The sequence below is a fragment of the Taurulus bubalis genome (genome assembly GCF_910589615.1).
Source record: "Taurulus bubalis genome assembly, chromosome: 3".
In the NCBI taxonomy this organism is placed as follows: domain Eukaryota; kingdom Metazoa; phylum Chordata; class Actinopteri; order Perciformes; family Cottidae; genus Taurulus; species Taurulus bubalis.
In genome coordinates, this window is record NC_136591.1 from 6,249,925 (window position 1) to 6,322,013 (window position 72,089).

A 72,089-nucleotide genomic window follows, 5' to 3' on the forward strand; every position below is an offset into this window, starting at 1 on the left:
TGTGCACACGGCTCTGCTGCAGAAGAACACACACACGAAAAGCCTAAAAGAGCGCTGTGCAATAAAAAAGCATGAGGAAACATCAACACTGGTCTGTTGTGGTCATCGTGCTTTGGGAAAATCAAGTCGGGAACAGAGAGGCGTTACAGCAGTTTGTGCGCGCCGTGCGGACCGCTGCCTGCCGTGTTCTGCTGAACTAGAGCGACACACAACACTTGCTGTGCTGCGCTGGTCAATTCCACCCTCCCCCCCACTGATCCCACAGACAAGGGCGACACTTTTTTACTTTTTTTATTACCGTAATTACGGAAGCGCATTGCGTTCACTGGATAAAAAACAAATAGACCCCCTTTCTCGTAATTACGAGATCTTTACTCGTAATTACGAGATCTTTACTCGTAATTACGACATCCTGACCCGATTACGAAAGGTGCCATACTGGCCACTGTATTGCATGTATGTGTGCAGGCGTCTTCTTAGACGGTTCTGTTGCCTTAGGGGGGATCTAGGATTTTTATTTGAGTCACTGTAGCATCCCCGGCAGAATTATAGTCTGGAGTCTTTAAGTGATGGTTCGTAAAGGTTTATTGAAGTCACCGTAAGAACTATGAAGAAAAACGGAAATAGCAGTTGGTTAGCTTAAGCTCTGACAGACAAAAAACGTAACAATCTAAAACAATATTTTCTCAAAAAATGAACTTGAACAGGTGCAAACCTTGTGCCCATATCAGCCAGGTGCTAAACTAATACATCCGTAACCTTTTTATCACTGTTTTCCGTTGTTATGGCAACTTTTCCTTTCTGCCCGTTTCTTACTAACAACTTCCGTTTTTTGTATCTTCAAAATAAGAGCGCAACCGGAAATGCACCGACTGCAGTAACAAAACGGACTAAAATAAAGGACAAAAAAAAAGGACCAAACTATTACAATACTTTAAACTCTCAGAGGTCCGTTACAGTCACTACCAAACCAAATTGGATGCATTTCAAATGCATGAATTTGTATCCATGAAGCATCCCGTGTTGGTTCAACTGCTCCTGCAGAAACAGAGCGACATCCAGCACGTCAGACTGGGCTTTACGCCCGAACAATCCTAACGCCTTGAGATGCCTGCACAGTGTTGACATACTCAATTTAATACCATCCTCATTTTTTAGAAACATCAGTATTTCCCAGTGTCTCAAACCGAGAAGGTAACAATAGCAGATTAACTGCGATAGCGCCATCATTGCCACTGAGAGAGAATTTACAGACGTTTCCTTTTTCTTTTTCTTTTCTCGTAATTACGAGAAAAGATCTTGTAATTTTGAGAAAAGATCTCGTAATTACGAGAAAAGATCTCGTAATTACGAGATCAGGATGTCGTAATTACGAGAAAAGGGCGTGACGTTCAACGACAGAACGGGCGGCTACTGCTAAGAGGTTGGCAGCCAATTTAAAGAGTCAGCAAAATATTTTTCTCCGCCAAACTGCGATACAAGAATCAAGCACCAAGGCAATTTTTTTGCTAGCATTCAAATTAGCAAAAGTCAGCAAGCCTTTCTCTGAAGGAGAGTTTTTGAAAGAATGTATGGTAGAAACAGCAAGTCTCTTATGTCCAGAGAGCAAAAACAAATTTGATAAATTGAGTTTATCACGCACAACAGTGACTCGGCGTGTAGAACAAATTGATGAAGATTTAACCAGCGAGTTGAACAAAAAAGCTGAGTCATTTACGTTATATTCTCACACCGCCCCCTGCCGGCCTCGCCGTCCTCCAGTGTAGAGCCACGGGTCTCCCACCACCCAGCACCCCTTGTGGCGGACCACAGGCTCCCCACCTTCCCTTTGGCTCCAGTAATCAGTTTTACCAGATACTCATACTCTCATGTGGTCTGCATTTGGGTCCGCAACATTGTCCTCTCGTGACAGGTTCACACAAACACTCTCCATCCATCTGATACTGGCCCGGCCCGTCTGTCAATTTTTTTTATTCAATGTGGCCCCTGAGCCAAAAAGTTTGCCCACCCCTGGTCTAGACAGAAGATAAAATGCACTCTCTTTGAATTATAGAACTCCTCGCCCGAGGAGCTAAAACTAGCAATTGAATAAGATTTTTTGAAATTGCCTCGTAATGCAAGCGCTCTGATTAGTGTCTTCATTGTGGTGTTTTTATGTCTTCATTGTGTTTGAGCTTTCTATTGAATGTTTTACAGGTTTTATTGCTGGTATCTTTTTTACTCTGGTAGAATTGATGTCTTTTAGGCACTCTCCAAGCTCTGCTTGGAAACAGATGTGATGTAAATAGTCTTCATTAATATCGGGATTGGTGGAATTGTAGCAGGTAATTAAACTTTTTTTAGGAACCGCAGTACACTTGGCAAAAAAAGAACACATCCTTTCTCCTGTCCACTTAAACACAAGCAGAGCGTGTGGACTTTACAGATTCTGAACACTACACAACTTTGCGTCTGACCCCAAATGACGTGAGTGACGGCAGCACAGCACAGATATGACATTCTGTATCGACTAATGAAAAAGCCATTGTATGCATACGTGTCGGCCCCTCGACTCCAGCAGTGCTGTTTATTATTCATCGTGGGGCTGAAGACATAAACGCAAATTAATATTAAGTATGCATACATCTCTGAAGGAATATAAGAAAATAAATACAGCAAGATGAGTTTTCCATGTCGAAGCTTGAGGTTAGCACTGATTAAAATGTGTGCAATTCCCAGTGGGTTATATTGCAATTATTTGTTTGTAAGGATAAGTCATAAACTTCAAAAATGAAATCCGCCCTAATGAAGAAAAATTGCTGCCGCGAAGGAGAGGCAAGATTAGAGCAGATTTTTCTGCCTTAATTGCGCAATTCATAAGAAATAGTTAACACACATTGAGGGTTTTCTCTGAGGAAATCAGCCTTAAAAAAAAATAAGAAAAATCTACGATTGTGCCTATTCTTCACTTATTAGTTCAAAAGTGATGCTCAGAACAAAGCGCACGCTTTTGACTGGATTTTAAAAACATGTCTATCTCATTCATACCTTAATAAGTCAATAAGTGTTCTTCGGCTCCAAGACTCTGCAATCCCCTCTAAATTACACTCGCCGGTGCCAAGAAACATCTACCTATGGCAACAGCGTGTGCACAGGAATGAATATCCTCTCTTCCCCCTCCATGTCTTTTTTTTTGTGTTGGTGTTGTTTTTTTCCTGGAGCACAGATGTGCTGTTTTGGCAGCGTCTGCATCTGCCTGTACCTCAGTGCATCTGCCTGTACCTCAGTGCGCAAGGATTAACTGGGACAACTGAGAATAATTAACCATGCAAAAACCCACCCCGAGTCCTCATCCACCTGCCTAACAGGATAGATAAATGAATTGATGACCCTGTCGCACATTAATATTCAAGCCTTTCCACGAGGCATCTGTAAACACTTTCTCCTCGATTTTCAAAGGCTCACCGCTCATCTACTTTCACCGTCTGAATGTGTAGGTGGAAAACTTCAATGGGGGACCTGTCTGCCTGGAAATGGTATGCGTTACCAACTCCCCTGTATTTTTTTTCTTGCCTCCTCCAAACATAAGCTCGGAGATGAAACGGGAGAAGTTGCTGACGGAGGGTCTAATTTGCAGAGTGACAAGAAATCCTGGCTCACTCGCACTCTTACCGTTTCTATCGATCAGTGTCGGATGAAGCCCAGCATACAAATGATTGGATACAGCCTGTTGAGATGGAAAGATCTACTTGAGCTGGGAGCGGGAAAGGAACCACAAAGGAATCTGCCAGCCCACTGAAGTTTTGCTTTGAACTTTATCTTGTATGTGTAGTCAATGGGAAGTTTCATCCACTCAAAGCTATGCTCTTATTTTGTAGGGATGGGCGGGGATACAAGCATCGATTGGCTGAAAGTGAGAGATCAGGCCGTGTGTTTCTGCCACATGAAGAGGATGTAGTTAAGAGGATTACGCGTAAAGATTTCACCATATTCTTGCTGCAAATGGGATCACTGAAACTAAAGTTCGCACACATTTGTGGAAGCCGCCGTTATATGGCGGAGTAATAGGATCATGTTAGAAGTATTAGATGTCATTGAAGTTCACATCCTCAGCCGTTTATGGATGTGTGAGGCGGAAAAAAAAGGCAATTGTTGGGTGGCAGGTGCCGCGAGAGCTTTTTCCCTAAAGCAAAAGGTCACACGATCGATCGGCACCTAGTGAGTGTCCATCTGTGGCAAAGTGTCCTTGAGTAAAACACCTAGCTGCTGCAGGAAAGCGCATACAATGGCTCACAGGTAGGCATCATAGTAAAAAATCATCCATTTATTGCAAAACATTTTAACAGATTCTCATTATTTTGCTGCACTTTGCTTTGAAAGAATTACTAAAAGGCACGCATTAATAGATTTTGTTGTTCGACTCTAATGAATTATTGGAGAACACAGCAAATGTCACCTCAGGGCCGCAGGGGGAAGGCAGAGCTTTAGGCGCTGGTGAGGCGACTCGCATTATAACGCTCTTTTCAAATGACAGAATAATATGTTATGGATCATTTGACTCCGCTCTCATCTTCACTCCCTCCGAGACGAGGGCGTGTGTTGCTAGCAGGCCGAACAACAGTGCCTCTTCTAATGTGGCGTCTGGCAATGGTGAAATATCAGAGCGGAGGCCGGGAGGGGGGGATGGGAGAGGGGGGGGATGTCTGGGGAACAGGCAGATGGGAACCTACAGCCAATGAAAGTGGCTGTCCATGGGGTATATGCCATTCAGACCTTCCTCTCCCTGGAGCTGGAGGGTCTATAAAGAGCCATCTCCCCTTTCAGTGGCTGCGAGCTAAAGCAGTGGTATTACAGAAGCTCAAGAGGCTTCGTCACATGATGCAGTGGGCCATTGTAGCGAAAGGTGCTCAGGGAGTGGAACACACCATCACATGAGAAAATTGCAGCGGGGATGGAGTGTGTGTTCGAGATGTGTGTATCGTATATGTGAACGGAGGAGTGGGCGGCGGGTCATTTATGAGAGTGGGAACAGGTTAGCAGGCAAAAATCATTGTATGAGTGTGTGCTGTGAGTAAGCAATGGGAATGAAAAGAGAGCCTGCAAGACTGTAGTTTGCTGCTGCTTAGCCTGACATTTGCCTGAAGTAATGCCACCATGACCTTTCAATTTCCTTTTTTTAATTAGTGTTTCTGCCAAGATGAAAATAGCGTCAGATTTACAGTTGAATAAAATAGGAAAATACAAAAATAAAAGGGGTCGTGTGATGTTCTTTCGCTTCATTCATCCTCTTTCTGTTGAAACATTTGGTTTTGACAGGCTCGTGACTGTCTTGTCTACACATATGAGGAGACAGAGGAAGGAAGCGAAGCATACACAATCTAGACAGACTGGGAGAAGAAAGGAGGGAAAAAGTGAGAGGCAGAACTGATAGTGGTGGTATGGGGGGGGAGGGGGTCTGCATTAGTAATGCAAGCAATGATTAATATCAAAAGAGAGAAGACAATTTACTGTGGCATGAATGGCAGCCTGGCACATCTGAGATCTACTGTACTGTAGATGCTCAGGGCCATGATTACTCATCTCCTCGCCGCATTAGAACTAAGTCTGTTAGCTTCGATAAATAATATACAAGCTTAGCGTCTTTTGCCCACGATACCATGCTGGCACATAATTGACACATGCACACGCCGTTTTCCCCTTCCCTCCCTCCCATTTATCCCTACTTATTTGCTCGCTGGCATTTCATCAAAATCACAGTAAATACATAAAACACTCAAACTAATTAATGATTAAGGAAGACTGTGAGCTAATGAAAAGTATATAGATGGTGTAGGAGTGCTAAAACCCATTTAATTTCATTTAGAGATGGGAATTATTTAGGCGATGGAAACCCAGCCAAAAAGGAGCAGATTTATCAAAAGCAGGAGTTCAGCCAGTCATCTTTCACTCAATAGGACGTGACAGTTGCCAGCGTGTACAGGAAGTCCTCCAAAGGCGGGGCGACACATGCATTTTTCAGGTGGGTTGTTTTCAAGTGACCTATGTGACCTCTGTGACACACACATCATTCTTATCCCCACATGAGCACCGTCTGATACAACACATTGGAAGTAAACTGTACAACCTAAGATGCTTTATTTAGGTTTTATTCGAAAGTCGCACGTCAAATACAATGTCTGCATCACACCGGCTGAGGGCTATTGTTGTAGTCAGAGTCGTGATTTAAGAGCTCCCTTTATTAAGCTTCTCCATATGTTACTTTAGAAATGTTACTACGTATGTTACTTGGTGCTAAAAGGGGAGATACAGTGCTGTTGCATGCTTTGCCACCTAACCCTGTTACCCGTTATGTGCAAGCATGAGACGTTAATCGTGGATTCGTTTTAAATGTTGTCGAAAAAGGAATGTTTTCCAGAAGTGCTGAGCCGTCAGGACCGACAGGATACATGAGACTTGGATTATACGGCACATGTACTGTGAGAGTTTGTAAACCTGTGTTTTAGCAGTTGTTGAAGGAATGGTTGTTTTAGGGGTGAAGGATTCCTTTAACTGTGTTTGGAGTAGCTACCCTTTGTACCCAACCTAAGTATTCTTAAAAAAAAAGCTTCAATCTAGTGGATTGCAAAAAAAAAAGAAAGTGTGCTTGTTGAAAAAATAAAAAGTTTCATCCACTTTTGGGAAAAAAAAAATATATATAAATATGGATAATATATTCTCTTTCCTATTGCAAAAAAAGTGAGGAAAATATTAAATCCAGTTTGCGTTTCAGAAAATGCGTCTCATACATCTGCATTAGGCTACTAGTTATTGAAGACATACAGATTTGCAGAATTGCAAAAACGAGTCTGTAAAACTTGATTTAAAATGAAATGTTCTTTCCTTTTGCACCTATAAAGTTGCACTGAATCTCATTTTGCAGTTTTGAGTTTTTGGACATCGGACACTGCAAAATCTGCAGAAGCCCCATTAGTGGTAGTTTTTAGACTCTCTGAGGCTGCTGTGTACCGGATATGTACCACTTAGAGTTGACAAGTGTAGGGTTACTTCGAGAGACTTTCTGAAATTTCTCAGCACTTTGAGACAAGCGCTGACAGCACTTTTCCATGAGAGTAGTGAAAGTGACACCGTTCTTGAGATGGGAGGGCGGCAAGAGAGGGGAGAAAATAGCAAAGAAGAAGGAAGGGGAGAACAGATTTGGGGTCTGGAGGGGTAACTTTGCTTTTGCATTTCATCTCTGGAGAGTGCTGACTTCAGCATGGATTAGGCAATGTGTTTGTTCCCACCGCTCTGCTCTCCCGTTCGGAGGAGGAGACGAGCGGAGCTGTACTCCATGTGCCGTCAAGGTCAGGTATTGCCTTCAGATAATGATATTCCCCTGTAATTTTACCTGTGAGTTGGAGCCAGCCGCCAGCTTTAATAGACGAGGACCCAAAGTACGCTGCGGATGCTTGGAACAAACTATCTGGGTGTGTTCTGGAGTGTAAGTGTCTGTAATTATGCGTGCAAATACCCACCTCTGTTTCTGTGTGGTTATTTGCCTACAAACACATTTTGCTTGAGGGTGCATGCACATTTCCAATGGTACCTTCCACTTTAAGATAATGAAGTGTCTTGAGAATCTCCACCGCCATTTGTTAAATGAGCCTCAGGAAGGCAAGCCAAGGCAATCCCTTTTGAGTGAAAGATACAGGCAGATGAATGAATCATTGCCGTGATAACTTTCCTCTGGTTCACAGTGTGCCTGCTGCCAGAGCTCGAGTCTCCGTAATGAACCTCATGGGCTTTGCAGAAGACACTCTGTGAGCTACCTGAGCCGTGTACGGTAGCCCGTTCCCATAGCCCCTGGCTACCTAGCACGCTAATGATGCTGCACTGGTTTAAAGTGATCCAATGAGCACTCTTCTGCGTGAGCAGTGTACTAAGTCTGAGTGACTATGCATGTATCGGCACAATTGTGTGTATGCGTGTGTGATTGCATGGAAAGTATTAGACGTGTTTTTTTTTTTAAAAAGGCACACTGTGGATTAGCTTCTAATTAATAAAAAAATGCTTTTAAGGCTACGGAAATAGCTGACCGGCATTCTGACCGAGGTACAAATAAAGGAAATCCAGATGCTGTACTGTCCCTAGGCGCTGAGTTAGAAACGCAACTGTTGCCGGAGTCATTACTGCCCGGAAAATAATTACATAATTCACCTCACCAAGAGGGAGCGTTATGCTGCGTTTCAGAACAATAACATATGGTAGCAACCTGTTTGATCACATGTTTTGTTTGCATTTCTTCAGTTCCATATCTGTGAAAAAAAAATTGCCTCGCTAGCTCATTGTGGCTGAAACCTTTTTTTATTTTTATTTGTGAGCGTTTATTTCGCACACATAAATCAGCCGCTGCCGTTGCGACACTTGAGACCTCCCTAAGTGAGTGAATGGAAAGGGCAAAATGATCCAGTGGGTTGAAGAGAAGGACGAGGATCCTCATGCAAAAGCTTGAAAAGTAAAAGCACTCGTGAAACCTCTTTTCAGGATGTTCTACTGTACGGTAGTTAAAAAAAAAAAAAAAACACTAACTTCTGCTAGGTGTGCAATTAAATGTAACCTTTGCAGGTGGTAGTTACCCAGCAATATAATATATATATTTTTATTTATTTTTATTTTTACATTTATATGCTAAACTAAGAGAAACAAAATCGTCTATCAAAAGAAAATAAATTATTTATCAGGACATTTTGACAAGTCCTTTAGAGAAAAATACAAAAAGGGAAGCGTTCTGTGGGTTCATTTTCAGGACAGCATATGCTGTAATAATAACAAAACTGCCAGGGAAATGTCGGGTTTCTTCTATTTCATTAAGTGTAACATCTTTTCAATATATTAAAATCAACTAAAATGCAAGCCGTGGCAGCTTCAGATGATGGGTGACTCTGTATTGATTCAGTGTCCATTTAAGAAAGAAATTCTGACATTTATTCAGACAACATTAACCATGGCAAGTGATTTCCATTCGGTTTCATTGTCAGGCATCATTGTAGATTCAAGTTAATGGAGTGTGGGTTTTGTCTTTTGAAAATAATGGATCTCTGACAATGACAGTCAACTGAAAATTGTGCAGTGGGGAATTAAAGAGCAATACAAGGATTCTTCTTTCTTAGAGAATATATCAATATTTGAATGATCTGTTCTCGCAGGTCATTGGACTAACTAATCTTTGTAAATAGCATAACATGTGTCATCACCACATGCAAATGTCAGGAAACTCAAATTTTTTATTAAAACCTAAAGTAGAAGGAAGGTTACAGCACTCAGCATAAATGAGCACTCCCCCTCTGAACATAAAGATAATTTATTCTAAATGATCACCATTACGTTTCATAGGAGGATGAGGAAATTGAAATGCATTAACATAAACTTAATAAAAACCTTGACATATATGTCATCAACATCTGTAAGTAGGCGACTTTGCTTGAATCTAGGTTTGCAAAGATAAGTACACCCTTGATTCAATCCAACAAGTACATAATAACCTATAATGCTTAGTATGTCCTCCTTTACTTTCAAGTACTGCACTATCCCTTCTTGCCATCGAGCGTACAGGTTTGCGACATACTGTCCCATCTATCCTGCTCCACTCCAGGAAGATGAGCCCTCTGAGTGCGATGACGTTGGACAGGAAGTGCCGCTCATCTTGTATCTTCCCGCCTCCAGCGCAGGTGCTCAATAGGGTTGAGGTCGGATACTTGGCCACTGCAGCACTGATTGTCTGTTCTGAATAAATAACAATGATTTGCTAATCCTCATGTCCCCTTGCCTTTTTCTGCGCAATGAAATAATTGTCTTTTATAAAGTCTCCAGACAATTCTCTCCCATGTTGTCAGCTTTGAGTCGGCGAGTGATTCAAGGGGTTAAGTACCACGGTAATCGTCAACCAATTACACCTGCTTAAGTGGGATGGGTCTACAGACTCGTCTGGTGATCAATTCCTCATAACGAAAGGATATTTTGTTAAATGTTATTTTATTTAATGAGGGTGTACTCATTTTGGAACTTGGCCTTTTACTTTTTTGACAAGAAAATCCTATTTTTCCTGTTTAATATTGACATGTATCCTTGGTAACTGGCAGCATTTCGAATTTAGGGCAATATAATAATAATTAATGTGTTTTTCTTTAGTGTCTAATCACCTGAAAATAAGCATTGCCATGTTATTGTTAGATTAGAATGAGCCGTTTTAAATCGACATAAAAAGCTTCAGCCGCAATGTTTCTACAGTAGCCCAGAACGGACAAACCAAACACACATTGTGTTTCTTCACATTGGTCATACTTGATTGGTAAAGTAGAGTTTTTTTTTTTTTGCAATCTTAGTGCCCGATGATGCCAAATCTTGCACACTGCACCTTCAAGGAAGCGTGTTGGCCTTTTCATCTGTGCTGTATGATTATCATAGTCCTTGAGGGAGTTCAAGAGGGTCCCCAGAAAAATTGGTAATAGTTTATTGCCAATATTTAATTCACTAGAAAAGTGAACCCAAAAGGAGTAAGAGTTATACAAGTGAGTATTCTGATCATTAGTGTGACTTTTTCCTCGGTTATCTCCTCAGATGTAGTTGACAAAAGGCAGGTCTTAATATCAATATTTTTTGATGAAAGTCCTTGAAGCCAAATCTTATCAAATGTGGGTCAGCTACCTAATGTGTATCACTTTGGGGGTCCTTGAACCACAGCTGTATGTAAACTTTTAGACAGATACAAAAATACATTTAAAAAAAAAAAAAGGTATTTTCTTTCAAAGTCTATGTTCTCATAATAGTGTGATATTGGTAGTGTATTGATAGTGCCAGCCCATTTGACTCTAGCAGAGTAGCTTTTTTCAAATGAAATTATCAGCCTGATTACAAAGTCATCGCATTTTGGCTAAAAATAAAAATCCTACAAAGAAGAAATCAGTACAAATCAGTTAAATTGTAATCATTAGAGGGTAAATTATTTTATGACTGACAAAGCAGAAGTTTGGGCTATTCATTTTAAGTAATCTCCATTGAGAGTAAGAACAGCAGCTTCTCCTTGAAATTGAACAACCTGCTGTGCATCATTTTAAGACAAACTCAGCAAATGTGACCATGGCTGAGTAAGTGGTTCAAATATTTTACGATGACTTGCTCAAAACAGATTTCCCGACATGAGATTTTTCCTCCAAGATGTCTGGAAGTGATCTCTCCATCACAACTTAATTCAATGTTATTTCCCGTATGTTTTATTTGACAAACAGCCACATATAGAGCCTAGCAAGCTATGCGTTGGTATCATCCACCTGCACCCTCACAGTTGGTATCTAACCTTTTCATCTGGTGTGAAAAAGACAGTGTTGGAGCACTGGAATTATCCCAACCTCGAAGGTCTGGGCTATACGCTACAGAACTCATGCTGACACACTCCTCGGCGAAAGGTCTTCATCCCACGTCACCCTGCCCCCTCCGATGCCAGCAGTTTCAGTTCCCTTAATGTCAAGCCACTTTTGTGCATTCAGCAGCAGCCTGTTCCACAGAGGAAAAAGGTTAAGATGCTGTGTTTGAGGGTTTGGGGCAGTGTGCCTCCCATGCTTCCACCACAATAAAGTCCCATGGGGGAGGACACAGCTGAAACTAGCTGACAAGGCCACTTTTGCCAGTAGGTCACTGTGTAAACGTGAACCAATTAATTTAAGATGTAAGCAAACAACTCTACTGATCTTGATTGTAGACAGCAGTGGCTCACACAAAGTACAATTTTGTGTGTGTGTGTCAGGGCAAAAATGTGCTGTGCCAAATGTTGCTGAGCGTCTCGCCCTCAGGGCTGAGGATTCCCAAAGGCAGATCCCCGGGGTGACAGTTTGTAACTAACAAGCAGATCTGCTGCCTTTGTGCCGTTTGATCAATGTGAAGTCTATGGACCATTAACCAATGATTGTGCCCGATAATTATGTGGCTTTGTCTCGTACAACCAGCTACAGCAGAGTCAATTTTTTTTTAAATAAAAGCCGGACTGTTGTGACATTTTCCTGCGATTACTACAAAGGTTTATTTCCAAAGAGTGGTGTGGAATTTCCCGCCCGGGCCACTTGGCTTCATTCAAAGGCTTTTTTTCTGATATTTCAGCAAAAAAAAAAAAAGGACCAAAATATAAATAATTAAAATACATTCTCCTCATATTTCTATATGATTTACAGGAACTGATTTACAGGAACAAAGTAACAAAAGCTCTGAGTAGCAAAACAAACAAAACCAGAAACAGTACATTTGTTTCAATTTACCAAAGGAAAAGAAGCATGAATAATTTATGTTTTCTCTAGTTAGATTAACTTTTAACAGTAGATGATGAGAGAGTTATGGCTCAACACAGAAAACTATCTCCTGCCCAAATCAACACTCCTTTTATCCTTGCATTTGTTTGTTGCCTCACAGTCCTGGAAACAACAGATGCAGTGCCCAGTGTTGGGTTTCATGACTTTGCTTCTGTGAAATCCCCAAAATGTAATATAATATAATAAAACATCTAAGAGCAGGGCTGCCTGAAGATCAGTGGAAATACAGAAAGTGTGAGGTTAGAGTTTGTGAAAGTAGTATGGTGTCTTAACACTTCCTGTACAGCCTTGATATTCACAGTAACTATAAACAGGTATGCTGCTTAGTTTAAAATCTTCAGAACAATATAAAAAATAAATCTGCGGGGTCTCTACACCTCAATTATGATATAGTGTTATTTAGTAGACTTTCCATTTGGGACCAATGGAGCTCCATCAGGCCCTCCCTTGAGCGAGGTGATCCACTGGAAAAAAAAGAATCTCTGCATATGTCTCTTTTATCTCTTTGCCCCGGAGAGCAATTTACAGGTTTGTACAAGCTGAAGCTTTAAGTTGGGAGACCGAGATCAGAACACCCCCGTTACCCGAAGGAAGAGGCCGCTGGCTGTCTCTAGACCAGAGATGCTTGCAGCAGGCCCTTGGCACCCATTTCCCCCATCCCTGATGCTTGCTGAGGTAAAATCCCCTATAGACTCCTACTGGGAAGCAGTACGGTACATTCTGACCTGAAACTATCCGTTTCCAAACTAATTAAAACTGCTTTTCTGCTTAATCTCCCAGTACAGTCCCTTTTAGGTTTTTCTTGCTGTACTTTATCATGACAATGACAGCAGGGATCTACTTCCTCAAATTCAGCGAGCGCGGGCACACAGCAGGGAGGAATATTCAAGAAATATATATATAGGACTTAAAATGCAAAAAAGCAACATGTGCCACCGCAGATTAAACAACCGATTGGTATGCATGGTCTATGTGGTCAAGGATCGGCCACTATTAAAGGCCCAGCAGGGAGTGCGATGACACACTGAGAAGATAAAGACAGAAAATCAGTGGCGCTGATGTGATGCCAAGGCGGGTTTACATCACTGTTTATGTGAAAAGACAAGTAGGCAGTTAATGCCATGAATAAAAACACTTTTTTCCCTTCTAATAACCATTTAATTGGGGCCTTCTATTACTCTAATTATTATTATTATGCTATCGTATGCATTGAAATGTGCCTGAGATGCATTGTTTTGTCTCCACTTAATGACTTTGTCGTCATTGTTGCACTTGGACAGCGTTGAATCCCGAAGAGGCAAATGATACTCATTTAAACCATCCTCACAATGGCAGCCAGTTGTGTGGCCATCAGCAGAGAGTGTAATTCTTACTATATGGCTTCAGCAAAGATCTAATTGCCCTCTTCTCTTTTGTTTGATGAGACAGCAACTGCAAAATGAAGAGTCAGGTCACAACCTCGGTTTCAAATTGAAATGGAGAAATTGTTGGCTTTTGCCAGACGTGAGAAGGAGATTTAGTCCCAGACGTCCACTCCAAGTATTTGTAGTTGTCATTTCATGTGTTTACTTGATATACAGGGTGCTTGTTTTTGACGGATCACAAAAGCGTTTGTAATCATAGTCTGCACGAGCACAGAGAAAGTAGGGATGGATGGCTGGGTCAAACAAACGGGAGGCCGGTGTTCTAATCCCATGTGGAAACCAAAGGTCAACGTTCACTTATTTTCATCTACTCTAGTAACTGAAATAACAGATCAAACATACAAAATTACATGTATGTATGTAAGTAAATACGTTTGTCTCAAGGAGTTAACTTCAGGCTGTTTTTATAAAGTATAAGATGACTGAATAGACTTTAAGCATGCTGGTTTCTAAATCAGTTACACACACTCGTAGCACATATTGAAGTTGATGTAACATAAATATGCAGTATGTTTTTAATGCATAGTATAGGGTGTAAAGGAAGAGAGCTTTCAAATATCTACCGAGCAGTTTTTGTGAACCTCTGTAATTCATCCTTCAATGCTCCAAGCAATCTTATGTGCAGCGTGAGAAGCAGAATATTAGTTTGGGATTTGCTGAGAGGTGTTGAGGCAGAGAGACGGAACAGAGCCAGAGGGCGCATATGATCGGTGTAGCCCGTCTTCCTTGTGGCCTTACTTTATGTCTTTATTCGCAAACTAGCATTGACCTCAACCCTTATGAAGTCAGAAAACCTTACATCAAAGCTACAAAAAAAACAGCAAAAACATACAAATACCGACTTCTAATATAAAGTGCTAGCATTATGTAAAGTATTTTTTCAAATCGAACAGAACAACAGGAACTCTGGATGTCAGATTAAAGAACACTAAACATCCCTCAGGTGGTAACTACTTTGTTTCTCTCAGAACCTTTGAGAGGAAACATTACAGCAGAGTTAAGTGATTTGACATTGTACTATTAACCACACTTTGTAAATCTTCAATTAGTTCTAGCTAAGAGGCAGTTATTAACAAATAAAGCCTTGTCACAATTTTAAAATAAGAAATGTGATGTCAATGCCACAAAGATTACTTTTATTTATTTTTAGGAAGGGCTGGCTTACTAGGTACTGTTGCTGTCCATGGTGCTGAATATCTGGCAGTGGTTCTGGATGTATATTCAGAGAATATGGGGCTTTTCTAAGTTATATATGTCACTGAAAGCCTTTTTTTATCTCAGTCTGCAGATTATTATAGCCTTTGTGAACCTTACTTAAAGCTGTGTAATCCTTAAAAACCTTCAGTGTAAAAAGATATATTCTTTGGTTATATAGCAATTCATACATTTTATGAGAATTCAACTTCTATCCATATTTAAGCCATACTTGGATTGCAGAAAGTTTTAACACTGCCACCAATTACCTGCACTGGGAAATTCACAGCATGACCACAATGTGTTTGTGCAAAGTTATTAGAGAGAAACGCCATTTTGTTTTTCAAAATTGTGACAGGATCAACTTTTATGACGGGAATGTAGGTTGGCTAGGTGGGAGGTCCATCTGGCACTATGGGATGCCCTTGTCATTGAGGGGGGACACAGCATGGACATGTACAGAGAGCAGGGCGACAGATGCCAAAAAATAAAAACAAAACAAATACAAAAAAAAAAGACACGTATTGACAGGAGCTGCAGCTGGCACCTGGGGGTGGCATATCCTTGACATGCAGACGCCTTTCCTTGATAACGAAGTGAAAGACAACAGCGTGGAAGCCAAAGAGAGTATGTGTGTTTTAGTGTTGGTGTGTGGTAGACTTTACCGCTGCCTCAGCTCCTTGGTGGTGTCTGTCTGTCGCCGAGGGGCCCCGGCCCTGGCCCCGAATCAGCCGCCTAGCTGTGTCCACTCAGCACTTCCCCTAGCCACTGGTAAATTAGTCCCAGCAATATGCCACACTGCTCCACACACCCCTCTCTCCTGTGTGCTATTGTTCATGCCCTTGAGGAAAGTGTGTGTGTGTGTGTGCGCACACTTGTGCTGATGCAGATGTGTCTGTGTTCAATGTTGTCGAAGTGTTAAAGGAAACTTGGCTTAGGTCCACAATCAAAATTAGTAGAAATGAATGCCCTATTACTAAACAACAGTATGATTATGCCTTTTGTAATTTATAGATCCCATCTGGGATTTCAGTCATTACAGCAGTTATATCCAGCTCTATAAAGCAAACAGAGGCTACGTTCACATTACAGGGCTTAGCGCTCAATTCCTATTTTCTTTCTCCAGATTCGATCTTTCCGACAAGATCGTTCAGTCACGTCTGAAGTAACAAATAAATAGCATCATTGAAAAGTGAAAAATCTTTGCCCTGACACACCCTACATAACCAATAATAATGTCACACACAGGGAACGGCCCATTGGTCCAACAATACACAATGGACACCCATTACAGGTTCTGTGAACCAAGTTAAATAAACTTAAGATATAATACACAACTGTTTTACATCCTGAAACAAAGCCAGTCAGCGTGCCCACACAATTTCTTTACCATGAAATTTCATTGAGTTAGAGTTCTGCTTTGTGAAACATGATAAATTGAGAATAATAACTGAGTGAAAAGACAAATACAGTTAATAGACTGTTTATACTGTCTATGTGCTCAATGTAAAGTGAATAAACATGTTTCCCAGATAATGCTTGTCTGCCTAATGACAGTTTTACAACTGCTCATTTATTAAATCTGTGTTTCATTGAGTGAAACATGACACTCATTATGTCTAACATTAATACACTGCAGGTAGTTCTGTGGAGTGACCGCTCCGACTGTATGGGGAGTGATCGCTACCTGCGCAGTCAAGTATGACGTGTATACCGATATGATAGGATTTATATCATATTTAGGGACATCCACATGTCCACGTGATCTGAAAGAATCAGATCTGTGTCACATGAGCAAAACAAAAAATCTGATTTGTGCCACATTTGCTTGCAATGTGAACCTTCACTGGTGAACATCATTAGAATCAATGAATGGATACCACATGTGCCCCTTCAATTGATTTGGCCTTTGGAAACCAATTCAATTACAACATACATTATCTGATAAGCGGCTCTTAGTAATGCTTTTTCTAAATGAGTTCTACTGTTTAAAGTAGTTTGTTTTTTTACGCTCAATGAGTTAGTTCGTCAGTGTGACTTCGAGTCAAATTATTTTAGATGGAAATGGCAAGCATCAGGCAGTATGTGTTTGGGCATGGAATTGTGGACTATCAGTGAGTTTCTAAATCATTGTTACATAACTATGGTTACCAAACAGATAAGACAGGATGTCAGGGTTTGGAACTTTTTGTAATGCAGCATCAGTTAATTTCCTTAGCCAACGGATTAAATGAACTGCAAAAATTCAAATCAACGGATATTCACCACTTCAATCAGTCTACAAATGTATCAATTGGCACACACACACAAACACACACACACTTTAAAATGCTACAGCTCAGAAATATGAATGTTCACTTTTAACGCCCCACAGCAATGTATTCACGTATTAACACAAGATAAGCTGTTCAGCTCTGTGACGGGTGGATTGTAAGTCAGAATGTATAAATATAGACATGAGATTGCATAGGACCCACAGCCCTGGCTATAGTGGTGCAGATTCACCCAGTGGGTGGTGGAATTAATGAGGCCATTGGCACCCAAGGCAGCCCCTCATGCCTGCAATGCCACTGCCAGAGATGGACAGGCCATACTATCTTAACCACCAGCAGGCTGGAAAGAAAACATGGATTCTGTGATCCGAGACCCCCAATGGTGAATCAGATCACTGAAGTTGGCCCCTGGCCTGAGGCTTTGGGAAGGTATACAGATGATTGTTTTTACCCCTGATCAAAGAAAGATCACCTGGGGTTTCCTCTCCACAGCTGGAGCCCCTCAGCTTTATAATGTTCATGGATAACTACACTGTATTAACTTTACAGATACAGGTGTGCAGCAGAGGATACTTAGCACCACGTGGAAAACCAGCAAAAGGTATTAGAACGTTTCTTTTTCACTATTTCATACATGCAACACTTCACATTCTTCGAAAAAATCAGTTCAAACAAGTAGCTGGCGCCCGTGGGGCAACTGCTTTCCCAGTGTTCTATGGACATTTACATGTGGACGACTTCACGTAGAGTATAATGCTTCTTCAAAAGAAAGCATGCCCAAAGAACCCTGTGATTTCATCCTGTAATCTTAACCCCTATCGTAATGAAACCTTGGAAATAATTAAATTCAAGAACAGATTGAACAAATTCCCACCTAAAGATATTTAGGCCTTTGTGGTCGCTTGTTTACCTTGCAGTGCACACATAGATTAAATCTATAGCAAAGTAAAACAATGCATTTTCTTCTGTAGGAGACCGAGGTGATTTAAAGCAAAGACACACACATGTTATTATGTTTTCAATCTATAAAATTGTGTTCTGCAGAATGGAATCAGTGCATGGTGCAGTTGTCTCTCCATTTAGCTTAAAGCTATGCTGGCTAGACCATTTCTGCTCAAAGACTGGGGGTCAAACACTTGGGCTTTCAAACTGCAAATACAAAAAGAATGTGGTCTCTGGCTGCTTATATTACATCAGACCTCTCATATTTTATCTCAGAAATATCAGCCTTTGCCATCAAACAAAAGATTTAGAGTCCCGCAGGCTAGACCGAACAGGCTGCTGAACTCTTTTGTTCCGTCATGTCTGTCCAACAGTTAAATCAGAGATTGGGTTCAAAGTTGGCCTCGGTATAGACTAAACACTGAATGTGAAAGTGATCCATTAGACTGCAGTTACATGTCTTCTGTAATACGTTGTTTGTATATATATATATATATATATATATATATATATATATATATATATATCTCGTGATGTGTTAGGTATGTGCAACATCCTCTTGGGATGCAAGGCAGAGCAAAGAAAATTAAAATACAAGCAATCTTAAAAATACTAATACTTGCTAAATCAACAAATCCATACAACAAATAAGCTTGAAGGCTGTTCTGACCCATGTTGCTTGGCCATTGACAGAATCCGTGTAATGTGAACACATACTCATACACAGACTGACTTGCAAAGGACATCATGGTCAATATGTGGTCGCACGTCTCCCTTTCACCAACCACCTCAATCAGCAAGGGGAAGAGATTGATCTCTAGATCAAAATGTCCAACTATTGCACAAACAGCAAAGTGCATCGTCTCCTCAGACGGGGATGTAAAACTGATACATCTTTTCATGCATGGCTAAATAGCTGCGGAGGAACCTGAACGCACCGATGCCGGAATCCAAATGTCCTCTCTCAGCTTTCAAGACCACACATTAAAACGGAAATGCGGCCTCCGAAAAGTGCTGAGTGTCTTGAGGTTGTGCTATTGATATATGCCCTGGATCAATCGCCCTGGCTTCCCAACCTCTGCTTAAATCAGACAAAAGAAGCAAGTGTTAGATGTTAATTTTATATTGACAGGGACTGAGTGTGGGGTCAGAAAGGGCACCCAATTTCAGGTTGGAACAAAAAGTGACGAAATGGCACTGTTAGCTGAGCTAGAATGCCATTTAATGTAAGGCAAACCTTTTGGGTATGTATACGGTTACATACAAGAAAAAGACAATCATTTCATTGAAAGGGCGTTCAAGGAACTTGTAAGTGTGTTGAGAACATGCTCGGTCGGCTCTTGTTGCCATAGTCTGGGGAAATGTAATTTTAAATTTGTATGCAAACTGTGGTGGAGCAGCTCCTGACTCCAGCATGTAGATAGATACCCACGAGATGAAGAGCTGTTATGAGTTTTGTGGATTTTCCTTAGTTGCATTTGCCTTCACACAATTCCCATGCGCGCCTCGGCTCCTTTCACCTTTTCTCTCACTTACTGGATATTGTTGTTCTCTCAAATCCCTTTTATTCAAATGCCGGAAAGCATCTGGCCGAGCTAATACCATTTATCAGGAACCTTTAGCATATCAAATGCCTTCTGTCAAGGGTTGTTTGCATATCCTCTTGTCTTCCTGGGGAGAGTGGTCTCCATTGAACAATGCAGGAACATTAAGGGCATGTGCTGCATGCTAACGAAAAGCAGAGCGTTCACACTTTATGAATATCGCCGATCAGCCGAGTCTCTTTGTCCTTACTTCATTTGGGCTCTGTACTCGAGCCATTAACCAGTTCCATGAAGAGTGAGAGAAATCAGAGCGCTTGCTGAGGCGTCTGTCTCACCATCGTGCCCAAAGTTGTTTCCACAATGGCTGGGATGGCGATGACACCTCATTAGTGCTGCCTTGTGAATCCAGCTTAACTATTCTTATTGTCGATAATTGTCATGGAATGTGAAGTGCACTACTATTTAGGGAGACAATCATTTTTGCAATACAATGTGCTGACATCTTATGCCAACCAATTAACTATGTGTAAAGAAATGCTGCGATATTTTGCAGCTCCTATTTGAATGCGTGGGAACGGTGACGACAGTGAATGCACCACTAGAGAGGCTCGTAGAACCTGCTTTTTAATGCAGTGAAGCGTTTCTGCAAAATGGGTAGCTTTCTCCTCGGTCCTATTTTCAGTGTTCATTTCATTTCCTTCATCCGCAAGTGGACTTTGTGCCATAATCCTGTCACTTTGGCCGCTCTGTTTGAGTTTGATATTTTAATTTACCCACTGCGTGGCTTTATGGAGCTCAAAGTCTCCCCGTGCAGCCCACCACAAAGAACCCTTCACCCGAATTGTTGGAGAGGGGTAGAGAAGATGAAAAGTAGAAGGGTTTCAATGGCTGAAAATACCCAAACAAAGCAGACGTTGTATAAGGCAGGAGTGGAGCACAGGTGACACATTACTGCAGTGCAGCATTGAGGTAGCCTGCCGGTCTTTCAGCTGCGTTTGGTGCGATAGCAGGGCAGATATCAGCACATCGACCAAGCATCTTGGATATGATTGATAGAGGGCACATGACAAGACACGAGTCAAGGTGAGGCAAAAGCAAAAGATTCTTTACTCGTCAATGTCACAAAAACAGGGGGAAAACTAACACTTGGGAACTATCACTCGACGGCAATGCAAACGATACAAAGGAGACAATCTGGCAACTGACAAGGGAAAGGCACAGACATAGGGGAAGAAAGTTAACGAGGCACAGGTGGAAACAATGAGGGCGGGGCTTTGCAATCACACAGGGCTGGAACAAGAACAGGTGAAGGGAATAAACAATCAGGAAACACACATACATAATACATAGGGTGTTACAACGTTCTCCTATAGGCCTGCAAATACCGTTGACTTTAGGAAAATAAAATATTTATATGCCGCTTCTCCAACCAGATGATAAAACTGCCATGTGACTGCGATCTTGCAGTGGAGGCATAATGTCTGAAATATACATTTGTAGGGTTTGATGAGAGCAATAACAATGCAGGCAGAACTGCTGGTTCGGCAGGCACAACAGACGCCGCAGATTGCACCGTGCCATATATTTTATTTTTAATCATGCAAAGCCCTGAGTCTAACGACCAAAACAAAATGCTACATCAACGATAATGATAATGGTGCTCATGATTAAGAAAGCAAAGCACTAGTAAAGTGTAAAAGAGTTTTGCGGTGACAGAAACCACATTTACTGTCCATATGGTTTCTTGTTGAACCCCATAACTCATGGTACAATGGCAAGGAGAAACCTGGGAGGAACACTAAACAAGCAAACACACTAAGGAATAAAAAAAAATACCCGAGCAAGCCGCACAATTACCGTTACATAAATCAAAGACACAACATTCATTTTCAATCAATTATAAATCATAGATGAGATTCTGGGTACTAAAAGCCGCAGTGCAATCAGTAAGTGATTAGTTCACATGCAATTTCAACTCTGACACTACACACAGACACTAAAAAAAAGTATGTCATAAATTAGAGGTGATGATAATCGTTGTCAAAATGTGCTGAAAAGTGTAAAAGCAGGGCAGATGGCAGAGGCTTCATCATTGGCCTATTCAGCAACACACCAAGTGGCTTTGCCAGAGCAATATCAGCCCCCATCCCATATGACCAATTATCAGGGTTTCACCTTGGACTGGTGGTAATGGTGCTAGTGGTGGGAGGAAAGGAAAAGGAGGGGGGCAAAGACAGGAGCAACTCTGACTGAAGCAAACTACATTATTTTTGTTGTTAGTGGTTTTGAAAATGTTTCTTTTCTTCTTTTACCCGTTAAAGTACGGCAGAAACAGCTGCAACCACAAAGGATTACTCAACAAAGAGAAGACAAAAAATGCAGCATTATTAATGTGGGAAGATAGTACAAGGTTGTTTGTAAGGGGTGTGATCAAATGCTGGGTCTTTGATGCCCATGGCTGCAACCATCCTCTAAATTTGTCAATTACACCTCCATTGTGTTCGTCATTGTTAGGCCTTTGCACGCCACACAGAGTCAATTTCTGGCTTTGCTCGACAGGGAATCCCAAATTCAAAAGGCAATGGGGAACTGTGCTTATTGGATTGGAGAACCTGGCCAGCGATAAGGTGAATTACCCTGTTGTGTCATCTCCCGAATGAAGCAAGTGAGAAATACAAGTTGTTTGATTGAGGGAGGGGAAGGCAAATCACACCTGCAGATTAATGGGCGGAATGTTTAAATGCCTCCAGGCCACCTGAAATATTTATCTCCTTAAACTCACTCAATAGAGCCTACCCACCACTGATAACCAAAAACATATTCATTCAAAACCATATTTAGAAACTCAGTGAGTCACCTTCATCACATGAAGCATGTCAATACTCAATGTATACAGCCCTGCAATACCAATTAATTTGAATATGTTTTTGTATTGAATGTTATCTAATACTATTAATTATTACATCAATTATGTTTTAGTATAATTGCATACATATTTAGGTTTGGATTTGCCCTACTATCACATGGAATGCCAGAGGTTGAACATTTCAATTATCTATTACTTTGTTTTGCTTAATAGTTCAACTTTTCACAATGTTGAGATGTTATCCAAACCAATTAAATTCAGCATTTTTTTTTAACTATTTATCCATTACAGCGTATTCCCAATATGTATCCATTGCTTTTAGCTAACCATTCCAATTGTTTGGCCATTACTGTTACTGCCAACTAGTTTTATTCTTCATGCAATACATTTAGCTAATAATTGAAACTGTATTACTTTAAGATAACTATTCATTCTTTTTAAAGAATAATGCATAATTCAACCAGTTATGCGTTATTTTAGCGAACAGTTTAAACTTCTGCTCACTAGCTTTCATGCAATCTCAGTCATTCTATCCAATACTTTTTTTTTTATATAGCAATAGACAGCATTCCCCTGAGTATAACTCAGGGAATAATGAAGGGTGATCGCATCAATTTGTGGCTGAACAAGCTAAACGGTAAAATCCCACACATATCAGTCACTCTGAATTGAACAATGTAGTGTTGAAATTGTGCGTCCGCCAACAAGCGACTGACATACAGAATCTCACTCCTCACGTGAATTCCAAGTGGGACGTCTGACACCAATGTCACTGCTCCACCTGGCTTGAGCGTCTGCTCTCACCTTTGGGGAGCGAGTTGAGCTCTTGCCAGCTCGTCGATCAGCCAAACCATCGTTAGGCCAGATAACAGTTACGCACGGCCAACTTTGTCGGTTTCGTATGCAAGAATCTTCTTCTTTCCTCTTTTCTCTTCTCACCTCCCTCCATCCTCCTCACCACCTGTCCTGCATCCGATGAGATCGAGTGTGAAGTTTCTCACTTTTGTCCCCAAGACAAGGGATTGCAAGTGTGCGTGGGTTGTGTATGTGAGAAGGCGGACGATGCCAGAGACGTGTGGGGTCTTCAAGTCTGCTGGACCTCCTAGTTCCCCCACCAGTAACCCTGTCGCGGCGCTGAAATGGGGTCCATCTGCTTGGTGTCCTTGCGTCTAACTTCTCAACCCACAGACAGACCGCTCACTATGCCACAAGTTCATTTAGAGTACAAACCAAACAGCTCACATCTTGTGTTAGACAGATGGACTTCCTTAGTTAAAAAGTAGGTTATGACTTACTGGAGTTACTACGTGATTTGACTGAAGAGAATCTGTTAATGAATGGTCTGTATATTTTTTTCTTCTCCTTATTTGGCGTATGTAGATTTGCTCCGCAAAGGATGTGCAGCAAATGACACACTAAGACATGATATGTGAAATGACAGACGAGGTTAGTCACCTTTTGCAGTTGTCATCTGTTCCAGCCAAACCTGGTGAATCATTCACATATAGTGACCTGGAAACTGCCAGTCAGCAACCATCCAAGTGTTAGGTGAGAGGTGGAGAGAGACAAGGGAAGACCAGGATCTGAACGCCATTAACTCTTTATGTATTGTTATTCAGCACACAGTTTATTCTCTCATGTCTGGTGGAGGAGCCTGGGGGGAGATAACCAGAAACTATGTGACCGGGCTTTTGATGAGCCTAAACAGCATCCACAAGTGGAGTGTTTGATATTAGTTTACTGGGGTGTGGAAAAAGACAGACAACAAAGGTTGTGTGTGTGTGTGTGTGTGTGTGTGTATATATATATATATGTATATGTATATGTATATATATATAGTATGTTTTACAGTATGCTTACTGTAAAATTAATCACAGTACACATGGAATACATGTGGTAGTCATTTGTACAGTAATAATCCCACTACAGTCATTGATATTACAGTAGTTATCAACATACTGTACTTGTCATCACTAACTGTACAGTTTACAGCAAATCCCAGTTTACGTAACATGCACTGTATTCATTTTAGTACTGTAAATGAATACAGAAAAATAATTACATACTGTAAAATGAAGATGCAGTTTTTTTTCAACAAGTCATTTAAATATTTAAACATTTGTTTTGTAAAAAAAAAAAAAAAAAAAGCACACAACTTCAATGTTGTGCACTTCGCCATGCTGTCCGAAATCAGAGCAGCTTTTCCAGAAGTCAACCTTCTGAATGTGATCAGCAATTGTATCTGTTCTAATGTCTAGTGTGGAGGATATCTATCATAAGGTCTTGAGGCAATCAGATGTAAAACACAATATTTATGATTGATTAAAGTTGTAAATCGGTCAGATTAGACCCGAACGCGACAGGAGGGTTAAACTAGCAACAATGTATCCAACTTTATACCAGCTGTTGCAGTTTGCCCTGCCATGTAGCTCAGAAAACACACGCCATGTGCTGTGTAAAAGTCTAACCTGTTGTCTTTCTCGTTCACCTTCAGTGGTACTCGGTAACGTTCCATGGTGCCGTACGGTAGCTAGAAAGAGAAAAAAAATAAAATAAAGTAAAATCTTCTCCAAACGGAGCGAGCCTTACCTAACGAGCAGCAACACACGAGCGACGGCGTCACACATAAAATATTTCAATTAATTTACAAGTTACGCTAAACGCATGCCATTTATCAAATATGAAGCCAAATGATTTATGTCACAACTTAAGGTGCACATACTGTATTTTGATGATAATATTAGTAACACTAACGTTAGCTTACTAGAGCAGGAAAGTGTCTCCCTACTTCCTTCTTAAAGTCATGTAGCATTACACGGTAACTTTACTTGAGAAGACTGTGCTGTCTGTAATTAATGTACAGTTGCAAAATGCTGGCAAAAAGAAAATATGAAGGATTAATAATGAGCTTCGTTACCTTGCTGAAGTGGACTCTGGTCAGAAATGTTGTAGCTCTTGCACCAAAATTGTGTCGAGAAGCAAGTGTCCATCGGCACAAAGGCGGAAGCCGGGTCTGGGAGCACAGAGGCGAAGCCGGGACGGGGACCGGCTGGGCCGCCGACTGGAGACTGGGACCCGGCTGGAAACGTGGAGCCGGAACCTGCTGGGCCGCCGACTGGAGACTGGGACCCGGCTGGAAACGTGGAGCCGGAACCGGCTGGGCCGCCGACTGAAGACGTGGACCCGGAATCTGCTGGCGACGTGGACCCGGAGTCGGCTGGGCCACCAATTGGAGACGTGGGGCCGGGATCTGCCAGATTGCCCGGGCATCAACGGAATACGGGTAGCAAAGGTCGGCAGCGCGGAGGTGACAACCGGAACCGCCGTCAGGAACCTTGAAGGCAGGAACCTTGCCCCTCAGGCTACGGGGCCCTCCATAAGCCAGACGAGACTCACAAAAAAAAACAAGGAAAGGCTTCAAAATCGTTCAGGACCCGTATGGATCTTGGGCAAGAGATAAAATTGCCTGATTGATCTGGGGTCAGGGTCTGAGCCGGGTCTGGGGCCGAGGTCCCCCACCGACATCGATGCTATCCCAAGACCAGAATGATGAGCATGCAACTCCCCGAAATCCCGCTTGTGCGTTAAAGCATATTCTGCCAAAGCAGCCGCCTCTGCAGCAGTCTCTAATTTGTCCACTAATGTACGTGGCAATCTACACTGTTCCAGCACTATTAAGTTACACAGCCTGTCAAAACTCTCCATCCTCAACGCAGAACACCAGCGTGCAAAATGAGTCATCAAGTCACAGGCAAACTCAAGGTGGGTCTGCTTATCCTCTTTTCTCCACTCTATTCCGTACACTCCAACTCTGACAACGCTCCATAGGCCTCCTGTGCTTTACCGGTCAACGCACACTGAAGCATTAACATGCGAGCTGACTCAGGCCACTTTCTCTCATCCGCCACTCGCTCAAACAGAGAGAGAAAAACGTCTCCGGGTCTCTATCATTAATTTTCGGCCACAAACGCAGGTTACACAAAATATCAAACGACTCCTCCGAAGGCTCCCGGTGCGGCGAGGAACCGTCCATGTCCACCGAACGTCCGCTATTTTCCCACTTCTGATTAACTCCAGCCTGTATTGCTGCAGAGCCAACTTCGCTTGCGCAGTCTGACCGTGCAACTTTTCCACCTCCAACTGCTTCTCGATCTGTTTCATGTTGTCATGCTCCAACCCAGGTAGCCAAAACGACCTGGCCCAGACCCGGCACGGCGGAAGAAACACTGTCGGCCCCCGTCCGGTTGCCGATTCGGCTGCGACTCGGCTTGGATGGCACCCCAGAATCGGGGCGAATACACTGACCCGATTCCGGTGGCTGACACTGCCGTCACTGGGCCGTAATCGAAACTAACCGGGTACAGCATTGGCCCGAAGCCGGCACACCAGAAGAAACAGGTCGGCCCGGGTCCGGCTGCCGACTCTGCTTGGGTCCGGTTCCGTTGAATTCATTATTGTATAACAATACGATAAAATAGGATGCGTAGACACAAATGTTTACAAAACATAAATGGTAAATCTATCAATAGTATTGCAAACTGTTCTCACTCCTTATGTATTAAATATCGTGTCTGTATATAATGTTATAATATCTGACACCGTCCACGTCTGCTAGATCGTAACTATACGTTTTGATTTCAGGAGATAAAACATTGCAATACAATTTTGCCACGTGTGCATTCCATTAACGTTACTCCAACCCTGCTTGCCTTTGTAAACCAGCTGGCTCGGTTAAAACAGTTATACGATGCAGTGCAAGGCGTTGTTACACATGGCTGTGCTCAAACATCATGGCTTGATAAATACAATACAAATACAAATACACCTCAGGACACGTTTTCTAGCTAACGTGCTAAACTCCCCTGACAAGGTTAGCTAGCTTAAGCGCGTTTAGCATTGAATATACACGGGCCATGTGGAGGAATTGAGCTTCTCTCAAAAACAAGTAATGTATATAAATGTGTTAAATAGAAATCTCCCACCATATTTGAACAATTTAACAATGCATGTACTTACCACAGGAGCGGAAAAGAAAGAGCGACTGCATGAGGTCTGGTCCTTTTTATGCAGAAGGACCCACGAGGAAAGCCCTAATGGTTGCCTGTTGCCTTTACAACTTTTATTTAAAAAACCTGTTTCAGTGCTGGTTGCCAATAAACCCAGCTGCCATGTCTCAGCCAGAATAGGCCCGTTTCTATGAAGCCAGATACGGCCCAGAATCGGCAGCCATCAACGGGCCATAGCCGTTTCAGTGCTGGTTGCCATGTCCATAACAGCTACATCTGGGCCATATATGGCAACAATGAATTGGGCCAAAGCTGCCTCACATTCGGCCGCATCGTGCCAGAACACAGCTGACAGAGTCAGCCGACACTCAGCCGTAATATGGCCGAGTCCGCTGGCTACCTGGGAAGTGTAACAGAAGCATCTCTAGATCTGCTCAAATGTTAGGCTACGGGTTGCCACATAAAGGCGAAGCCAGAGACAAACCCTTTGTATCAGGCTGGCCTTAGCTGGTCTTGACCACCTGTCAAACCCCCCCATCTCAACCAAATGTGCTTTCAATATATTTTTCAAAGTGTCTTTTAGCCGCTTATCAGAAGTCATAACGTCATAATGATCTGCTATTTTTAATAGCTGCTCCTTTGTGCATTTATCTAAAAGCTCCTCCGATGGAGTTTTAACAAAAGCAACTATTTCCCGCCTATTTCCGCCATCCCGAGCAAGTGTGCTTACCGCAGCACTAACAGAAAAAAATAAACCCGACGAACCCAAAGGGGTACCGCCGCTATACCTATCAGGGGATTGTGCTCCCACACAAACTCTTTGGCACCGGTCGAAACCACCATTTATATTCCACTACCTTACCACAACCTTGATTACTTCCGATCACCACACAACACCAGAACGCAGCCCTGTAGCAAACTTGACGACATCATCCCATTCACCACATTAACGAGCCTGTTCGACAGCGAATTCAACAACTTACTAGATTCCAATGGACGAGCCCCCACTTATCACGACAAAGACGGGAGACACACAGAGTTTTAAACTAGGAACATTTATTAGCCACTCCCGGTAAATCATAGTGTCAACACGACGGGGTGCTGGCGGAACAGAGATCCAGGCCCCGGCGCAGACTGGTCTTGAAGGCTCCTGGGAAAATGGCCAGGTGCTTCCAGTTGGGCTGATTAGCTCCGCCTACCAGGGACCTGACACACACACAGCCTAAAACCAGAGGGCCTTCACACCTGTGGCGCGCATGTGTCTGTGCGGAACGCCGCTGTGCGCGAGGCAGAGGAGGTGTAAACGCGCGACCATGTAGAGACATAAATGACATTGTGTAGATAAGATCAATAACATAAGGCCGCTTAGTTTGTTTAATAAAATAACAAAGTGTAGACCTGTTCTATAGGAAAGGGAACCTTAAATGACTTCTGTTGTGATCTGGCGCTATAGAGAAAATTACAGGGGGGCGGAGGGTGCCGTTGGAGGGCGGGGCGCCCTCCTGATGTAATGGTAGGGGAAACACTGGCTCTTCGCGGCAGCCGAGCTGACCACGTCCCGAGGATGCCCCCAAAAGAACCAACAGCAAGCACAGGAGGCTGTGTCGAATTGGGGTTAAATGTTATGGTTTGGTCCAGGTCAGGATTAGGGTCAGGTTTTTTGAGGGGTTATTTGTAAATGTGTTCAGTATCAGTTTGAGCTATCTCCCTCAGTCCACGGTAGGGTTAGGGGGTTGGGTCTGTTGATATGGTTAAATCAGGAGGCTCTAAAGATAAACAAACAAAACATTGTGTTGAAACTTGTTTTATGTTTAACATCATGTGAAATCCAGAATTACTTGATGAAATGGTCACCTTTACTGTAATATCAAAGTATTTGAAACATAGTTGTCTGTTTAGCCATGGTTTAGGTGCAAACAGGAACTGTTAATATATATGCTGTGTGACTGAACTCAAGGCCTACACTATTTCTAAAATGATGGACCTAAATTGTTTAATGAATATTAGCAATGTATAGATATGAACGTACAGATATTTGGTATTTTAAAGAAAAAACATTTTGGTTTCACGTAATTCATTTTCAGATGTCTCAGGTTATAAACACCCAGCCATAATAGCTCGATATCAACAAAGGAAGAAACCCTAAATTCCCTCAAGGCTCATAAATTAATCAATGTGTTAACAGAATGGAAATGGAAAATGTTTACTGGGGTTCTATCTAACTCTCCGAAAAGTGGAAAACGCATAAATAAGATTTGAAATCTTAAACTGGCTCCATTTTGCAAAAACAAAGGATTACATCTCGTCTCTCAATCAAAAGAGAAGGAGCTTGGTTTGCTTTTTCTTCTGCGCCTTTTGTTTTCTTATAAAATCACATCACATTAACTTTTAAAATCTGAGCCAAACATAGAAGACAACAATTAATTGAAGGTCTTTTATTAATCACGTTTCATTTACATATCAGTCTCCAGGGAGAGAGACGTTACCATCTCAGTGTTTTGTCTCATTAGGTTACCTTCTCCTATCTATTCAGCGCAGTAGTTAATGTTTATTTATTTAACTTGATATGGTCTACAATGGAGGTAATGCGTGGATAAAGAATGCATGCTTCAGTGGAGGGATTTGCAAAGTAGGACCTGTCAAGTTTGATTAGCTTTGTAGCGGTGAAGGCGCAGACGGAGCAAAGAGGAAGAAAACTCAGGGGACTCTATGCTGTACGTTTCTTTCACTCCTTTTAAACATGGCTCGGCAGCATGTATTTCTTTAGTTTGATGTGCGCATGTTCGCGCAATCCAAATTAGTGTCAAATAAAAAAAAGTGTAATTTAATGGCAACAAATTCACCTGAAACCAGTACTGAGCCAGTAGGAGTTTCATTTTGTGTAAGGAAACCAAAAAAAGCCCTCTGGTGACAAGCAAACGTCCCATTTCTTGTTACATTGCCGTTAAGGTTTCTAATAACCTTGAAATATGTTTTTGGTACAAAGATGCAATTATGTGGAAAATATATTGTGCACTTTTACTGCCAGCTATGTAACTTAGAAGAAGAAATGGTCGGAACTAATGCCGCCGGATTCCCAGCGCCTTCAAGTTTACCTATTAAGCTTGATGAATTGAAACTGAAATGACCGGCATCCCTGCAGAGAACGTATAAATAAGCTTCTCTCCCAGGGACAACAACACAATGGGTTTCAGATTTATTGACAAGTTCAGGAATGAGGGAAATGTTTTTAGAAAGACAGATTTTTAGCCTTATGTTTTACAGTAGACTTTAACATTATTGTGTAAAATATGCTGGTATATTATGTGTGGATGGAGTCAGTCAATGTGCCAAGTAAAGGGAGGGTTCCCCTGGAGGAAAACTTGATTGACTAGATGTCTATTATGAAAGTTATTCAGATACTTTACGTATAAATGTAGCAATACCAAGTATTCGATTTAAAGTATTAATTATGAGCAAAAATGCACTTGAAAGCATGCAAAGTGCTCATGATGCAGATTGGCTCGTGTTATATTGTTTAGTTTATACAACTACATCAGCAGCATTTTAATACATTTATTATGAATTCAAAATGTTATTATTTGCCTGATTCACATTGATGTGTTACTTTAGTGTAATAGAATATGACATACATATTTTTCTTTATAATATTATTGACCACAGTAATAACTGCACCAATATTTGTCCTTTTTCTTAGATGATTCAGCCCCTGGAGAAAGTTGTGACTGGCAGCTTGTTGCCCTGAGCCTCCTAACTTGTGGTTAAGGACCCGTGAGAAGGAGATCAGTGACCAGTTAAAATAGCATAATACTTTGACAACTGTGGCTTAGTAGTAGAACAGGGTCGTCCTTCCATCATAGGATTGGCCGTTCGATCCGGTCTCCGCTGGTCCAAGATGACGTGTCCTCGGGCAAGACACTTAACCCTAAATGGCTCCTGCAAGCTGCCTGCGGCGTGTGAATGGGTATGAATGGTTAGTAAGGTGAATTCACCCATTCACACCCATTTCGTTAATGAATGGGTGAATGATGACATTCACCCATTCATAGAAAAGACGCGATACATGTTACCTTTTGCCTTTTGGATTCTTTCATGGAGTTTCTCAAATACAATCCTAACCAGGAATATATTCTTCTAAACATTATCTGTCATACTTCAGCTGGGTTACTATGGAAACTGCTCTCAAATCCAAAAGGTTGTCAGCCAATTAGTAAATATCAAATTATGTATGGGCACAGCTCAATAACTCAAATTTAACATGTGCAAGTCTTGTTTGACTGATCAGCAAAAGAAGTCCATTACAGCTTTAGTTCATTAATTGACTTCATATAAGGACAATTAATGGAGGATATTACACTCTTTTGTGAAGGCAATTCTGCTTTAAACTCAGGTAATGAGTTTGTGGACCTTTGCCACTAGCTGTTCATCTCCCGTCTACAAAAGAGTTTCGTAAGACTTCCCAAGGTAATCCGACTTAGTTAAAATGCCGGAGACTTTGATTATGAAGAACAAAAAGGGAAAGGGACAGGTGGGGGGGGACAGCATTGTTGTATGGTTCCCCTTCAATTAGATTCAGCTGTAATTGAACCCCTGGGGAAGCACTGATCGTCACAATAAAGTGCGGCATTACCTCAAACCGGATTTAGCGGCAACATGATCCTCCACTGCTCTAGGTGAGACATTTAATTAAGTCCCATTGCTTTTGCAGAGCAGCCATATAACTGAATTAACAGTGCAGAGACCCACCAGGCATGCATTCACTCTTCATACAGAGTCCTCGTCTACAGTACTATCTTACTCTACTGAGCAATAACAACAATAGGATTTGCAAGCATCAGTGTGTGCGAGAGAAGGGCAAAACCACAATGACACTGAAACTTTTAATACAAGAAAAACACAAGCATAATCTGTCGCACGCAGCACACATGAGCTACTTTTACATCTGAACAATCCCCGGCTGTGTTTGTCACATCTAACAGCTGGCCAAGTGTGTCGGCACCTTTTCTCCAATGTTGGGCATTATTGAAGTTTACTGAGATTTGCTCTTGCTGTAACAAATGGCAGTTTTGTTGGGGTTGGTGGCGTTGATAGTTTTAGTAGTGTGTTTATGTGGGTGTTACAGCGGTGCGAATCAGGGCACGCCTCACAACACCCCAAGCCTCTATCTCCGTATTACTGCCAGACAAATGAATGCTGCACATCGCCCTGGAACGTTGGCCATGGTGAAAGACCCCAGGACTTCCGTCTGTCGAAGTTTCTCTCTGAGCTGGGCATTTACAGCCACACATCGACTCGCCACACAAACACAAATACACACAGAGAATCAATTGGCAAATGTGATGTCAAGGGATGAAGAGCACCAGCATTACTTTATAGACATTTTGGTGGACCGTTGAAAGGTACAATCACTTTGCTAAGTCTATTTCTTGGTCAGCCTCACAACCGTTATGCAACAGCACAATCATTGTGATGGTCTATTCAACACCTCAAGGTTAAGATCAAGGTCTATTGTGTTATTGTTCAATTAGGACATTATGTTCTGTCTTTTGTTATGTCACATTTGCAATTGTAATAGCTGTATATGTGAGCTGTCCCAATGTATTTTTTTCCTTTCTTCACTTCTAGCTTATTTTTCTAGCATCTATACCAAATGCAAAGCAACCTTCTGCCCATGACATGTAGCAGGTATAGCTATTCTCCAGATATGTTAGATAATTCCTGTGTGCACTTCAGAAAATGGTAAACCAAAAAATCTGCATGTCTTTTGAAAATATTTGCTCTATAAGCTCGGTGCCGAAGTGACTGTACTCGCGGCGGGCAAACCGCTAACTTGCTAGCCATCTGGGCTCTAGTACTAGTCAATAAGAATAACTCCTAGAGATTCTTTCTATTTCTCTCTCTAAGTCTGTTTACTCCCCCAATGGCCATTTGTTCACCAAAAATAAAAAATCTAAATTAAGCTATCAAAGCAAACAAGCTTCGGTCAGCAAACTCACAAACACAGTTTATTCAAAAGACATATTTGCACCACATACTTCTCATAACTGTCTGCAAACCATTGCTCTTTCATGGAGCAGTAAATACTCCAAAAGAGGAAGTTAGATGAAAGTAAATGGTGAAAATCACTAATAAGCATCAATCTGCTATTTTGAACTCTCCGGATCTACATCCCCTCCAAGGTCAGCACTGGGCTTGCTTTTGGTAAATGGTTTACCATTGAAATAGGCCCTGTGACCAGTGAATTGATCGCCCTATTACTTTGTGCGCAGTGCCTGCATTTCCAGGTTTGTACATTCACATTTTACATTTTAAGTCAAAGAAGAGAGAGTAACTCAAATGATACATTTTCAGACGCACTCACTCTATCCTTTTTTATTTTTGAGTGACAAAAAACTCATTTTTTCAGTGTGCCAGTGGACAACATCTGTCATAGCCCTCAGGCTTACACTGACTGAGCCTGTAGGGTCAACAGATCTAAACTGACCTAAATCTCACAGGGCAGCCCAGGCACACTGAGTCAAGGGGAAGATGGAGGCGAGACTGGAATGAGATTATTTTTTCCCTCTTTCAGGCACTCGCCTGTCACACACAGATAGACGGACGAGAGATGAGTAGTTAATATATCAGTGAGGGCAGGGATTCAGTTCAGCACACAGGTGTGGACATTCACACACAAACAAGCACAGACTCGTAAATTATGGACTCTGACATACATATACACTCAACTATCTTTTTTTTCTTCCACTTAGCCTCACAAAATACCCATCCAGGCCAGTTTTCATTAAGACACTTTCACTGGCTCAGTAATCTCCAGAAAGAAGCTGTGCAAGGCCAGCTGGAGAGAGGCTTTGTGGCCACTGAGTCTCCCTTTCAATCCCATTTTAGGAAAGCTAAAGCTGTAGTGGGTAGATCTGGCCAGTTCCATCCAAACAAGACCCTTTGTGCCCCACACCGGATTACCTGCTGAGTCCCATAAGCACCAAATGTCTCCTCTAAAGATTTAATAAGACCCAAGGGGAAACCATCTAATTTGTGGGCTGTGTATTCAGTGGAGTTTCCTCTGGCTAATCCCTGGTCAGCACTATTGGGTCCAGCTAATCTAGATGTCCACTAAGGTTGGATTCTGGTCTGGTTCCAGTACTTGAGGTGTGTGCATGTAACAGATATCCACATGTTTTGAAAAAAGAAAGGAAACACACAGAGAGGTGATACTATAAAGGTTGACATTGGTATTATGTTTTGTTTAGGATTTGGGAATGGTTTATAGATTACCCATCAGGCTGGCATTTAGCTTCAGGGTACGGCCGATACGCAGGGAGGAAGAATAACCTCTTTTTATTCTCACTTAGCCTATACTTCTCTCTCCACATGTTTCCTACAGCCACAACAAAAGTTGCGCACAAGAAACAAAAGAAAAACGTTCAGAGATATATACATACATCTGGTGCTGGCAGCACATGTGGGCATTGGGAGGCATTTACGAACAAATAATTCATATAATAAAACCAAAGCTGGGCAGGCTTACCTTCGTAAGGGCCGGCTCTACTAAGGGCTAACTCCAGGCAGCAACCTTTGGTTCTAAAAAGTGAAGCAAAAGCAGAAGTGTCTTTAAATTTGATCCTTTCTAAGCAACTCGTCTGTTTTTGAAAAATAAGTCTGATTGTATAGAAATCTATGAGAAAATTACCCTACTTCTCACTCTATGTATTACTTCAGTAAACTTTGTAAACGGGAGTTTATGGTTTCAAATCAGTAGTGTTTAAGTCTTTTTCAATACAGCATGATCATTTTGTAAATTGTCGTCCCATTTAGAGTGAAATGGACTAATGCAGGGTATGCTTCAGGGCGTGGCTGACCTGTGATTGACAGGTCATTAACCCTGCATCCTACAACTTGTACTCTTTAACATTGTTTTTTTTTCAGTTCATGGATGTTAATTGTAACCTTTTTGTCTTGTTCAGCATTTAGTTACACTAAGCTCCACCCTCTAGTCCCTTCTTGTTGAAAAAAAGACAAGATGGCGAGAGACAAAATGCTGAACGTACGGCTTCAAAACATTTATTCACAAACCACCGGGTGACGTCATGGTGACTATGTCCACTTCCTATATACTGTCTGCGGTTAACTCGCTCATGTTCCCATTGAATGAGACATATACTTTGTTTTTTTGTTTTTTTGCTTTGTTTTGTGGTAAACATTTGAATGAATGCTCGAGAGGGGCACCGGTGGTTTCAATCTAATGGCTGAATATTGAATATTTTAGTTGTGTTTGTCAGTGTAAGCTTAAAATGCCATCTCCTTTTATGTCTGGTTTAATCTCTGTCAACTAATGGGTAAAACAGCTGTCTCTTTTGCTGCTCGTGCAGTTTTCAGATATGGTGTGCTGAAAATGGCTTCCTGCTGCTAAAACAAGCTTGATAATAGCAGTGAGACTAAACCTTACAGTAAATGTGGGGGCCATAAAACCAAACAATGAGCTAAACGAGGCTAAACTTGTCTGTAAAGGTGCGGAGCTGGGTGATAATTATCATGTAAATCAATTGGCAAGCCAAACCCTTTCATATTACTGGAGTTCTTCTGGAGACAGACGACAGACACTTGCAATGTTTTGAAGAAACTTTAATTCCTAGGTGCCTTAACCTCATAGCGTATCTTCTGACAGATAATAAGTCCAAGCAGGCTTTATAATGTCAATCAAAAGGTTGTTCGTCAACCTCCCCAGCATCTATACATGTTATTACCCTTATTGACATTCTCAGCATCCATTTCCCAGTTCCAAGAAAGACTGAGGCAATTGCCCTTGAGAACACTTGACTAAAATGTATATAACTTCTTACGATTAAGATATCTCCCCATTGGATATATGATATGTTATCTAGCTGTAATATATGTATTATTTATGACCAGCAATGCTTTAAAGTCAGCCATAAACTAGTGACTGAACACGGGGAACAAAAGCTAAAGAGACAGGCGGTCGTGACTGTGTTGCATCAAGGCATCTAAAATGCCCCCTGCATTACAGTAGAGTATATAAAGGCTTGATTAATCACTTAATAACACCATATAAAAGTATATCACCCTTATTACTACAGACAGTTAAAGCTAGAGAAAGATTGCTGAGGAAAATAACATTTACCTCAGCATTCACCCAAACAATGTTGTATTTGACTGGGAGGTTTCCACAAAACATTAATCCTGGGTAATTGACTGGTGGCGTCATATCTGCCCTGTACAGTCATGTGTGACACAGAAATGTGCAAACACTAATCACAAAGTAGGTTACATTGATTGTTATGTTTAATGTGCCATTTTCATTTCCTAAGACGTAAGAAATAATTGGAATTTCTTCTCAGTTGCCATGCTTTTTGCTTGCCTGGAGGTAAACATTTCAAGCTGGCAGAGGAGAAATGCGGACCGGCAATTAATTGGAAATATTGTTATGAGGTTTTTGATGGAATTCATGTGCTGTATGTGCGTGTGTTTGCACACCATCACACATGCACTATGCATATCTATAGAGGTGTCGTATTCAGTTATTTGTAATTCATAATCTCAAATTAGTTAATATAGAGGCATGTAGAATGTTTAATCCTCCCTTACTGACCAAAATCACCACAGCAACCCATGATTTAAAAGTGCTAGAATAACTTGACATTTATTGTTGGCGGCAGGGCAGCGTCTGTTTTGTTATTGATGTGCTTACAAATATTTAATTTCTTAATACTCTAAAGCACTGGGTGACATGTTAAGCGGTACTGTTCTGTGAGCAGGAATATCATTACTTTCCCAAGTAACGAGTAATGTGAGGGATAGCAATTTCCAAAACAAATCATATTAAAATTATAAATCCAAGTAATGCTATTTAATATTTTGCACCCTCAGTTCAATTGTTTTTCTGCAAGTTTAAGAACCGGGGGAGGAAAGTCCAACAGCTAGCAGCACATTTTGCTTTTTTGGTGCGGCCCACACAACTCTCAACTCATCACATGCCAACAGTATGTCAGTGCCCCTCGCATCTGATGCACCCAGCTTTTACCTAAGAACAATGTAAAACCCACTTGAGTCATTTATAGACGGTCAAAGCAACTGACGGAGAATAAAGATTGAAATAGTCCAGACAGGGCAGGAGGGGGATTGGTCAAACAAACACAGGAGACAGCTGTTGTTGATCTGTGCAAAGCTAAAAGTTGCCATTTTGTCATGAGTTATCACGTGAGTTGTTAGTCACGTGACTCATTGTTAACGGCAACCACGAGTTCTTTTGAAAAGACTGGAGGAAACTGACAGGATGTCCTTGACACTGAGTACCTATAATCTGTGTGAGCAGCTTTGGTTTCATGTTTTTGGGGGATTTTTCAGACAGATACAATATATGCATATACTCTGATAATTGGTATCAACAAATGATTGGTTTTAGAGCACAACTTGCCTTTCCTTTTGTTCTCCATAATACTTATTAGGTATTATATTCAAGTCACTGTAGGCTTGTGGTGATCAGACCCCTCCCAGCTTTGTCAGGCTAAAGGGGCTCGCCTAACTCCTCTTGGCATTCATTCCACTTAGCCTTTACTCTTTGCTTCCAACTCTTGCTCTCTTCCTCTCACTCATAGGGGAGTTGTCTGTCAAGGATAACACCTCTATGTGAGGAGAGAGAGAATGAGTGGGAGTGACTGAGAACGGGAGACAGCTGCTAGGATGAAGAGAACTCAAACAGAAGCATCAATTTTCTTAACAGATTTTTCAAAGATTTTATAACTTCAGAAAATATGATATTTGCTTCTTTAAAAAAAAAATGTAATTATTAAGAATCAATACATTGAAGGGTACTGTACATGCTCTCCATCTGGAGACTGCAGTATCTAACTGATTGCGGACTACTGCTTGATTGTTAGAGGATCAAAAATAGTTATAAATGTATTTATAAAATGGAACATATGTTTGTTATCCTCCGCCGTAGCACTACTGTGATGCTGTGAAACAGAAGCACGCTTGTGACTGATCACTAGTTTAAATAACATCTGGATGGGTGAATTCAATGAGACATGCATTTCATCATACTATGCAAATTCTGCCAGGCTATCCTGTTGAGCAAGGACATGCCATTTACAGTGATGTAAAACAGCTAAGAAGCAGAACATGAAAGTATCAATCTCTAATTGCAGTTCTAGGTAGAACTCACACACTAAACAGATATCATCTGACTGAACATTGTTAGTATTAGTGCATGTAATTCCCCTTCTTTCTACTTTAGTCCTTTTTATAACTGTATATTACCACAAACTGTGTAAGATAAACACATGGTATCTCTCCTGTCCAGTTACATCCTAGTCCTATGAAAAAATGCCAATAGTGTGTGAGTTTCATTTTCATAATTAGTCAAACGTTTTGGTGATAGATTCAAGCCCTGCATGCAAGGCTCCACGTGGTAAAAGTATTACCTGCTTTTTAAATCTTTAAAATGAATCGGGACATGGTCACAAAGCAAACATTGGAAACATTCAAAGTTCAATAGATTTGATCAAAAGATTTCTTTTTATTTCAAATCTTTTTTCCCTCATTCATTTAAAAGCAGGCTTTTTGAATTGGATGCCATTTCAACCTTGCCCCCGAAATAAATCTGCACCTCTGTCCATATTGTAAACAAAAGGGTTTCAAGGGATACGGCGAAGCATAAAATAATGTTGGTGCAAGATACACGTTATAATGTGATCAAATGAGATGCTACATCCACTTATCGTAACACTTACCCCTTGGCTGCCCACTCACACACCCCCTATGGACATTGTCAGTGTCTCTGTCACCAGTTGTAAGCCCCCTAAATGTGTGTGCCTCCATTCACTCATGCATACACGCACACACGCGCACACACTATATGGATGGCAGGGAAAATGCGAAGAGAGTCATCCTGTCCGCCATCACTGCAGGGCTTCTGGAAGAGTGGACACCAATTACAGCCAACCAGACCGAGCCAAACGCTGCTTCAGTCCACCAGCCGCCCCTCCATCCGGCCGACGCAACCCCCGACACCCCTTTCTCTCTGCCTGGCTCCGTTGCGTTCCCTTTGGTCATAGCTGTACGATGGCCAGCCATGTGTTACAAATGGGATAAACTGCAGCGGTTGGGTGATGTGGATGTGAGTGGGTAGCCATGTCACGAGAGGGAGGGACGATTGTGGGTGTGAGAGGAAAATGGGTATGTGTGTGTGTGTTTGCTGCATGTGTGCTTTTTGATTTGGCCGTAGTAGCTGTTGGACAGTTCAGAATATATGACTCACCCTACCAACACAGAAAAAGAAAGCAAAGCAAAACTGTGACGCTCCAGTCTCTAATGTTCCTCAAGTGCTCATCAGGCGATTTTGTTTATCCACAAGGTTTCATTTATTCCCGTGGTCTCGACACACTTGGCAGGTGGAGGGGATGAAAATGACTCGTGCTGGTGCACGCCGCTGCGCAGCGCTGCCAGTCCCTGCCTTGGAAGCACATGGCGGATCGGCAGGCGCACTGGGCCGCCATATTGACCTGGCGCTGACTGACACATGTCGGGAGAAGGAGGTGTGAAGAAGAGGGGAGGAGAGGTGACCGATCCGCTCGTCTCTGTCTTCAGACGCTCCGCCTCTCCTCCCCTCCCCGTCAGATGGACAGGAAACATCTGCCACAATGCCCCCTCCCAACCCTCCCATACCCCCTGAGGGCACAGCCAGCTTGAATCCCTGCCAAGTACCGCCTGTCCAAACCCAGAGAGCAATCCCAAAACAAACAGTACCGACCCTGGCGCCGGTCCTCCATCCCCCCACCTTTCGGCAACTCATCCTGTGACAAACAGGCTTAAGTACCATTTACCACACCTGACCATTCCAATGATTGATGTGCAAACAATAACAGTCATGCCTGCTGTGCACATCTGTTAAAAGTCATTTATGACAAGACAGGGCCTTTAAACCAGCGTAAACTTGACATGCCAAATGGAGGCGCTCAAGCACAGGAGCAGCTTGATGAGATCTTGATCTGAATCCATTTGGATCTTTCATCATTGTGATTAAAAAAAAAACACCTTCCCAGATCCATGCGGGGACTCAATCAAACAATTGGACTGGAATGGAGCGACTAATGTTGGAATAGGGTCGACTGGGAGGATTGATCTGCTTTAGTGTTGACAGCTTGCTCATTCCTAGAAAGTGATTCAACTATGGATGTAGAGCTCTAATTAAGCCATCCATCAAGCTGCAGCCGATATTCGGCAGGAGAGTTGAGGCTAAAAAGGGCCGATTGAAGCAAAAATCCCCATCTACATACATGCTGTTCATGTCAGGCAGCACTGCTGGGAGATTAAACCACAACAGGAAAGAAATTGCATGTTTTGCATTCACAGCAGTAAAGGTCCTGCATTGGTTTCCATTAGCCATCTAAAATGTGTGTTTATATGCCCCCCTGTGCCTAATTGTGTCCTTATATCAGCCGCATACACCTTTACATTTACACTTGGCATTTAGCTGACACTGTTATCACGCTGTGAGTGGGCAGGTAGGGGTTTAGCATCTAACTCAGTAACCATTTGACAAGCCAAATAGGCCCTTGGTGGCTACACATTTTGGGTTGTGAGGATCAAGCCTGGATTATAGGTAGAGATGAGTGCGCCAAAGCTGTAAATAGTGCACAGGCCCGAGGACTAGGTGTGCATGAAGAAAGTTTATTAAAAGCATTGATTTAACGACTTTTCCTGTGAGCAGCTTGTCTTCCTTTTTGTTTGTTTGTTTTCACGGTTGCTCTAGGGATGGCAATGTCAAATTGTCGGTCGGTCCACCCCTTTTGGTCCGGACCGAAATCTCTTAACAACTGATGGAAGAAAAGTGGTACATATCGCCATGGTTCACTGAAGATTCATCTAAATGGTGTCAGCGATTCCTTGGCTTCTCTTCTCGTGCGACCAGCAGGTCGGAGTTTCATTCATCAGAGACCATGATACATTCAGTACAGTATTTGCATTTTTTGGATGGATTGCATTGACAATTGGTGCACACATTCATCGTCTCCTTGGGATGAATTGTAAAACAAAAACTTTTTTTTTAATCACTTTTACTGACATTCCCATCAGCCTCAGCTGGTCTTTGTGTTTGGTACTGAATTTCAACTGTTAGCATGCTAACACCCTAAACTAAGATGGTGAACATGTTAAACATTATACCAGCGAAGCATCAAAATGCTAATGCATGCTTGTGTGTGTGCGTGCGGACAATAGCATACACACACAGTGGTACAGACAAACTCTTGGTCTTATTTAAGTGCATGTCGTGCCCTCATATTGTATGCACATGTACATTCAGAAACATAAAACACAGATGAGTAATTACTTGTACTGCTATATAAGTTTTAAGTGTCAACATATGTCTCGTTATGCTCCAGAATTCATTGTGATTCATAGTGCATATAGGGATCCACCCAACACACCACCTTTTATATCATTAGAGCTTTCCTCTACACATCTATTACATTTAGGTCCTCCTGCTCCTCCCTCTCGCCTCCTCTCCCATCATCTAAACTTGTTTTATATTTATGATGCTGATGATGGCTTTTAGTGGTAATCTGTTATACTTCCCACAGTTTATGACTATGTCTTTTGCTGACGTAGGTGTCTGACAATTTATGATGGGGCACAAATGGCTCCTCAAAAAGGCGGCAGCACACTGAGTTGAAGCTCTGGAAAATACTTTATTAAGCCCAGCTACGACATTACATCCTCATCAGGTGAGATGATACTACTGCTATAGCAGTGGTGGTGTTGCAAGGCTACGACTTAAAGCAAGTGAATACAATAATGCTAGTAACCCGAAAATGAACCAACCTTTTGAAATGATTGAGATGTATTCATTATCAAAGAGTTAAAGACAATGTACATTTAAAAGGCGTCTACCCTTGGTACACGGTATATGCTAGACTGACTGGTGTGATGAATCTTGTTTTCACCTCTTGGCTGGACACAACCCAAGATACTCCCAGTTGTGCCGATTAGCTCCGCCTCCTAGGGACCTGCAGGACGCACAGAAAAGCCAGAGTACAGACACACAGCAGGCCCTGCCTAAAGCCAGAGGACCGTAACATATGGAGGTGAAGCTCCTCAATATTCTTCTACCATCATCTAGAAAAAAAACGGAGATCATGATTTATATCTTGTCCCTATTTAGCTGTGAAATAGTGAGCCAAATCAGCCTTTATTCTAATTGGTAAATGACAAATTAGACTTATCCAATACTTAATTGAAATGCTGGGCTAAATGCACCCTCGCTGTTGCTGCCGTGCTGTTGTGAGAGTAATTACCAAACTAGTCCACGAACGTACAGAGGGGGTAAGAATTATCATTTGTCTTCATTGCCAGAGTTGTGGGAATATGGCTCTTGGGGTCAAATTAATTCATACTGGCTATCCATGTGGTGAAGGAATGGATTGTTACTCTTGAATACCGATGAAGACCAGTGTTGTTATTGTAGTTTTGTGTTCAAACTAATAATACATTTAACCCATTATGTGCACAGGGATAATACAAAAGAGGGGGATTTTAAAGAAACTGGGGTTACAGATGCTTCATACTCAGTTAGTCAGGTTAACCTGTCTTGTTGACAATGCCAGTGCCGTCTATTTTATCATTTCAGTAAATAATATATTTACTTTAGAGTATTGTGTAAGGCTAGAAATCCTACCTTAGCCTCGACCGGCAATGAACAAAAAAATGTTGCCCGAGGCCAATACTTTTCTTTAACACTTTTCTCCACACATATACACCATTAGGTATTAATATATAGCTTCTGTCCTGTAACATTATATCAACCCCAAGTCCTTTCCTTCTCATTCCCCTTAAATCTGAAAGTACTGTTGAAGGTCTGTGACATTGTTCCAAGTCCCAAATTAAATTGAAATAGATTGCCCATAGATTATAGATGGTCTGAATAAAAAAAAAGCCTTTGTCTTTTATTTCTCTTTGTACTTCCTAGAACATATAATAAATCTTAAGATGATAAAACTTGGCATGCTAATCTTGGTCTATTTCCATCTTCCACTTGAGAACTAAAGGGATTTTGAGCCACAGATAATGTTCCTTTCTATCTCCTCTTTTCATTCCTCACCTTTTGTGTTTCTCAGGGGTAGCTATTGTCTGGAATATGCACAGGCCATTTCAAGATAAAAGCAGCAGCCTCTAAGTGCAGCCCCAGCCATACTCAAATTCAAAAATTACTAAGCAGAAATCAGATTTCATGAACATATATAATGGTTATTTAATTTATTTCTATTGCTGTCTTGGTTGTCTTAGTTCAAAATACCGTGGGTAAAAGGTTATTCTTTAAGTTATTTTGTTTTCATTTACGGACTTCAAACCCATGTGTTGTTTCACTGTGCAACTTAATGTACACATCCTTTAACTGCCGATTTCCATTAACTCTATTTCAGATTTTTATACGTTCAAGTGAAGTTTTTTTGAGTAGACCTTGCTGCTGCATTCTAGAAATACTTCAGGTCAAAGTCTGAATCATGTAAAAAGGCTCTGCATGCGCATGATGTCCAAGGTGACATTTTTGCTCCTTTTCAAGGTAGAAATTGTTCGCAGGAGTTCAGGACTATGCACAAGCGGAATGTCAAAAAACGAGTTTCATAATGAACCAACACATTTTTTTACTTGATGGTTGGCCCTCTCCTGGCATATTTCCTCCACAGCAACCGGCTTGAGTTTTGCATTTTGGCCGAATCCATCCTCGGTTTTTGGGCCTCGTCATTTGCCAGACGTTACATGAGCGGATTCATGTAACTACAACAGAACAAATGAAGAAAATATAATTGTAAAACACATGTTTTGGACAGCGTTTTATAATCTGATGCTTCTATTGGGACGACTGTACTTTAACTTCCTCTTCTGTCTGCATAACGCATCCCGTGTTTGCTATGGGCATCAATTGATGCACTTCAAATGGCACAATTTCCTTGATGTGGCCAACACAAGACGCAATTAAGAGTTTTAAGAGTTACAAGATATCTCTCGTGTGTTCTTCCTTCAAGACTAAGTCAAAGGAAACTGTACATTCTGCTCAGAACCTTTTTCTTTTTTACTTATCGAGAAAGTGGAGGCTGATGAATCTTATTTTTAATGATTATATCTTTAGCTTGACTTGTAGCACAGATGATATCGGCTCTCTATTAGTAAGTAAACATATGTTACTTACTAATAGAGAGCCGGACTTTCTCCTTCACACACTTCCAAAACATACAGCACATGCATTTAAACACATGCACAGGCACCCTCAACCACACACTCTGCTCATATTCACTTGTGCTATTTCAGTTGCACAATCAAGGCAGGCAATCGGATGTTATCTCAGCTTCCCATGGAGGATGTACACACCAAAGGTTTTGCCTCTTAATTCCCTCCCAGTGCCAATGCTTCTGTAGGAACTGGACCACTTGAGCGTGCAGAATGACAAGCCACAACAAATGCACACAGCAATAATGATCCTCTTTCATTTGCGTCTCAATGCCATTTCAATTTCCTCCTGTAAAGAGGTTATATAGGAATAATTATTGGGTCAAATAGGCCTGCCGATCTACGAGGAAATAATTGGCTTTTAGCTGCAGAGAGAGATTTCCTTGGCTGCCTCAACACAGAGACAGCTCTGGAGTTGCTTGGCATGCTTACAGCATTAGCAGGGGACCGGCAGTGTGCAGAGGCCCCAATGACAGGGGGAAATAATTATGAACGGAAGCAATGTTCAAGCCAAGAAGCCAATTTGTAAATGTCTCTTGGTTGCTGCTGCTGCTGCTGTTTGTGTGTGTTTGTGTGCTTCCCGACGAGCGTTTCTGTATATAGCTAAGTGTGGTAACACGTCGTGTGCGTGAGTGTCGGCGTGGGTGTTTTTATTAGTGACCGCTGCTCAAGCAGATGCTGCGATGACTCCCCACCTGTCACTCGGCTCCGTGACCTTCAGTTGCCCAACCTGGGCCCATAGTGTAAACATTGACGATGCCACGCTGAATTGGACAAACATAGCACGAGCAAACATTTACCTGCAAATAAAAGGACAAATGAATAAAAATGAAGGCAATATGATGAAATGGTGAAGTCCCAAATGGGCTGGAGGCTATTTTTCTACGTCATGCATACAAATTACGACATTTTACAATTTACAATTTACATGAAGAATAAACACTTTGGGGAAGCAATTAATCATTTTAAAGTCCTGCAGCAGATAATGCCATTTCACAATTGAGTTTTACATTAGGTACTGATCCAGATATATTGATAAGAGATATTTGTTTTTGGGGAGGGACAGGTCAAAAGCCAAACCACTAACTCCGACAGCATCTACTAAGCCCTCTAAAATCCTTTCCCTAAACAATGTGAGTCTCTCTCTCTCTGCCTCGGGGCTTTGCCAGACTTGGAGGCATCACCTGGTATGGCAGACAGCGTCCCCCTCCGTCTCCGCACCTGTCACTCCTGCCACGGTGTCCTCTCATTCTGGTCATCAGCGCTGTCAGGGGAGGCCTCTTCTATGACAAGATGCCCCTGAAACCTGCTTGGCGAGCGATCAAACACATGGATATTGCGTCCCATGGTGCATTCAGTCCTTTTTAAAACAAAAACAAACAAAAGGAGGAGGGGGGTGTTTTCATCTACTTGAAAGTCAGTGACATTACACTGTGGTGGCTCACAAGAGTGGAGTTGCTGTAAGGAACTGCCAAAAAATAAGACAGATTTAAAGGTTGAAAGGGGGGGAGAAAATGAATATGTATGTGCATATTTATCCGGAAAATGATTACTTGCTGGAGCATTCATTAATCGTTTTTCATAATTCAGTCTGTTCATATTCTCCTTTTTATTGAATTTAAACAAACCCATTAACGGGGATTAACTTCCCTGAATAAGACTTTGGTTCTCTTCCCAATTGCTTCCAAAAAGGGCCCCTTGTTCCGTCAAGTGGAATTACTTGCGAGCGTCTGCAATCTCCTCGGAAAAGAATTATAGAACACAAGGGTGTGCTACACCGTCCCTCCTTTCCATTTTTGCCACTCTCCCTCAAGTCAATTTATAATCACTTTTCAAAGGGTATAGCCTCTCATTGTTCTATTTTTTTCCAGCAGATGAATGTGTGGAAAAGTGTTTTAGCAGTAATGAGAGCATTATTGCATGTTGTTTTTAATAACTGGTAATTTGTGTTTGACCATCACCACCATCTCTCCCATGGTTGTTGTCAAGTTATTTTCCTGGCCTTTGTTGCTGCTTATTACGGGGCACTAATTATAGCCTGAAGAGAATTGCTTCTTCTAGACCCTGACCTCTTCCCACTACTTAAGGCCACAGCGAGGGGAAAAAAGGGCAGAGGAATGAATGAAAGAGCCAAAGGAGGGTATAGGGAGCTTTGTAGCTGATTAACCATAAGGCATACATTCATGATAATTGGATGAGAGAATGTGAATGGAGCCTTGAGCAAGAAATGCACTCCTTTTTTTCCTGCAGTACACTTAAGATTCTGTTCATCACCGCTCCTTTCCTCTCTTCCTTATGAAGAATTACAGAGAGCCAACAAAGAGTGCCATCGAGTTTGGGTGGAGGATGTGACTACCTTGAGGGGGCAACACAGAAATACTGCATTGTATCCCACTGTGTAATGCTGGCCCAGATCTGTAATTACAGCATGCATTGCTTATTACAGTGTATAGGTCAGTTCATTTGCATTCCCAGTTACAGTCAAAATGTATTCTGTTTTATGCTTATAATGTGCATCTATTATACTTTTCTTTGTGCGGCATGATAATGTCTGATGAAATATATGCAGTTCTTGGAATGCTGAAGAAAACTACATTTCCTCACATATAGCGTGCATACACTTTGCATGCTCGAATGGTTCAATGAATGACCATAAGGTAACAAGAGTGCATAATCTGAAAACAAAAAAGGAGATAAAGATATTTCTAAATGCACATATTTCTCTCCTGAAAATGCTTGTTGACAATGTTTCGCAGCTGTCCTCCAGCATTAGTATTTCTTTATATATTTGGTCACATTTTCCAGACATGTAACGATAAGGCAAAGAATCTCTGTCTGTCTGTGTGTCCTACGCGTAACTCAAGAACTGTTCATCCGATCTACTTCACACACCTCTACACACGACAGGTGTAATGCTGGGGACCGGCGGGAGTGCCATGTCGAATTTGGTGCATTTTGGACATGTGACACGTTCAATATTAGTAAACTTGGTATAAACACGAGGACAACGCTCGGCACAGCTACCAGGGCAGGGCTTCCTGGCTCTGCTGACTGAGTCCAGCATTGTGTCCACAGCGGCCCTTTACAGGCTGCAGCCCACTTTTATTTATATATATATATATATATATATATATATATATATATATATATATATATATATATATATATATATACCAATGTTGCAAACAAACTCTTCTTCACTTCCCTCGATTCAACAAGCGATGGCCAGTTCTCAACAAAGCTGCGAGCAGCCGAGCAATCGGCCAGTTCCAAACGGGCACACACTGCGAACTGCCAAGTCCCGAACAGACACTGCACTAGTTTACTTTTTATAAAAAAGCGACACAACACAGTATTTTGTGTGCATGTGTTACATACTGCATTCCAATCATGACACAAGCAGGTTAACATTCTGTCACGTGGTTCTTTAATCGGCAAGTAATGGCGAACCCCAATTGTCGAGCCAATGTTTTTGGTTTCTTACGTTATATTATGATTGATTCACTTTTGATAGTTAACATCAAATGTTGCAGCTTTATTAAAGCAATGTTGTTGTTTTTCTTTACACCTTTTGTCCTTTTCTACTCTTGTCCCTGACAGTCGCCTAATGGTAAACACGACCGCCAGCATTATTATTCAGGGTGGTGAGTCACCCAGGCAGGTGCGCCTCTAGTCACAAAGCTCAAATGAGCACACCAATAAAGCAGCTCTGTGGCCGCACCAGCGCTGCACATCCCGCTCGGCTGCTTACTCGCATGTGCAAAGGCTCGCTCGCCGCAAATGTGCACACGCATGCATAAACACACAAACATGCAGGACATGCAACGGTGGCTTAAGCTTCAAAGTGTTTACCGATTGTGTACCAGATGAGATTTACTTGCCCTGTTGGCACAGCTTGAGAACAACATGTAAACGATGCCAGCCAAGTCAATTAGTTTTAATTCCGACATGAGACAGGAGGCCAAATATCAGACGGGAGTTGCTGCAACCGTTTCCAACATGAGTGCATCAAATGTTGTCCCAACTCGGAAAAAAACAACATATGCAAGATTGCTAGTGGTTGGAGAATGAATGAATGAAAGAAAGGTTAGAAATAAGAAAATAAAGTAAAAAAAAAAGAGATCCAGCATCAGTACAGGGGGGTCTCTGTCCACCCCTTCCTTCTCCACCTCTCTCCCCACTCGCTCCTCCCCCCCCGAGCCCTTTGGTGAGAAGATGTCGTATGATCACGCTTCTGTGAGCACCATCTGGCAGCTCGTGCACTTATAGCACCCATCGCATCCCTCACTTTCCTGCCAACCTACTACACTACAGTAGCACACTTAACCCTTTGTCCCCCCGGATGGAAGTCAATGGAAGCCGCTCACAATGGCTCCTCTCTTCCTTTGAGCATGGGAGCATTGCAACCTTAGGTCACACCCAAAGCAAATGAGCAATAAAACCAGCTCACTAATAAAAGATAATGGCATGTAAAATGCAGCTAATGGAGATGCTCATGCGATTAAGGCATGCAGGGTACTTGTTGAGACTACAACAGAAGAAGAAATGGTGGATCGGTTTACGGTGCAAACAACACGTCAATAATCTGCTTTTTTCAATCATGTCATGAGCAAATGTGATTGCATTTTGTGCTGCATGTGGCGTGAGTAGTTTTTCACACAACAGCAGGTCACAGTTGGTTACCTAGCCAGAAACTTGCCTGCAACTCTTTATCTGATAGCTCACTATGGCTGCTCCATTTTGTGCATTTACTCCCTGCAGTATTTAAAGATGACCTACTGCCAAACAAATGACAACAACCGCCATTGTCTTGGTTTGTAGGAAGTGTTGATTGTGGGAAGCACTAGCTACGGTTCCCAATAACAGATAACCATACTACGCCAGTTGTGCTCTTTTTGTGAAGCAGCAGCAGGAAGATGCGTTTGTTTTCACAGTACTTAATAAAGCTCTGATACGGTGTGAATAGTAGAACTTTAACCTTGATTATACTCCCAAACGTACACGGGAAAGCCTTGGTCTTCACGCATGCATCGTTGTTTAAAGAAATTCAGTTCATGTGGACTTTTGCAGTCGAATAACATCAATGATAGGGTTGTATCAATGTTATAGAATTAGACTAGATTATTTGCATCTATTGTTTTCTGTGAATCCCTGAAGGCAATTGGAATCCAATATGGGAATGTCAGACCACACCTCTTACAATGACAGTATGGATAGATCATTACAGAATGTAAATACATTGAATGGATACTGCAGCAATAAATGGTATCAAAAATGGGTTTAATTATTTTTTTTTAATTGAGGGAATACACCTTTTAAGCTGCATAAAGAGAAAAGGGACAGTCGATCGATGATAATGATGTGCATGATAGAAACATATTGTTGATTGTACATAGATACAAAGAAGAGGAATTCCAATTATTTGGCCGGTCAGGGAACAAACAGGCTGTTTATTGATTGCAAACAGAGAGCAGACAGTGTCACTGCAAACAATCCCACTCAGCACTCATAATATACATTATATGAACATGTGATGGCAATTTCTGTGTGTCCACATTTTGTTGTAAACAGGGTGCCACAGAATATTTACATCACTCCATCAAGTGACCAACAAACTGCAAAAATCGAGGCGACGACGCTGCATTTCCAATCTGGAGATGGACTTGATTTTCACTGCATATTGTATCAGGCAAAGTGTGTTGTGAATTTGATAATCTGGTTTCCTGTGACGCCCAATGCCAAACGCAATTGGACCAAGGCCGAAAAAGATTGTGTTAGCAGACACGGATAAAATGAATAATTCCATCGCAATATGGCATCCAAACATTTATGTAGCATTGTGTATTCATCAGTTCAGCATCAACTTGCATTTGTGAATAATGGACAACACATGGCCTAGTATAATGCATTTGGCCAACAGCTGACAACCAATAGTATTGTACAGAATAAGTTTTATCAATGTTGGTAATATTTTACATGCATCATTTTTTTAATGAAAGGCTATATCATCTATTCACTCCCAAAACCACCATGAGATTTAAATTGTATTGATGTCAAACTTGCTGAAGTAACGGCCTTTGGTCAGGTTGGACTTCCTGATCATATTTCCAATCTTTTGAGTATACATCAGATATTGTGAATATACAGCACGATTGCTCCAGGCAGTAAAACACAGATCTTTATCAAAAACTTGAACATAATGTGTGACTTTTACAAAAAAACCATACCTAATTAATGTCCTGTCAAAGTCTCTCTCGTTCCAGCTGATTGTTAATCATTGTGAATAAATGATCAGTTAAATGCAAAATGTAATATAACAATTAGTCTTTTCTCCATGCCAGCACACTTGAAAATTAAACTACTGGCTGCAGAAAAGCAGTGGAAGACATATATAACTGAACATATATATATAAATAACGAAAGTGGTTTCTAACACAATTTTGGCAGCTTCAGAGGAACTTTCTAGGCAGACAGGTGGAAAGTGAGTCAGCAAAATCTGGAAAAATGAGAGATGGAAATGGTTGGTATGGATGTAGAAATGAAGGGACGTGAGGCAGAGCGAAACGCTGCAAGAGGCAGAAACAGAGTGACAAGAGTGAGGGGGCGAGAGAAACGAAGGGAGAAAGACAAGAGTGCAAACACTCTCTCTCTCTCTTTTGGACATGTTCCACAAGTTTAACTTTCCTCTTACTTTGGTGGACCAGACACGGTTTTAAAGGCCGTTTTTTTCTCAAACAGTTGGAAATGACTGTCAATGCATCACAGATGCCCAACATTCATAGGTCAAGTCTCAAATCTCCATGATTCATACTTGCTACTGTATGACTGTTTCCATGCTCAATTTCTCAACGCTAACAGGGGGAAGTGTAGCAGGGGCCGTTCATCTTAGCTTACCCCTTTAGTATACTATTTTTTTGCTAACTACTAAATGCCATCAGTACAAAGTTGAACCTGAAGCACAATACATGGGGTCTGGATGGTGGAGACCTTTGTCTCTTCAAGGTGCCGAGTGCTCCCTCCTTTGACTACCAATGCAGGCGGACATCACAACCTGCCTCACAAAAAACTGTCCAATTAAGTTTTCAAATGCCTCATGAAGGTCCCATCAGCTGTTCTTCTTCTTTACATGTGATAACCCTTTGTCACCAGATGTGGGTAAAAGCCATGCTTTGATCCGCATATGGACAACTCTGTTATTAAAATGTTGGAACTCCCTCAGAAATCTTTGAAAAAACGTTTCTGTTCATGAGTCATCGTCACAAACCCAAGTCAAATCTGAACATGAGTTATGAAGTCCAAGGCCCAATTCCAATGGTGCTGTGCTATTGTTTCGACGGCTCATCACTCTAAAACCCCAAGAGTCTGAAAAATGTTCCATTAGACCTTTCGACCATTAACCCGAAAACCCATTGTTCCGAAGGTCCATTGCTTCAATTAGAAAACTCTCTGTGCAACTAACAGAAGTACATAGCTTTATTATTATGCAAAATGACCTCATCGAACCAATATATATTTTTCCCCTATTATTGGAAAGGGTTGACCCACCCGATGGCAGTATCTTTGTTTAGCTCATCCTGAAATTCTAACGCTAAACGGATCGTGGATCGTGGCTATCTGGATCATGGACCATGCCTACTACTCAATATATGAATAATGTCTGTCATATTCATTGAATGTGCTGTAACTCTGTTACGTTATTCATTCTGGTCACATGACATCTATTGCTTCTGTCCATCCGGGGAGAGGGATCCTCCTCTGTTGCTCTCCCTCAGGTTTCTTCCCCTTTTTTCCCTGTGAAAGGGTTTTTACCATCTTTATTGGGGGAGTTTTTCCTGATCCGATGTGAGGTCCCGGGACAGGGATGTCATGTGTACAGATTGTAAAGCCCTCCGAGGCAAACTTGTATTTGTGTTGTTGGGCTGTATAAAAAATAAACTGAATAAACTTAACCCATCGCACAATGTTTTTAGTGGTGTCAAAATAGCTTTGCATTGTATATATTAATGTATACATTTGTGGGCTTCTCCGTTTCCTTATTACATGTCCTCATGCACTGAATATTACAGATTAATGCCTTATATTCCAATGGACAAGTTACAGCCATTTTGCTGAAAAATTATCAGTCTCCTCACAAGCACCAATTCTCCCTCCGCAATCTTTCTGTGTAATTGATGGGAGCCCGGCTATTGAGTATTTTACTGGAGCTGTCTTCCATATAATTTCAATCAAGACTTTAGTGGGACAAATCAATAGGACAGGGGCTAAATGAGAGGCTGTACTGCTGACTGTTCCATATCTTGTCACGTGGACCATGTATTACACCCAGCTCTTGGAAGCTTTCTAATCACTGAGGCCTGTGTGCTCATACTCAAATATGTAGGCACCGTCAATAATATCATACCTGGAGATTAAATATGATTATAAAGATATTAGGAATACTTCTAATTTGTTAAACTGGCACCAAATGAACAACTTTTAAGAACCATATTTAAATTGTTGTTAATGTAATTATGTTGTGCTGATGTTCACATAGAGATAGACCCAAAGCATACTGTATTTTTTTGTGAAAATAAATTACAGTGGTGCATTCCATCATTTTGTCGACACACTTATCTTCTTTGGCATTCCAGTTTAGGATTTCACCATTGCGGTTGGCTCCTGGACCTGTGCACATACGTCGTTAGTGATAATTCCCTCGTCGTCGCCTGTCTTTGCAGTTTGTGGACCAACGACAACAACAAGCCTGCATGAGTCAGACCCAAGATTTTCTAGCAGTTGAGGCCAAGTGGAACGTTGTTTGTCTGGGCCCGCAGCCAAGTCTTCCATTAGGCCTTTGGCCCAGGTGAACAGTAATTAAACAAGGCTGCGCTGAGTCGGCACTCCACATCTCCAGTGCCTGTGCATTCACATTATTTTTGTTTATGTGGCCCTCCAGCGGGGTTTTTTTCTCACTGGAGATCTCAACCATATGTCTGTTTTTCCTCTCCATCTTACATGTTGCCAGGAAATGTTGTTTTGGAGCAGAGGTTGTCAAAATGTGAATTGTGTTTTCTCAAGCCAGCACAAGGGAGTTGACGTGGGGGACGAGGAGGGAGACACAAGACGAGAGGTAATGAGTGAGCGTGCCCGTGGACTAAAATCAAGTGGAAGTTAGTCGTTGTGATTTGGCCCATGCACTAACAAAAGCCGGCAGTTGGCGCTGCAAAAGAGGGTGAGACGCACACAGATCACACTCCTTCGCTGAGTCATAACGCCATCAAATAAGAACACAGACGGAGGTTGCACATGTTTTTAGATTGAGTGTGACATACGCTTCCTGAGAGTAATATTGTATCTGATCTTGGTTGTGAATGAATTCCCATATATCAAACATATAGACTAAATAAAGTATGTATGAGTTGTAGCCTGAAGCTAACACAGACTCCATGAACATAAAAATATATATATATATATATATATATATATATATATATATATATATATATATACATATATATATTTATTTTTTCCCCAGCACTATGACGAAAAAGCGTAAAACATTAATTGATAATGTAGCAGGACAGCCCTGAAGAACAGCATATTTGCCCATCAAGTCATCCATGTTTAATAGCAACATAAATGTAGCCACTTAGGGCAGAAAAGGAGAAGGGAGAAAGCCTGGGCAGGGATGGATGGCGAGATTAAGGGCTGAATGCAGGCCTTTTTGTTGTTGCTTCATTCTACCTCACTCTCTTCCTGTTTGCCGGGAATCTGCAATCAGTGGCAGGAGGGGAAGATGGGGAGAGGGGGGGGACGGTATGATGGAGAGCTGAGTATTTCAACAGGAGAAGGAAAGATATAAAAAACGTGAAAGCACATAAACAAACAATAAACACATGACAGGAGCGCTGAAAAGAGAGAAGGAGGTATTGGTGGTGGAAGGGATGACAGAGGATGCTCTCCACACATCCCCTCTTTTAGCTCATCCTGCTCCTCTCCTCCTCTCTCAGCCACATGACTATTGGGTAGCAGGCAGCCCCAATGGGGAGACGGAGGGAAAGACAGAGCGAGACTTAGAGAGAGGGATAGTGCTGAGGCTGCATTCACAGAAGATTACAGTGCAGGCTCACTGATCAGGCTCTCCACCATTTTCTCTCCTCTGCACAGAGATGAGCCCGTCTCCCTTTGATCACACTCACACAACCAATGGGATCACATAGGTAGAAAATAATGAACACACCCCCTCCCTCCCTCCACCACACACACACACACACCATTGTAACCAAGCTGCGAAATCTGATTGCGTGCAGTGAGGAGCTTTCAGGAGACAATATTCATATCTCATCTCGATTTGTATGCGAGTGAGGGTGAAAGTAAAAGCCTGGCGATAGGACACTGCGATTGGATTTGAGTGTGTGTGTGTGTGTGTGTGTGTGTGTGTGTGTGTGTGTGTGTGTGCGTGTAGTTCATGAGGAAACAGAGCGTTATTTAAATTCCCCAAATCATTCCCAGCAGGGATGAGGATCGATAGCTCTTTATGATGGGACTTAGTGAACTAATTAGGTAAAGGAATGGCTGTGCATTTCCAATGAGCCGACTGTGAGCACAATGTGAATTAAGTTGTGGATATGCAAAAGCATACTAAAGGTGACTTAATTCATGAACACCCCCACCGGATCCATCACTCGAACACAATCACTCACATGCATGCACACTAACACGAGCTCAGGTGTGTGTGCACAAAGCCATCTAGATGCTGTCTCTTGTCAACATGGAGAAGTTATTCTCACGTGCAGATGTTGTTCTTGTTAGTGTTTTGATTTCTATCAGACTTGATTATTCAGGTTTGGTGACGTGCGTAACAAGTTAAGCATGAAACATCAAAAACTAAAGTCTGGAAAATGGAAACTAGGAGGTTATGAGACCGGAATTGTAATTAAGGCTAATCTCTGTATTGCTTTCTGCACTCCAGGCAACACTGTTCCACAGCATTTGTATTGTGATTTCTGATGAATCTCTATAGAGAGCAGAATAATATTTGCTTTTAAACATTTATTTTGTAAATACTGTAGTAGTTTCCAATCTCGCAGGTTTGATTTTATATTAGAGCACTTTATATGCGTGCTCAACAATCACTCAGCAAAGAACCAAATACATCAAGTTCTTTGCACTATTATTTTCCTCCTAAACGCATATACAGTACGTGGTAAGTTGAAGTGCATGCTCTCCTTTTTGCTTGGGGTATGACACATTACCTACTTATACACAGCCAAAAGCCAATGCAACTGGCCTTCATCAAAGTTATATACTTGAACATTTATTCTGAGGCTCGGACAGTAATCATTATTAATATAAAGCAGTGGTTCTCAAACTTTTTCTGTCACGCCCCACTTTGGAGGAAGACAAATGTTCGGGCCCCACCGCCCCAACACAATTGTAACAAAATGGTCCAACTTGTTGTGACTCCTCCATCCGTGCTTTTTCAAATAATAGAATAAAAAAAATTGAAATCCCTTTTGAGTAAATCAGATTGCAAAACGCCAAGAATCGGCGAGTTGCGCATGCGCAAGCGTAACCCGTTAACGGCGTAACGTGAACATTTCCATGAAAGTGCAGGCATTTCGCCATGTTTTTATTAATGACGTTTTATGTCTGTGTACTTTGTACTATGTAAAGTTATCATGTTCATGGAGAGTGGTCGTCCTGAAACCACAAGGTAGTCGGGTTTGATCCCTGTTCCCCGATAGTTTCATGTTGAAGTGTCCTTGAGCAAGATGCTGAAGCCCCAGAGCTTCACAGCAGCACACTGCTCCTTCATTACTGGATGGTTAAAATGCAGAGAATAATTTCCCCACTGTGGGATCAATAAAGGATTATAGTTGTATTTGTTTTTTTAAGAATCTGCATCTCCCCCCTCGCGCCACACCTGTAATACCTCCACGCCCCACTAGATGGTCGCGCCCCACAGTTTGAGAACCACTGGTATAAAGGCAAAATGAAGATACAATGGTGTTCAATGTTGTCCTGTGTTCCTTGAAGCATAATCAATCGTGGCTCCGCCAAACCAGTGCACATAATGGTCAATGTGTTGCCGGTAGAGCTCTGCAATGGGGCCCGTTGAGCACATATTATACAATCAATCCAAAAAGCCATTAGGACAATTCTTGCACTTTTACTGAAATATGGTAAAATCACAAGCTGATTTGCTTTTAAGGTCGCAAATTACCAAACTGAATGAGGTGTAGCTGTGGATAAATTGGTTAATTTGTCAGCAAAAATGACCACTCAGCGATGGAGCATTTCTTTCACTTTTAAGATGGTACAGCTGTACATTCGCCAGTGGCATTTAGGGCTGATCATGGCAACATACATAAACTCTCTAAATGAACTATTTACATTAATTCCATCTGCCTGCCTTCTGTGTTACATTTCCACCAAAGGGAGGCTTCAATTAGCGCGATACCTCATAGCAGAGACACACCCTGCGTACCTCTCCCTCTCCTCCACAGCTCAAGGAATAGCCAGTAATTATTGTCAGGGAGGATATTAAAAAGACTTCAGTTGGGGTCCATTTCCTTACAGCAATAAGGGCCGTATGGATGATGTATGCACAATTAAACAAGAAATGGCCATCACATTGCTTGCGGTCTCTTAGCATAAGCCTCTTGCATCAGTGAAGTGCTACCAGATTTGACTAATTGTCATTTGAGGAGAGCTTCATTTCTCTTCACTAAAGAAGAGCAGCTGTGCTTCTCAACTGTGGCTCTGGGATGGCCATGTCAGTCGGCCAAGCCATTAGACAGTCGGGAAGGTATATCTCGATGACTATCAAATGAGTTGCCATTCAATTATGTACATTTGTTTGTGGTCTCCAGAGGATGAACTATACTGACGTTGGTGATCCCCTGACTTTTACTCTATTTGGCACACGCTCGTTATCGATTTAGTCTTTTATTGAGATATCTGGATGACTGTTGGATCAATGGTCGTGCAATTTGATACAGACACTCCAAGTCCTGAAAAGGATGAATCTGAAAAAAAAAAGGTTGGCGGTTTGGGGAGAGAAGACCTGTATTATGTATTAACAAATGAGAATATCTGACCTATTGCATGCTGTTGTATTTTGACTTTCAAGGATCATGAACAAATATAATGAAATTAACATACAGTACCATTGTGTTACACACTCGTTTATACATTTATTTATATATATATATATATATATATATATATATATATATTTACATTTATTTATTTTTATACATCCTACCCGTTCTTGAACCTATTGCTTTTTCACATTATATCAGAATCTGTCAAAGTCCTCAAACCCTGCTGACCCTAAAAACCTTTGCCCCGTCAATATTGAATAACCTTCTTTTCGAGAATCGCCCTCTCAACCTCTTGAAACCCGTCATTTTGGAACACAGATATGTTTTTATTGCGTCTTGAACTTAGATCAAATAATTTGTGAGAATTCTATCAGCTCACACTTGAAAGCTCAATCCTGACAATTTATTTACAAAACCATTACAAACCAAGCCGTTCATTTATGCCTAATCGTCCCTTCCGACCTTCATTATAACCCCATCTGACTTCTTCTTAACCTCCCCATACATTGTCTCTTATGCCCAATAAAAAGGAAAGCAGTCAAATCGTCTTCTGACAAATATTTAGAACAGTCCTTTAGGAGGCTGGCTGCTGCATTGCACAATTCACTCCAGCTCTAATAATAGCACTGACGAGCTTCTTATTCTTGGCAATGGCAGCTAAGTATTATACGTATTAGTAGAATATATTGGAGCTATACATTCAACCAAATAATTCAAATAGTTGCCATTTCTGTCAGTTATTGACCTCACCCAAGCTTGTCAACATGTATGCGGCCGTTTTCGTGTTGGTATTTTTTTCCATGGAAGATGGATGTAGCTAGCTAGCTATGAAGACGACTTCAATTCAGTTTATTTTATATAGCCCAACATCACAAATACAAGTTTGCCTCGGAGGGCTTTACAATCTGTACACATGACATCCCTGTCCCGGGACCTCACATCGGATCAGGAAAAACTCCCCCAATAAAGATAGTAAAAACCCTTTCACAGGGAAAAAAGGGGAAGAAACCTGAGGGAGAGCAACAGAGGAGGATATCATGAGTAGTAGGCATGGTCCATGATCCAGATAGCTACGATCCATTAAGCAGAAGGAGGTAGAGAGGAGGGGCATCAGCAGGGCCATGGCAGCTGGCAGGACCGGTTCCAGGCCAGTTGCATTATTCTAAATCCCAACAATAAAGCTCTGGTTGGTCGTCTGTTTCTCCAACGGGCTGAAATAACTGTCAATGTGTTCAACGGGAGATCTATTTGAATTCCTCAACAAATTGGACAAATGGACTTTTCCCCAGCTACATTCACCTCTGCAGACACTATTCCAATGCAGCAACGTGCTGCAAAGCATGGTTGAAAGTTAGACGCTCACACAGAAATGGCAAGAAAGAAATTAGCTAAGAAAGTTTAAGTTCATTTTTCATTCTCCTCCACTTTGGCCCCTGCAGGCTCCCGTCACTGTCTGCAGTGTAAACAAGCTACAACTTCTGCCACAGCGTCACATGTGGAGAATTGCTGCAACGGTGACAGCAAAGCCGCATGCGCATATCACATCATGCTTTTCATCTGCTCAGCCTCTGTCTCCCACCATTTCTCTCTCAGTATTTCCAGAATGTTCATCTACACTCTCTTCAAGTCCACATCTGTCTTTACGATCCATTATTCTGAGTGACAACAGTCCATTCCAGCCCTATAACCGATCAGCCACATGTCGTTTTGCATAAAGTACTTGACACATCAGAGCACATGAAACCATTACTCATCATTCATTACTGATGCTGTATTAAATGTCAGAATGCACTGAATTGTTAAACCTGTAGTTACCTAAAAAGTACCTCTGGCTACATTTTTATGTTCTTGCCCAGCACACACACACACACACACGCGCACACGCGCACACACAATGGGTGACATTTCAGGTATGGAAATATTGATGACATTTACAACCTCTGTGGTGTCCTATGAAATGTAAGTAATTGGATTGGGGTCAATATGACAAAATAAAGTCTGTGCTATTTAAGCCACTTGAAAGTGGAATTCATTTGGGGCCTGCGGCTACTGCTTCAATCATATATTTGTTCAATATGCATCAAAATCTCCATGTTTGTTTCAACAACATTACGATTATTTATTCCATTTTGGGTGAGCCTATCGATATATATATATATATATATATATATATATATATATATATATATATATATATATATGCCCAAAATCTTCAATTGGTTGTTTATCTGTTCATCTATGATTGTGATTTATTTTAAGATGTGTACCTTTGGGCAGTCTAGTCTCAAAGGCATTGCAAGTGACTGCTACTATATCCAAATGTTTTTTTCATTTGATTTTTAATCGATTTTAACGCTGCATACCTGCAATTTGAGGTAAACTATGACTTCATGTCTGATGGTGTTAAGAAACACAGCCTAAAATGCAATTTCTTTATCAGATAAAACATCAAAACATTAGAAGGCTGCCATATCCTCTGGGAGGAAGAGAGATAGGGATCCAGCAAAGGTTTCACATGGCTCTCTTGGGAAAGAATATGTGCACAGCTAAATAAATAAATAAGACCTGAAACAAATATGTTTGCACTGCTGAGCAAAACATGGTACAGCTACAATATGGTGTATGCTATCATCTCAGTTAATTAGTAGACTCATTAAATATGTGAACATGTTGATGTTGGATTCATAGCAGATAGAATCTTTTTTTGTAAATTGTCTAAAATGGCAAGGGTGTGATATCTTATTAATTAATCTTGTGCTCAGCATCACCAAATACCCTCAAGCCAAGTGCATTTGAATCAAAGTGAATAGGCTGATGAATTAGTCAAATTAGAAGATAATTGTTTTTTGTTTGATAATATTTCTAACATATTTATACTGATTCAGAACAAAAGGAGTCCAAACACACACACACACACACACACACACACACACACACACACACACACACACACACACACACACACACACACACCTCTCAAACTCATCATAGACTTTGGAGATGACTATGGAAGCGCACTGACTAAAAATGTTGACTCTAAACTGCTGTGTCCATTTTGTTTATTTTCCACTTCACCTATTTCAGCATCTCTGACACACACCTAAAACAACGTCTCCCAGTGAGGCCGGGGCAAGGCTGTAATTAACTCAATCTTTTGCCTGAAGCTGTTGTAAACAAATCATTTAAAATCTAGCAGTGACCTCGTGGAATTTCAATCAACGTCGTGAAAGGCATGTAGCTTTTAAATAAATGCACTTTAGCACTTTTTGAATATACTCAAGAAAAATGACATTAGGGGAAAACATATCTTCATACGTCATTTCATGCTACATTTTAACCTGCAAAAGCACACGAAAGCCAGCTATTACCTAAAGTAAAAGAGAGTGTGAGTGTGTGTGTGTGTGTGTGTGTGTGTGTGTGTGTGTATGTGTGTGTGTGTGTGGCACTAGACAGTGATGCAGGACGATAAAAACTGTTTTCTAAAAGAAACAAGCTTGTGCATTAGTTTAATATCTGAAAGCAGTAAAAATGCCCTGAGTGCCTTTTAGCCTGAAACTTCATGACTTTTCCAATGCGCTGAAATTAAAATGTTATACTTTCTAAAAGTGCGTAAATATATATATATATATATATAATATAATATATGTATATTGACGCTGTTCCAGGTCAAATTTGAATTTGGACATGATAGTGTGAACATATGTTTTTTTTAGTGGTTTAAAAACCTAAAACGTTCCCTGCTTTCTGAAACATTAATCGTTATTGCTCATAATTGCTCCCCGTTGCTGTGTCTGCGGTGTAATAGAGCAAAAATGTAAGTCGCTTTGGATAAAAGCGTCAGCTAAATGTAATATAATGTAATATTGCCGCTGCGTGGCGTCCTTGAGTGAGTAGACACATATGTGTCTGTCCACTGCTAATCTTGCGTTCTGCTGAAGCAAACTGTATATTATTTTTGCGTGGCCAGTTATGGCTGGATGCTCAAGTACCTCTCGTGGTTGACTTACAATTTAAAAATAAACCTTGTATTGCCTGTTGTATACTGCCATTCGATGCCTGCTGACTCCTCACTCATTACTCTGAAGCGCCCCTTGGCTGGTGGAGGCGACAGGTGATACCTGGCAACCGCTCTCAACCAAGAAAATATCTGGCACTTCCTATATAAGGGTTTTTCTACTTCAGTTTTTGTGCAGATTAAATGGACGAGATATAGCATGTTAATTTCGGACAGAGCCATGCAGCTGTTTTCCCCTGCTCACAATGTTTGTACTCAACTAATCCAACCAGCTGCTGCCGTAATATTTAACAACATGTATGGGAATATACACTGCAACAAAAAGTCAAACTATTCATTTAAAATGCAATTGCCATGCAGTAATGTTAGCTGAATTAATCGTCCTGCAATTCTTCAACACATGACATATTTTGGCTTGGGTTGAGTTTGTATTCATTTAAATGAATTACTTCTCAGTTCAAATTTGTTGGAATTTGTTTTCTTTAACACCCATTGCAAAATCAAACACAACTTGACCCACTTTATTTATATTAAGTGTTACTTTTGATTGTTTCCTTTAACAATTTTGGTAAGAGGCACGTAAGAAAAGGTTTTGCTCAAAACATCTTTCCTGCTACATCTTGATTTCAGTGTACTCTGACTGCTGCAGGTGGCCTTGGCTTAGTGTGAACGGCTGTTTGTCACAAGATGCTAACTTCTTCTGAGGAAACAATAATGTAAAACATATATTAAACAAGACACATTGTGTGCAGTAGTAGAATTGTATTTACTATGAAGTCTGTTTTTCTTGTAGCAGAACAATATCTTCTCATACCTGTTTGCTGTATGTTCGATCCACAATGGACTCCTCAGCAATGGCAAAGTGTTACTTCACCAAAATAGAGGAAGTGTACCCCTTTTCCTCTGTCACACCTCAAACACTCCTCCTCAAAAGTACTTCTACACTTAATTCCCCATTTTGCTTAAACAGAGCGCAGAAGCTCTTAATCCTTTATTGGCAAACTGTCTTATTGGCACTACTTTATTACCCAGCTGGTCCTGTAGAAAAGCTCAGTGAAGGGTGAGTATATTCCCATTACTGTCAGCTTAGTCCAGGTATAGGCTCAGTCATACATTTGGTTAAGATTTCGCTTGTGTATTTTACATTTGTCGCTGTTGTTGCTGCTGGTATGAATGCAATAGATATATGTACAGGATAAGCAAATACGTGTTTTATTATTACATTCATCTGCAGCCTGTATTCAGTTTTCTTGTTACACACACAGTCGGTTTTGTGCATTATTTAATTTTAATTGAACCAGATTCAAAGATTTTAATCAATTTCTGCATCACACTACTGCATTTGATTTCGTAAGTAAACTGCACTGCAACTTTTATTCCATTTGTTTAATGAATGTTCTTAGTTGTTTTTAAATCTTGTTTTCTTCTGCATTATGTTTTGATGCTTTTAATGGTTTTATGTGAAGTACTTTGAATCGCCTTGCTGTTGAAATGTGCTACACAAATAAACGTCCATTCATCATCCGAAGCGCTTATCCTGTTTATGGTCGCTGGAGCCGATCCCAGCTGTCATTGGGCGAAGGCAGGGTACGCTCCGGACAAGTCGCCAGTCTATCGCAGGGCACACACAAGACAGACAACCATTCACGCTCACATTTACACAACTACGGGCACATTTAAAGTCCAATTAACCTAAGCTGCATGTCTTTGGACTGTGGGAGGAAGCCGGAGAACCCGGGGGGAACCCACACTGACACAGGGAGAACTCCTCACAGAAGGCCTGCCCAGACCGGGATCTGAACCCCGGCCCTTTTTTGCAGTGAGGCGACAGTGCTAGCCTCTTGTTAGAACATTTCACTCGACACCTTGAGGTAAAATCATTAATCAGGACATTTATTCTTTGCATAGAGAAACAGTTACAGAAGTACGCAACATTACAAGTCAAATGCGTATCCTGAACTGCTTGAAGAATGAGCGAAGGGCTACCTTCTTAAATATCAATAGACAGAAGGCCACATGACGTCTTCATATCTCCATCATGAGTCATTGCATGTCTTTCGCTCGATTGGCTTGTCAGGGCTAAATTCAAGACATACCTTTCTTAACCTAGAGACATACTGATATTTCAGTCTACTGTCTCTATCAGATGACCTGCCAAGGATGTGTCTGTAAGCATGTACCAGATGTGAGTGAAGTCACTGCATTATTAATACTATAACTAACTAATGAAACCTTACTAATGATTCTAAAGGCAACATGAAATACAGTATTAATCAATAGGAAAAATATTCTTCTTCTCAGTCCACAAATAAACTCATAATTTATTGCATCCACCTTTTTCATTTTTTGGGAGAATCTTAAATGAAACATCTTTCATCTGAGTTATACGGGCACGGTCCTCTTTGTTGCGTTTCAGCACCATGGCTGTTTCAGGACCAAGGACAGCTCCATCCTTACACAACAGTGGGAGAGGAATGTTTTAGGGCACTACGTTCAGCTTTACACAGCATTCTAGCTCACAGGCATGTGCTGCATTTACCTAGATATGTTTTCACATTCATATTAAACACATACTCTGTATAAGCACTGTTATCTCCATGCCTGCAACCTGCTGACAAGTTGACTTTATGAGACTGCGAGTGCATCTTCATAAACATTAAGGTTGACGTACAATAAGCCAGTATATTGTTGGCATGTAATGGTTACAGAGAGAACGATCTCCAGGCATCATTTAACTTTGTGTTTGAACGTTTTTCAGAGAGTACCTCTAAGCCCATTTCGCTGACAAATAAGCCACATGAAGTCAACGTCAACAAAACAGTGAGTTAGAATTTCTGAAAATGTCATTGATAGGTCAGAACTGAACTTGGATGAATTGTGCAACGTTTTCTCTCTTTTTCCCCCCCAGACATCTACCTGGAGAATGGAACTGTCAGCGGTGCTCATTCTGTTCTACAGCTTCATCATGAAAGCAGACTTTGCTACAAGTTCACATGACCTATCATGGACAGATTTCCAGTACGCTCTATGGGAATCAATGTCATAAAAAGGTATCCAAGGAATCAGAAAAAAACTATTCACTGTTAAGTGTTGTTGAAAAACCACAGTTACTTCTGCCTCTGGAAACTCCAACTACTATCATTCAGACCATCTACTTTGTGTCTCATCCTTTGACTGATGAATGGGAGGGGCAGTAAGGTAATTATGCTCATCTTGAGGCATAATAGATACACGGTAGGAGTATGATTTGATGCACTTGGCCTCCATCTCTTGTCCCCATTCACCTAGCTGAAATTAATGAAGTCGAATTGAAGCGCCACACCAAATTAGCTTTTTTTCTTTTTTTTGTAAAAACTTATAGCATCCGGGGCACCTTCGATTAATATTAAAAAAGGCTCTGGACCGTGCAGTTTCAATTACCTAAGAGAATTGAAATGCTGAAAAGGCCTCAAATTGATTTTCTTCCATAGAGCCTCCCTTCTTCATAAATAGGTGGAGACCTTCATCAAGACTTATACATGACTTTATGATTGGTTTTATTCTTTTGATATTTGTTTATTTTAGTTGTTGAAGTTGCTCTTTAAATTTCCATTAGCTTTATGAAGGCAGCTGAAATGGCACCAGAATAGTTGCTGTAGCAAACTTGGAGAATATATCTCATAAAAGTCGATTTGAATGAGTCGATTGAACCTGTATAGAATTATATATTATTATAGATTTATGGTTCCAAACCTGGAGATAAAGACCACACAATGGGTCACAAGATGATTCTAAAGGGTCATGAGAACAATTATGTGTTTCATTTTTCAGACTTTGCTCTAATCTTTGCTTTTTTATTTTTATTTATTTATTTTAAGTTAATGGATGATTGTATCTGTATAACGTGTAAGAGGGACACAATTATGATTGAACTGGTTGACACTGACGTACTTAGTGGCCCTTTACAAAGCAAACCTGTCATTACCAATGTAAACCAACACACGTTTTGCCATATCTACTTGAATGATCCCTTTTATGTTCAGTTTTTTTTCAAAGGCGCTAATCATATCATATGTTACATAATTGAGGTCATAGTTGTAACCCTCATGTCAATGCAAAAAACACCTCAATATAATATAGTTCATTACAACATCACCTTTAACTATGACCTCAATAATACACATTATGGAATTTACACATTTTTGGCAAAGTAATCTAAAACTGAACCTTATGACCTTTGATGAGACAGATGTTAGAGCAGGGCTGTTGTATTGGATGTTCAGGTGGACCAATTAAAAAGGGCCACTTCATACATGTAACCAATGACAAGCGAGCCAGAAGGGCGGATTAAACTAGTGATCAGAGATATACAGTTTAGGCTAGTTCAGCATATTCATAACCAAACCTGCATTTCATTCAGAAGCGGTTAAGAAATGTTGTTTCCGGAAGTGAATGCGTTTTCAAGTAAAGCAGAATCTGATACTGTTGGGACGACCAAAAGGTAGCAATTGAGCAGATTGCATCACCTGTAATAAACACAGAGAAATCAAACCTGAAAAACCTCTTTCCACAATCACAATCCGGTTTGCAGGAAATGAAAAAAATACAATTCAGATTTGACTGCATGCATTTAGTGTGTACAATGTGTTAAACTCAAACTGATGAGTACATTTATCGTCATGTATATAATCTAACTTTGGACATGAAAATGACCAAACATTTGATTTCAGAGGTTTTTATTCCAGTGATGCAGAGAATTTTGAGTATAACTCCTCAAACATTACATTTGAAAGAGCCTTACTTGAAGTGTATTTTGCCCAAATACTGAAAATGTGCTGAATGAAATAGTCCATTATGTTAGTCTTTGGACCTTTGTGCTTCCTGTTAAAATTGTGTGCTCGCAAATATAATCCATTTATTCAGTCACAAATATTTGCTGAAAATCCCTTTTATTTTCTACAGCTAACCTCAGACGTGCATGCAGGCCCGTACACCTTCACTCCCACGCACACATTCGACACAGAGTCAGTGACTTGCCATAAGGTGGAGCGCAGATAATAGATTTAGGCGACTGTAAGCAGATTTGGGCGTGCGCCTTACTTAAAGGCAGATCATTCGGTGGCTGTAAACAGGCTTTGGAGAAATCAAACCGTTAAATGGAAAATACATTTATTAATTCAATCCGCTTAGTTCAGGTTCAGCTCCTTTCCCCTCAAATTAAGTTTGCTGGATTTCACAGGATATTAGCAGGCGAGAAGAAAAGAGGGGCATCAGGGTGGCTGCCTGGATGTCACTGTAGCCTTGACTCCGAGACCCCTCAGACTGAAGAACGGCGGCGATGACACAAAGGAAATAAAGCAGATGAGTGAATAGCCTGAATGCAAAGGCGGTAAAAGGTAATACTAGAAAAGAAAATGTACTGGATGTGTTAGAATGACTATATAATGGGCGATCATGGTATCGATTACAGCTTAAGGTCACGAGCCAACAGTCATTAATTTGCTGAATGCTGAATCCTACATGAAGGACTAATGTATGAATAGCTGTCACTCTTTCAGATTCCAGTTAGTGTTCAACAGTATTTCATGTTGTGTTGTGTGAGCCTTAATAACTGTAATAACCAGTCGATTGTTCTGTGCACTGTAAGCTTCAAGCCCACAATGACTTATTTAACTGCACAAATGTTTGTGAAACTGGCTTTCCTCAAACATGTCCAGCTCTGTACGATCTGAGAAAACCACCATTCCTCTGTTGATGAAGGCCATGTGATGAAGTCAAAAGCTATATGGCAGGTTGGACTTTGAATGGAGCTTGTTTTTTCAATTACTATTCAAGGTTAAGAATTATTTTTTGCACTTAAGTCTGTTTTATTACATTGTATTTACAGGTTGTCATTGTGGTTCATAAATAAATATGTTCCATGCCTTAGACAAAGCTCTTATATGTTGCTGGCTTTCATGGTTATTTTGTACCCAGAATGCAACACTGGTACAGTCAGAATGACTTTCTTTTTAAATTAAAGGGCTGTATCTATAGTACCACCAATGTTATGTCCTTGGTATTTTTTTGAGGACTGATTTTTAGACTATATCTCACATATATATAGAAATATTCAAATAATCAGGATTTAGTCTTTAGGATTTATTCATGTTGTGAAACTAATTTCAGTTGACTTTAACCAGTAACCTCTCAGTGTCAATCCCACCTATCTCTATCTTCTCAAAGCTCTCCTTGATTTTCAAAATATATAATTCCTCAGCCACCTTCAGTCACTTCTTATCCATGATAATATAAAGGGAAGAGGAAGATGAAACATTTTTCTGTCTCACACCTGGTCTAGAAGATGGACAATGGTGAGACTGACTCATCTACTGAAGCCGGGAACGTGTCAAATCCTTTTCACAGCTCCTACTGAAACTTTGAACACATATCTTTTGGAGCTCACTGTCAGTGTGTGGAGGTCAATCCCCGAGGCTGAACTTGAAACAGCTGAGGGCCTTCATGAAACATGGAGGACACCTCACTGTGCCTCGTCATTTCTCTTTGGCCATCTCACTTCCACCCCTGGTGCACTCTTTCAGCCTGACATTCCTCTTCTCTGGCCTTCCCATGTTCCTGTGCTGGAGTTTTCCAGCTCACCTCCTAACCTCCTAACCTCCTTTACTTGACCCTGAGAAGTTTATTTACTATGTCAATGTTTTCTTCCATTTGTTAAAAGCTCTGCGAGAGATTTTGTAAATTATAAAATCTTCAGTGCAAAAGATGTAAATTGAAAGCCCCAAAAAAATGATTTATGTTGTAGAGTCTGCTAAATCACCCTAAAACAAATAATGAATTACCTTAGCATTGGTACAGCTAATCGCTAGCCCAATGGAATGTGTGGTTACATATTGATCGGGAGTACAATAGCAATCACTCATAACCATTCCTCGAATGATCTGGTGTAGAAACCAATGATCAGCCCCTCTGCACCTGCTCGGGCCCGACAATCGATATTGTCAGAAAGAAAAGCAATTTCCAGAATCAGATGCTGGAAAGGTCTCGGTAAGGTCAGAGTTATGTTTGCAGGATTTCTATCAGTCTGTATTCTGTAAGAAAAAACTACTTGACAGATATTGACATAAAACTGTTTTGTTGTGTTTCTTGTGTATTGTAACCAGTGAGAAAACGGATTAGAGAATCCCAGAAATCAAAATATGTTTTTTTGTAATAAATTGATTATTATAAAGACTACACTTTCTTTGGTTGCGATGGCTTGAAGGGAGATCTGGTAAGAGTGCAATGCCTTGATCAACGATCAGTCAGACGTTAGTAGGGGATAACAGTGTCTGGACTTTGTGGCTTTGGGCAAAGGTACTCTCTCCCCTAAATACATTTATATCATTTCAGTACTGAGTGTTTCAATGTCCTGAGTTTTTGTAGATGACAATATCCAGACACATTAGAGAAACTGGTTCTGTTGCATTCTGTTTGATCTATTTAAAAACCAATTAAATCTAAATAATGATTGCAATTGGAAGAGAAAAAAAGGAAAATAAAAACATTATTCCTTCCAGGCTGAACCTATACGTGCCCTCTTATTAGAAATAAAAAACGTTTTCATCTACAGCTCCTTAATTGGGACAGACGCTTGCATTTGAGGACATTAATATGTTTATGTCATTACTGTTTGTCTCTTTATTAAAATATAACAACTTGTTCCAATAATGTTATCAAAGTCAAATGGAAAGATGCGGTCATTAAAAATAGCAACATAAGAGTAAGCTCATATATCGACTGTTTGGTTAATAAAACTCACATTGATGTAAGAACACACATCTTGAACGTACTTCTGGCTGCATACATCTCTGCAGCAGTTTGGCGAAGCCAATTTAACCTTTTCAAAACTCGCTTTCAGCAATTTGGAACTCAATTAGCACCAAGCATGCGTTAGTTTATTACAGAAATTACCGGTTCGTTATCATTCAGAATGGCTTTCCTCCCTCTCTGTCTGTCTTTCTGGGTCTTCGGAAATCCCTCGAGGGTTGTTGGATACCATAATGTTGAGATAACATGAATCAACAAGCACAACAAAATGTGCGTCTGTGGAGGCAGGTGTTGAGGCCCGACCTGCTAAATGCTCTCTGGTGGGTCTTGTGTACCCTGGAGAAGCAGATTAAAGGATTCTCAAAACACAACACAGAGCCAGGGGTACTAATGTCCTCCCACAGCAACCCACTACTTCATTAGCACCAGCAGCCCTGTGCAGTGTGTACAATTTCATGTATATGCATTTAGATTAGTACATTGAAATTGGCTGTTGGGAAAGAATGACTCACATTACTGCTGTAGTTGGAAGGGACCTAACGCACAGTGCTTATAGCTGTGGACTGTAACATGATCGCAGTTTGGCATTTTATGGCACTGTTGGCAAAGGTCATCAAGAAGTCATTGGTGCTGAATACAAAGCTAGATTAATAGTAGATGATTAAATGCACTAAATGTTATCTGTGATGGTCATACTGCACTGTTTCGGTGCCTGTTCATTTAAAAACATGTTGTCTGGTTTGGATTTTTACTGTAAAGGGAGGACAATAAAGTTGCACTAATCCCTATATGAATTTAAAAAAAGTCAAATGATTAATTATAATGTTAAATGAGTCACTCCTCGTGATAATTCCACAGCAAATGACCACCTGAGTTTGCACCTTTCCTCAATCTTTTTTGTTATGCTCTACAACTTATTGTTTTAGCTGGTTTAGACCAAAAATGCGCTAAAAGTTACATGAGGAGATAATGAGATAATGAGACAATGCGCCTTGGCATGACAACAAGAGTCACAGTTTCAAAGAGGCATCTTTTTTGTGAACCTAAGACCTTTTGGTTTCAATTTCCATCACCAAAACCGATCTACCACCTGAGTAAAGTCATGTTTTCACAAGAGATATGAAGAATTTCCAAAATTGAGATTACATTTTTCAGCTTTAGAGTCATGTTTTCTCTTTACACTTGTGCCTTGGGACAATGGTGCCTCGTTATATAGATAGCTGAGATTGTTCTGTAATTGTTGATATACAACACATGAGTATTTATCATATGCAAGTATCTTTAAAAAGAAATTATGTAAAATTGAGAAGTCCGTTTTTGGTGGTTTTATTTGTAGATGATTTGGTTCTTTTTGTGTTCCAATCCATCGACTTTTGTGTCAGTTGTTCGGTTATTTTGTGTCTCTGGTTTTTGGCGTCTTTTTGTGGTTCATTCACAACTTCAAACTGAGGCGCTGGCCCAGGGGTCCTTTGCACTGTTGTGCCCCTGGGCTTGTGTCCAGTAGGCCCTTTCTGTTCTCTGTCCATGAAAAATTGGATGAATATCTTAAAGAAAATGTGTTAAATGGCCATTTATCAAACTGTTTGCTAACATATTAGCAACATCCACTTCACAAGGAGCTATCATGTAAATGAAGATCAAGTATAAGTTTCCCTAAGCCTATCACAGCATTGTTGTCAAACTTTAAATACGTTCTCCCCTCTGCCGCTGTCAGGTGTCATTTCAGCTCAAACCAATGCGACCCTCCTCCACCCCAGGCACCTCCAGTCATCGGGTTACAGCAACTCCCTTCTTCAACACCACCACCAGTGTCTGGACTCCAGGGGGATTCTGCTGTCGCACATGTCAGCATCACTACCCCTTTGCATATCCAACTTCCAGGATAGAGTCCAATCGCCAAAGACTTTCCACTATTCATAGATATGCAATTGTAATACATTATTGTGAAACTTTAAAATGAGTCTCTCGTGATTGAAGTGTTTTTAAAAGCTTAAGAAATCAATTTATTGCATTTATTTGTTTACATTTCACATTAAAAAATCTCAATTCCATCCTAATTTGTGCTCCAATCAAGGTAGTTCAACGTCAACACAATGCTGTTGAACTTCAAATTGAGCAAGGGAAACAATGGCATTGTCCCGATGCTGCGTCACTGGTAACGAATGTCTTTCTTCCCGAGTTTGCTCATCTCTTTTGTGTTCTTCTCGTCCTATTCTGCAGTGAAATAAGAACCGTGTCAGGTTATTGAAACAAAGCGGCAATGCAGGTTAAAGAAGGTCAGCTTTCCGAACGGCATGCCTAATTAAAAACTCATTCACTTGTTTTATCATCTTCATCACAGATGACAAGTGATCAGAAGATCTCGCACATAATTATCATCCATCTTTGAGTTGTTTT